We start from the raw sequence: 60,948 nt of genomic DNA, 5'->3' as shown, positions 1-60,948 counted from the left end.
CAATAATGTATAAAGAATCTAATGTAGCAGTTGTTATACAAAGTAAGCCCTCAATTAATTATTTTCAGTCTCCTTGTGCACAAGACACTCTCTGTTTTCATTACTGTTATTCAAATATAACCCCTTATTCTCTCAGTCTAGTTGGGGCAACAGTATAAGAGGTGATTAGATTTTAGTGTGGTAAGTGAAATAATAGAAGGAACAGACATTGAGTTAGGGGGATTGATAGTTAAAAGTGGCCCTGGCAGGTTGGTTCAGTGGTAGAGCATTGGCCTGGTATGTGGATGTTCCAGGTGCAATTCCTGGTAAGGGCATACAGGAGAAGTGACTGTCTACTCCACCTCTCCTCCTCCCCCATCTCTCTCTTGCTTTCTATCTCCCTCTTCTCCTCTTGCAGCCATGGCTTGATTGGTTCGAGTGAGTTGACCCTGGCACTAAGGCTGGCTCCATGGCCTCTGCCTCAGGCACTAAAAGTGGCTTAGTTACTAAGCAATGGAGCAATGCCCTAGGGCAGCATGGTTCAATAGGGGCCTTGCTGGATGGATCCCAATAGAGTCGCATACAGGAATCTGTCTCTCTGCCTCCCCTCCTCTCAATAAAAAAAAAAAAAAGAGAGAGAGAGAAAGAGTTAAAAGTTTGATATAAAACATTAACTTAGCCTAATATCAAATATATTTCTGTTGCAAAAACCCTATTTCATAAGTTTGTTTTAGAATCTCCTGAGGGTTTCAGGCTATAAGAACAGTTAATACAGTGATCCAGGGCTTTACTACATGCAGGCATGTAACATCTCATTTAATCCTTACAAAGTAGAAACTATTATTATCTCTATTTTAAACATGGGAAAATTTAGGCTCAGAGAGGTTAAAAAAGTTTGTTCAAGGTCACATAGTTAAGAAACCAGGATTCAAACTAGACTCTTTAGCATCAGAGCCAGCTGTTTTGAACCTCATTAAACTTCTATCATTTCCTTCTTCAAGCTTCATTTTACAGCTAGTAAATGTCACTACTAATTCTTGAGAAAATCATACAAATCAAGGAAAATTCAGGGAAAAGTCAAACAGAAGAAAAGCATTGGATCTGGGGAAAATATAGCCCAGCCATTTCTTTTCTCCAGTAGAACCTTAGAACATTCTCTTTTGACACAGCCCAGACCAGTGGGGCTCCTTCCTTCCCATGTTGTTTCCAGAGGTGGCTCAACCAAGCTCTTCTGTGGGCAGTGTAGTTTAGAGTGTTCTAGAGCTTGATATATATATATGAGAGGCATGGAGGCAGACAGGCAGGCTCTCACATGCACCCCGACCTGGGTCTCCCCCCTCCCCTTGCAAGGCCTTTACGTGTGATGCTCTGGAGCTGCTGCTCTGTTGCTTGGCAACTGAAGTTATTTTAGTGCCTGAGGTGAAGTCATGGAGCCATCCTCAGTGTCTGGGGCCAACTTGCTTGAACCAATCGAGCCATGGCTGTGGGAGAGGAAGTGAGAGAGAGAAAAAGGTAGAGGGAAGGGGTGAAGAAGCAAGCAGATGGTCACTTCTCCTGTGTGCTCTGACTGGGAATTGAACCCAGTACTTCCACAAGTGAGGTTGATGCTCTACCACTGAGCCAACCGACCAGGGCCTGTTCTATAGCTTTTTAAAAAAATCACACTTTAAATCAGTTTTACTTTCTTTTTCTGAGAAGGATGAGCTGCAGTGTTTTTCATTTTCTTAGATACCTGGTAAAGCCCAGGCTTTACTATCTTGGCTTACCAGTGCTTTCCACCAGAGGACCCTGTCACTGAGATTTCAACTTCGAGTACATGCTAAAAAACTGACACATCTTTGATCTGACACAAGATCCTGTTCCATTGAAAGAATATTTTGATTTTATAGACCTGTTGGTCACAATCTAGTTTGTCTGGAAATTTGTGAAGAAAAAAATAAGATCACACTCATTTTATTTATTTATTTAATTTTATTAAATTTATTGGGGTAACATTGGTTAATAAAATTATATAGGTTTCAAGTATACAATTCTATAATATATCATCTGTATATTGCATTGTGTGTTCACCACCCAAAGCCAAGTTTCCTTCCATCACTATATATTTTCACACTCATATTGCAGAAGGAGAATCTAAAAACTGAGCCCTGGGGAATGTGGTGAGTAGCTTATGTCTTCATAAATCAGAAGATTCATAAGAAAGAAAGAGTAAGAGACAAGAACATGATGGTTCTGAGTCCTAAAGGCCACATTTAAAATTCCTGTGCACTGGTTCCACTTCAAGTTTGTTTTTCTGGAAGGCCTAATAAAGTCTTGCCTCTGATTCTTATTCTTTCTTTTCTTTACTTTTTAATTTCTTTTTCTCCCTCTCTCCCTCCCCACCTCCCCTTCCCTCCCTCCTTTCCTTCCTCTTTCCTTGCCTTCCTTCCTCCTCCCTCCTATTTCTTTCCTCCCTCCCTCCCTTCCTTCTTTCCTTTCCTTTCTTTCTCCATAAATGCAGGGTTTTTTTTTCCTGTTGTCCTGCCTGGGGTTGTTCATGGGCACTTAGGATTTAGCTGGTTATATTTGTTAACACATAAGGTAAATAGTTTTTCAAATACTCACTTAAATGTTCTGCACAGCCATGGTGGGGGAGGGGAAGGGCTTGACTTTAGGGTAAACACAGTTTCATAATATGCAACATCATCTCCCAAGTTTCCTCTGGAAAATGACTTTGCTTCTTTTAAGGTCTCTTGTTTTGATGATTGGGTTACACTTAGTTCCCCTAAAGTGCCAAAAATAAAGCTTGCCAATTCCTTTTGGAGAATGGGGTACTGAGTAGGGCTTCTTGTTGTTGCTGAGGCTGCTTGACTTGTGTATTAGTCTGGTTCTGTAGAGAAACAGAACTAATAGGAAATAGATATAACAAGGAATTGACTCATGTAATTATGCAGATTGAGAAATTCCAAGATCTGTAGTCAGCAAGCTGGAGAGGTGATGGTACACAGTTCCAGTGAATCCAAAGGCTTGAAATTCAGGAGAACTGATGGTGTAAGTTCCAGTTCAAGTTCAAGTCTAAAGGCAGGAGAACACCAGTGTCCCAACTTGAAGACAGGCAGAGAGACAGAGATAGTGATAGAGACAGATATATGATAGAGAATAAATTTTTCCTTACTCTGCCTTTTTGTTCTATTCAAGTTTTCAATGGATTTGGTGATGCCTACCCAGGAGGAAGAGAATTAATATGCTTCACTTAGTCTACAAATTCAAATGTTAATCTTATCCGGACATTATTTGAGTAATGTTTAACCAACTATCTGTACATCCCATACCCCCATCAAGTTGAAATAAAATGAACCGTCATAGAGTGATACAGAAGGAAAGCTTGGCCAGAAAGAAAATTTTACGAGGCTTTGGAAGTAGAGCCTGAAGAAAAATGTCCTAGCAGTCTAGTCCCTATGGAAAGAGTATTTTCCAACACATCATTTGGGGATTGTGTCTGCACTGCTGAGAGCAACAACTCTGATGGTTTCTCATGCCATATGGTCATGTATAGTTGCACTGGTCCAGCCAGTTGTACCATGAACAAGGGTTCCTGGGCAAAGGGGCAAGTGATGGCTGAAGTGCAGCCCATGCAAATATTGATCAACTTACGACCTATGCAACTTACGACCATTCAACTTTATGACCACAATTGCTAGCCATGACTGCTCCGCATCTGGCACGCAAGCGTTGCCTAGCTGGGCGTACGACAGTGTGGACCAGCTTCCGGCAGCACTACCATCTCCACGTGCACCATTTCAACTGTTATCCCAGACTCGGTACAGCAATTTGTGTTTTGTGTCTTGGATATTTTTTATCAAACTCTTCCCAAGATGTCTACCAAGAGGAAATTGTCTTTGCAAATATTAAACCAGTTTTACTGGTAATGCAGTGTTTTACTTAAACCTGACGAATGTAAAAATAAGAAACAAAATGGTGTAGAGATGATACAAATGGCATAAAATGAACAAAAAATTATAATATATAACAATAATGAAAGAAAATTATGATAAAATATGATTTAAAGATTTTTATAACATCATTTCACAGTACTGTACATGTAGCCTACTCGACTTATGACCAAATCGTGTTACTACCGGTCTGTCGGAACCAATTGTGGTCATAAGTCGAGCACTAGCTGTACTCTACTCATCAAGTCAAGCACTTGGGCAAGGGAGAGGGGGCCTTTGACTAATTTGCTCAAGGTGCTGTGTGGACTGGTAGACGCCATGCACCAGGGCTCCTCACATATATTGACTATAAGCAGAACATTCTAGGTGGTGTGCCAAGGCATAATCCTATTATGCAAAATACTGATCCTCTCTATGTGTTGAGTTGCTAAGAAGGGTCATCACCTATAGTCATGAGAAACCTCTAGCCACAAGGAGCCTCTGGATATGAGCAATCTTGATTGTTTACCCTGTTGTGCTATAAAAATAAAAATATTTTCTACATGTACTATGATGTAAAGAAGATTGGGAAGTGCTCTGCCCGGGGACTTGCCTTATGATTCACTGATAAGGCAGCCATTTCAGCAAGGGCACATGTTTATCTGTTTATTTAGGCACAAGCAATGCCCAGCAGAAGAGAGTTTTCTGTTCTGCTTACATGTTGGAATGTGATGATTTACCATCTTCAGGTAAGATCTGGGCAGAGAAATTCTGGGTCCAGGGCATCTGTCATTATCTATGGTTGTAGTTAAGTTTCCATGGAGAGAATGCTGTCTGGCAGCCTAGATCACAAATTCATAGCTTGAAGTCCCAGGAGGTTTGCTGTCCTGAGTGCTGTTTTTTTCCATCTGTGCTCAAGAGGAAAATGAAAGACATGTTAACTGAAAGATGCTGCTGGGAAATTGCATGTCCCATGAGATACCCAGGAGAATTATGCAAATGACACAGGGAGATGCTTCAGATTTCCTCAGTGCTGGGGAACTCAGGGGCAGCAGGGCCTTGCCCTTTGCTGAATCTTTCACCTCTGCTTCAGCTACCCCATTTGAAAGTCCTTGGGTCATCAATTTCTTCATCCAGCAAAAAGCAGGGAAGAATGAGGGTACTTACATTAATTTTGAATATAGGCTTGAGGCAACACCCAGGCTCAAGCTACTTGCCTCCATGTTTCTAGTTGAGCCCTACTTCCTTCTGTACTCCAATAACTGTATCTTCACCTATACACAGTGGCAAGTCATGTCTGCTAGCATCTCATGTGCTCTAGTTTAGAACACCGTAGACAACCTTCTCAATGGCTTGAGGAGTCTTTGGTTTTAAATTATATACTGACTGATGAATAATTGTCATTCAACTTGTTTAGAGGATTTGCTTTGAGATGTCTCAATGCAGGATTTCCTGATTAATTTCTCAAATATATTCTTTTCCAACTTTATCTCTTTGTCTGTTTTCTTCCACTGTCTTTTTGATCCTGGCTCAAATATTTGAGCACCCTGCCTCTCACTTCTTTTTCTCCTTCCTCTTTCCTTTTCCTTCTATTTATTTATTTATTGATTGATTTTTAAGTGAGAGGCAGGGAGGCAGAGAGACAGACTCCCTCATGTGCCCCGCCCAGGATTGACCAGGCAATCCCTGTCTATGGCTGATGCTCTGCTCATCTGGGGCTGCTGCTCTGTTGCTCTGTAATTGAGCTATTTTAGCACCTGAGGCAAGGCCATGGAGCCATCCTCAGCACCTGAGACCAACTTGCTCAAACCATTTGAGCTATGGCTGATGAAAGTGGGGAGAGAGAGAGAGAAAGAAGGAGAGACAAAGAGGAAGGGGAGGGGCAGAGAAGCAGATGGTCGCTTCTCCTGTGTACCTGACCGAGAATTAAACCCGGGACTTTCACACATCGGGCTGATGTTCTACTGCTGAGCCAACCCTTTTCATTCTTTGTTCCCTCATTTGTCCCCTTCTTTTCCTTCTCCTTTCTTCCCTCTTGTGATCACTGAGGAAAAAAGTTCCTCTATCTCTTTCTCCAAAACACTTGGGATATATATCTTTATCATCAAACTGTCCTATGCACTTTCCTAGGTTCCTTTGTAATTTTCCTACTTGTCCAACTCAAAGGTGCCTTATGGAATCAACTCTTATTTCTTATTTATGGATTAATTTAAATTTTATTTCAAGTTCCCAATTTATTCTTCCACTATTCATTTATAATTACTTTCCCATTTCTCTAGACTCCTGGGTTTAAATGTATATTTTATGATTAGCTTTCTGAATATTAACTCAGCTATTATACAGGAATACATACAAAACATTTGATTAACCAAGAGACCCCAAAGCTGTCCTTCTGACTGCAGCAGAAATTAGGACCTTCAGACAGTGACAACCCCTCAACAAATCTCCCAAACTGTAAGTCCTGTGAAAGGACAGGGTTTACCGTTCCTCTACATATTCCACAGAAGGACACTGAGGCACAGGGACTTGTGCCACTGGATGGTTGTGCAGATTGCATACTGTTAAGATCAGCTGAGGGAGCAAAGGGGAACTGCAATTCAGATTGTGTTCTACTTGCCAGTCTGTGCACCTGCACCTGGTGTTGACCCATAGGGAGGCACCTGTTTTTTATTTTCATACTGCAAGTTAACAGTAGCCCTGGGTATTATAGAGGCTGGAGTTTCCACATTGCATTCAGGGACTTAGTGGATTCTGCACTTAACAGGCAAGATCGGCACCCCAGGCAGGATAGCCATTGACCTGGGGAGTAGTGCTTTGGGCACATGTGGAAGTACCTAAGACCAAAGCCCTCAGCCATTATTTCTGACAAGTCTAGAGAGGAGTCCCAAGGAAACCAGCTGGTCCCTCGTTGGATGAATAGGGTATAGCAGAATGGTTGGAACAGATAGGACAACAGGAATAAAAAATGAGAAAAAAATTATCTTTTTCAGAGTACTATGCTATAGAATAAATTGTGTTTTCTGGCTTCTCCTTGGTGGGGGAGCACTGTAAAGCATCCAACATCCCCTTAGTAAGTGAGCTCAGGCATGAAGTTATCAGTCCCCCTTCCTACTTGTGTTAGTAGGATGCAACAATTACCCTTCCCTGGTTGAATTTCCATGAGGTGGACTTCTTTCCAGCCCTTGGCTCTGTTTATCCAACTTTGAAGAGGATGAAGGTCAGGTGAGGGTGCCGTGGGAGGGCAGGTAGCAAAAACCTCAAGAGGAGGGTTCTGCATAGTTAAAACTGAGTTTTTCTCAGTCAGAGTTTTAGCTTTCCATGGGCTTTATGGACCCACCTGCCCTATCAGTCCAAGCATAGTGCTATATTCACTAGGCAGACCTCAGTTTCCCCTTCACTCCTTATAGACTTCAGGGATCAGGCTGGCAAAGGCACAGAGGAAGATTATACCATGTGGAATCCTGATACAGGGTGAAAGTTTGGGAGGGACAGGTAGGTGAAAGGCAGGCAGGAGAAGAGGGTCTAGAACAGAATAACTCTGAACCTGCCACAGATAGACCAGATAGTCAAGTTCAAGGGCATCCATCTCAGTTTTGTGTCCTTGGAGTTTCTTTAGCAACTTGTTCACATGTCAGTGGCCAAATAACAGCCCTCACCATACCAGGGACTCTCCTGTGGTTTGTTCCCTAAAGAGGGCACTTCATTCCTAATCACGACTCTTATCTAACCTTGATCCAGGTCCCCATGTAGAAGCTTAGGGCCTCAACCCTGGAGGCTGCCATGGGGTGAAAACTGGTCACATTCCTGTCCTCATAGAGAGAATTATGGCATCATTTTTCTGATATGGTATTTCCTAGTTGGACCACCAGATTCTTGGTTGTGGCTTCTGTCTAGTTAGTAGTAAGCAGAGACCTGCCACCTGTGACTCTCTGTGCTGGAGGTGCTGATGTGGATCCTTGAGTCACATCAGCTCACCATGGATGGAAGGATTTCATCATAGATTCTGGACTCTGCTGGCTGGGCATTTCTTGAAACCATGACGTATGTGTATATTGTATTGTTGGAGATAGCATCTGTGTCACAAATAAAGATAGAAACATAGTATGAGAAAGTGAATGCTTTTTTAGAGATAGTTTATTTTAACGTTTTCTTTTTAAGATGAAGAAATGAAGTCCTAAGAGCCAAATGGTCTCCATTTTCTTGAAATGGATGCTTAGGTGCTTGGACCATCTCTCCCTCTTCTAGGGATTGCATGTGGTATGGGAGGCACCTGGCTCAATCCTCAGCCAGAGCTCAATGGGAATTCTTTTCTACTTCGTCGACATTAGGCTAAAGAGACTTTCCCCAATCTCTGTGTGGGTGGTCAAAGTAGCTCTCTTACCAGGATCTTCTTAGTATTTCTGGTACTTAGCATTGACTTTCTTGCATGGCTAATTGTTTTTTTTTTTTTTCATGAGAAGGTCTTGGTTTCTTCAACTAGATTGAGTCTCTGTAGTTACACAATGTGTTGGATTCTTCTGGTGCATACCTTGCTATTACCACCTCAATGTTAAGTACATAGCAGATGCTCCACACATATTTATGGCTTGTTTGATTGACTCATATAGCCAAATAGTTATTAAGCTCCCTTTATGTGCCAGGCTCTGTGTGAGACTACAGAAAAGCAAATATGGGAGAGATGTGTCTCTGCTTTTAATAATTTATGGGTTGGTAGTAGCATTCATCTCAGTGTACCACTTTTCTTTGCTTTTGACATGGAACATTTTATGGTCAAGTTGAAAAGTCTAGTCAGAATTTAGGGTCTTCCTGTTCCAGGGCACTAACATATTCACACATAACAGGAAGGATCCAATGTTTCAGATTTTAGTCCTGTCTAGCCCCTGCTTCAGACTTGGTAAGTGAGCTAGAACAAGTATTCTGTCTTGTCTCATTTGTATTAAAAAATGTAGTCCCTTCTTTCCCAAGAGGCCATAAGGAATCAAAGACAGATATATCTTTGAAAAACCCTGAAGGTCACCTGTGGCCTGGGCAGGTTGCATGACTTCGCATCATGATGGCAAGCCTGTGCCTATCAATTATAAGTATGGTAGTTAACATTTACTGAATACTTATTATAGTTCAGGAACCAGGCCAAATGTTTTATATGTGTAATTCCATTTAACTCATTTAATGAATACATGCAGCAATCCTATTAATATGCATATTTTATACTTGAAAAAACAGAAACTTACAATGATAACATAACTGGTAGCTGGTAAGTGGTCAAGCTGGGACTTTCGACCCATACTGTCTACAAAACACAAGCTTAGTTTTAACCACTCTGGTGTGAATTCATCTCTCCCAATAGTCATCCAGGGAAACTTATGGCTCAGAACTTACCAGGTTTCTTATCGAAGGCCTTCACGTAGGAACCTGAGGAGTCAGACCAAAGGAGAGTCAAGAACATGGAAGCAGAGGGAGAGCCTCTCTATGTCCAGGCTTGTTATTATGATTTGTGGGAGAAGGCTTTGGGTGGACATAAGGTTAGAAGGAATAGGAGGGTGTAATGATCCCCTAGGCCCAGGGCAGTGGTTCTCAAACTTTTTGAAGTCGGGGTGCATTTAAAATTCTACAAATAATTGTAGGTGAATTATATACAAATTTCTGAGAAATACGTTATAACAATTAAGTCAAATGTTAAAGAAAAAAAATAAAGTCCAAGCATGCTTTTATGGTAATTAAATGAAATAAATATGATAAAATTAAAAATTTATTCTGACATTAAAAAACATTTTTATGTTACATTTTTTGAGTTATGTTTTTTAGAATTCATAAAAGAGGGGTTAAAAATAAAAAAATGACAAAATTTATCTTTTTATATATAGATACATTCTTAGTAAGATTTAGTAAATTCAGCAGATTCTAGTGCAAATGTGTTAAGTTTTTTCATTCCTATGTTTATGAGAAATATGAGCCTGATGTGTCCTAGCAATTTCTTCAATGTTTGGGCATATATTTGAAAGGCAAACTCTCATTTTCTTGTCAGTACATTAAAGAATTCCTCTCTTTTTACTCTTAATTGTGTTAAGGGTAGAAAATCCTAATTCACATAAATAGGATATTGAAAATTATAGTAAAATGTTCAAAGCTTTTTAAGATATTGCCATATATTCTTCTTTTATAGAAATCCAAAAGGCTTCAAGAGACAATTCCTTATGTTTAATCATCAATCCAAAACCCCCACCATACATATCATCTTAACTTTATACCAAACAAAGGATAGAAGAAACTTGCCTCCAGTCTTTCTGGGGAACATGGGGGGTGGTGTAAACAATCCAGCACCACAGCTTAACAGCCTTTTGCAACCTAATCAGGAAAGTGAGGTGGGGGGTTGGGCAGACTATCAGCTTACAGCCAATTCCCCACACCTCTGTCCCCCCAAAATCTAAACTCCAAAAACCCTGTTGGTTTTTTGGTCACCAACAGGCACATATTTCTCTGGAATATCATAGGGTGCAGGGCACACCTGGAAATCTTCTAGGGAGCACCAGTGCACCCTGGTGCACACTTTGAGAACCACTGCCTAGGGTGTTAAGATAAAATTTTCTGAATTGAGAATGGTACAAATACAGGAGGATCTAGAGGTATCAAGAAGAATCTAGTGATAACCATCAAATATAAAATTAATACATGTTCCTCAATGACTCTCCAAAGGTCATAGTCAAAATATTATAGAATTGAAAGTGACCTTGGAGACTTTCTAGTCCAAACCTTATTTCACATGTGAGAACACTGAGCCAGAGAGGTAAAGATGTATGTCTAATGAAGCACAGCTTATTAATGGTAGTATGAAACTTCAGCCCAAGCTCTGGGCCCACCAAATACTGGTGATCCCATGAGCAGATTCTGAAGATCATGCAGAGTTGTGTCATAAATTCAAATGTTGACTCTGGAACAAAGGACCTCTCCACATCACCTTAAATAAAGGACTTCAATCCCAGGAAGAAGGATGGCACATTTCCACAATGGGAAAATCTTACCTTGTCTTCTCTTGTACAAAAGAAACAAAAGCACTGAAGATAGAATGATTATAGTCAGAAAGAGCACAGCCAGCCCACTTAGCAATCCAGCGTGGCGAGTGTGGAGGCCCATTGTGATATCTGGAAATGGAAAATGCAGTGAGACATCTTTCAGAAAATAGGCTCAAGAAGCTGGGCAGGCTTGTCCATATTCTAGGGGCACTATCAAAATTGGGTGTCCTCTGGGAGAGTACCAAAGCTTTGGGGGAAACTATATTTTCTGCTATTAAAAGTCAGGGTTAGAAACTGAAATCAGGGACCCGATCAGGAGTTGTCTCAGAACGCACTGAAATGCCTGACATTTCTCAGAAGATTCTGGAATAATTTCTGGGGCTTTCCGGGAGGAGATGCCTTTGGTGACCAGGCCTGGCATAAGGGAAGCAAATTCCACTGGAGAATGAGGTCCACATTCAGGCCTTACAGCTCTTAGAATGATTTGTAAGACTCCAGGGGAGATGGACAGAGCTGGTTACCTGCACAGAGCTGCTGGGCAGAGATGGAGTCAGAGTTGTTGCTGACAGGGTTCCAGGCTGTACAGGTGTAAGTCAGAGGTTGGTTATCGGAAGTCTGGAAGATTTGAAGGACACTACCTTCTTTCCCCAGGGGACTCCAGCTATACATCACATTTTTTTCTTCTTTGTCCACAGAGCATGTCAGTGTGACATTACAGGTACTGTTCACAGATGACATTACTTGCTGAGTAATTTTTGGCTTCCCAAGCCTACCTATGAGGAAAAAACACATTAGCCAGTGGTAAGCTAGAGCTGGCCTATACTAGTTTATGACAGCTAACTGTTATATTTTTAAAAAAATTTCAAATGTTTGTTAAATCCAGTCATCATGAAAAAGCAAAGACTAAAAACTTATTTTAGCCATATTAAAAATAAACCTAAACAATTCTAAAAACTCAATACTTTTAATTATTTTAATATTTTATTTAGAAAGTTAAATTTAACAGGTGACATTGATCAATAAATATACATAGGTTTCAGGTAAACATTTCTTTGGCATTTGAACAGTTGATTACATTGTATACCCATCACCCAAAGTCAAATCATTTTCCATCACTGTATATTTGGCCATAATTACTCCCTCCACCCCCGCTGCCTCCCCCTGTTAACTACTTCGCTTTTACCTATGTCTATGAGTCTCAGTTTTATATTGCACCTATGTGTGAAATCATATAGTTCTTAGCTTCTTCTGATTTACTTATTTCACTCAGTGTAATGTTCTCAAGGTCCATCCATGTTGTCATAAATGGCAATACATCAGCATTTCTTATGGCTGAGTAGTATGTATTCCACTGTATATATGTACCACATCTTCTTTATCCAGTCCTCTATCAAAGGACACTTTGGTTGTTTCCATGTCCTGGCCACCATGAATAATAAATACTGTGATGAACATAGGGGTGCATGTATCTTTACATACCAATGTTTTTGAGATTTTTAGGTAGGTATCCAACAGAGGGATTGCTGAGTCATATGGTAGTTCTTCCATCCAAGTACTAACCAGGCCCGACCTTGCTTAGCTTCTGAGATCAGATGAGATCAGGTGCATTCAGGGTGGTATGGCTGTAGACCATATGGTAGTTCTATTGTTAAGTTTTTGAGGAACCACCATACTTTCTTCCATAATAGCTGTACCAGTTTACATTCCCACCAGCAGTGAATGAGGATTTCTTTTTCTCCACAGCCTCTCCAACACGTGTTATTACCTGTCTTGTTGACAATAGCCAATTTAACAGGTATGAGGTGGTATCTCACTGTAGTTTTTTTATTTTTAGATTTTATTTATTCATTTTAGAGAGAGGAGACAGAGAGACAGAGAGAGAAAGAGACAGAGAGAGAGAAGGAGGGAGGAGCAGAAAGCATCAACTCCCATATGTGCCTTGACCTGGTAAGCCTGGGGTTTCGAACTGGCGACCTCAGTGTTTCAGGTCGACATTTTTACCCACTGCACCACCACAGGTCTGGCCTCACTATAGTTTTGATGTGCATTTCTCAAATAGCTAGTAAAGATGAGTATCTTTTCATATATCTGTTGGCCATTTGTATATCTTCATGGTAGAAGTGCCTGTTCAGGTCCTCTCTCCATTTTTAAATTGGATTGTTTATTTGTTTGTTGCTGAGCTTTGTGAGTTCTTTATATATTTTGGACACTAATCCCTTATTAGAGATGTTGTTTGCAAATATCATCTCCTGTTTGGTTGGCTGCCTTTTTGTTTTGTCAGTTTCTTTTGCTGTTTTCTATACTTTCTATTAAATTTCTCTAAGAAACTTAAACTGTCCCAAAATAATCTTCTTAAAGGGGGGAAAGGTTCTGATGAATAACAATGATGATTATACAACACTGTGAAGGTACTTAATACCACTAAACTGTATACTTAACAATAGCTAAAATATTAAATGTTATGCCATGTATATTTTATAACAATACATTTTTTAAAAGAAAAATGGTTTTTATCCTATGATTTCATTCTTGGTCATTTATCTCAGAGAAATAAAAACTTATTTCAGGTAAAAACTTGTATAACAAATATTTATAGCAGCTTATTTACAATAGCCCCAAACTGGAAACAACTAAAATATTTCTCAATAGGTGAATGGTTAACAAACTAGTACATCTATACCATGAAATGCTATCTTGCAAAAAAAGATATAGACTACTGATACTTTCAATAATTAGGGTGACTCTAAAAAAAAAATTACATTGAATAAAAGAGCCATTCTCAAAAGTAGGCATACTGTGTGATTCCATCTAAATAAACATTTTAAAAATAATATAATTATACACATGAACAATGGGTTAATGTTTTCTAGGCGTTTGGGAGGGGAGAGGGGTAAGTAATGGGTGACTATAAAAGGATGAGGAACTCCTAGTGATGGTACAGCTCAGTATCTTGATAGTGGTAGTAGTTACAGGAAGCTACGTATGTCAGTAAATTACACAGAGCAACACATATAGTCACACATAAATGAATGCCTATAAAACTGGTGAAATATAAGTAAGCTCTATTTGCTGTGCTGATATCAATTTCTTGGCTTTGATATTGTTCTATAGTTGTGAAAGATGTGGGTGCAGTAGGTATAAAACCTCCCTATCCATGTCTTTATACCTTTCTATGAACGTGCAATTATTTAAAAATAAAGGTTTTTTAAAAAAGTATTTTGCATACAATATTTCACTTGATCCTCACAATAATTATGAGAAGTGAATAGTATGATTATTCATATTTTATAGAAAAGAAAAACAAAGCCATGGGACAAACTGTTGATGGAAGATTACATTGCTAAAAGCAAGCAAAGACACAGCCTCTTGAAAAGTATTAATATAGTTACATAAGTATTTATAAGTATAAAATGATTTAGGGAACCAAACAGTCAGAAATATAGGTGCTTTTTAATAGCAAATTTGCAAAGTAAAAATAAAAAGCAAGCCCTCTATCCTCCCACAACTTACGATAGACTTGAAGGTTGTAGCTCTTGGTGATGGTGACCGACTTTTCAGAGGTCTTTACAGTTATGTCAGCTTTGTAGATACCTGCATCTTCCAACCTCAGATTGCTGATCTCCAGGTTGTAGTTCTGATGTGAGATATTTATTCGTTCATAATAATTTTGATGGGTCACGGTAACTTTGGGAGCTTTTCCTGAGTCTGGTACTACAAGTGCAACAGATGTTTTGGAATTCACCCAAACAATGATGGTAACTTGCTGTAAGTCTTGGATATTTAAAGGGAAAGTAACTGGCTCCCCCAGAATCCCATTCACTGTAAGGAAGTCTGTGTTGCTTTCAGCTGCTTCTGGACCTGAGGACATAAATAGAAAATTATAGCCATTTGGCTGTTGCGCCTTTGAGAGTTCCCTGTTTCCCTGGGCTCAAGTCACCCTTAGGAGCTCACGTGGATGTAGATCATCCAGTTTCTTGAGAATGCCTTTTCTTTTTCATTCTATTTTATATATATTTAATATGTTATGATGACTAAATTTTCTAAAAGTTTCTCATTCAAAAACAAAATTTCTCAGTGAATATCCAGGGAAGTATTTTATTAAAAAACATGTTTACCTAGACTTACAGACTCTGAGAACTAGAAGGGATTTGAGAGATGAGGACCATAAGCCTCCATGAAGTCTGAGATAGTAAATGTCTTTCTCTCCTAACATCATATTGCCAAGTGGTAGAAGAGTTGGCACAAGAGCCTGGATGGCTATTGTGGTCTTTGCAAAAAGAAAGTTACATTTATACTTCTATTCCTGGAAGATACAGTATTTTAGAAGCTCTGGAGTAAGTACTCCCAAGTTGATCATTTTTGGGAGTCTTTTTTGTTTACTTTTATATCACCAGTCTCTGGAAGAGTACATGACACATAGTGGGTTGTTAATAAATATTTCTGAAATAAATTAATATATGGAGTTCATTTATGTGTTGCCTAGAATCTTTTAGAATAACTTCTGAAGTAAAGTTTACTTGTTCATTCATACATTTATGAATAAATGCATATATTTATTCAAGATCAACTTTGTTCTGGATATTATGAGGATATTTATTAATTCACTGTATAACACAAATGTTTGTGAGCAAACTACTTTTTTTTTTTGTATTTTTCTGAAGTGAGAAGCAGAGAGGCAGAGAAACAGACTCCTGCATGCGCCTGACCGGGATCCACCTGGCATGCCCACCAGGGGCGATGCTCTACCCATCTAGAGCATTGCTCCATTGCAACTGGAGCCATTCTAGCACCTTATGTGGAGGCCATAGAGCTGTCCTCAGTGCTCAGGCCAACTTTGCTGCAATGGAGCCTTGGCTGTGAGAGGGGAAGAGAGAGATAGAGAGAAAGGAGAGGGGGAGGGGTGGAAAAGCAGAGAGGCACTTCTCCTGTGTGCCCTGGCCAGGAATTGAACCTGGGACTTTCACATGCTGGGCTGAAACTCTACTGCTGAGCCAACTGGCCAGGGCTACAAACTACTTTTTTTTAAAAAACTTTTTTAAATTCATTTTTAGAGAGAAAAGAGAGAGAGAGAAAGAGAGAACGAAAGAGGGGGAAAGAGCAGGAAGCATCAACTCCCATATGTGTCTTGTCCAGGCAAACCCAGGGTTTTGATCCAGTGACTTCAGCATTTGAGGTCGATGTCCACTGCGCCACCACAGGTCAGGCAGCAAACTACTCTTTTAAGCGTTAGGAAAGAAAAACAATGCCAGGAGAAGAAGATTATATTGGAAGATTACATTGCTAATTATGTAAGGAGTTGGGGATACAATGGCGAATAAAAATAGATATAGTTCCTGCTGTATAGAACATAACAGTTAAAGACAGAGACCAATGTGGATCAGATAACCATAAATGGTTAGTACAAAATATGTAAGTATTATGGTGATTGAGAGAGAATAGCAGGGGGACTTGATCTGTTTTGGGAATCCGGAACACTTTTTAATAAAAACTGAAGGATAAATGTTTTTAAAATCTGAGAAAAAAGAATTAAATGTTCATTTTCTTTTCCTCCATCACATAATGAAGATAAATTGACTTAATACATAATTTATAAAAGAAAAAGCAATATAATTATAAGATGTTATTTTTTCATCTTTTTCTTATTCTTTTATTACTTTGTCATTCTCACTGAGCTCTATTTAGTGAGAGTGTTTTGAGTCATCATGGATGATATTAAAAATATTAAATAACCAATAGACACAGGCACTGACCTAACAGTAAGTGTATTAGCCATAGACAAATAATAGGGCTAGTCTTATGAGTACTGGCTGTATGTAAAATCCAAAGAGCAGGGCAAATTTTCCACATAAGTGGGTTCATATTGACCCTGGAATTTATTCAGGGCTTGGCATGAAGAGAGCAAGAATAGGGGTCACTGAGAGTAAAGCTCATTTGGCAGTGTCAGAAAAGCAAAAGGATTTTTTTAACCCGATGGTTCTCACTAAGGCCACCTTAGCCCTCCAGCCCAGTAGTTCCTGAATGAGTCCAGGGGCTGCAAATATAAACCTCTTTTCTTTCAGACCAACCAAGATTTTCCCTTAGGAGAACTATCCAGGCAAGACCTGGTGACTTACATAGTTGGAATAATATAAGTAACAGGGCACTGGGGGAAGGAAGAAATCAAGAACCCTTACTTACAAACTTTCATTAAGTGCTAAGTATGTGCCAGAGGCATAGCTGCAGTCCTGGGGAAGACAGACATGTATATAAGTGAAAAACAATGCAATGTGATGTGTGGTAACAGCCCACGAAACACACCATTGGGGGACAGAGGAGACACTAACGTTGCCTTCAGCAGCAGGAGTTAGTTTACCAAATTCCATTCTCTTGAACATTAATTATTTCCAGAGAAACTGTTCCACTGAGCTTATGAAGTCTGGTAGAGGGGCATGTCAAGTGTCCCAGCCTGAATCTTTGGATGTCCAGATATGAGTATATGACTTGCACAGTTGCACAGAATCTTGAGCTCAGAAGGACCTTGAACTTGGCATAATGATGCTGTGCCTCCTTGAAATTCTTTATATTATTTGAACAAGGAGCCCTACATTTTTATGTTGTACTGGGTTCTGCAAATTACACAGCTGTTCCTGGTGCCATATCTCCCACATCTGTTTTAACACTTTTTTTTTTTTAAGTCAGGCCTCTATTACTTAATAGCCATTTTGTTGTTTGCATTCAGGTCAGGTGTGAGAGATGGATGAGGTACGGCTGCCATAGACTCATAATTTTGATGGGTTCTCTCATCAAACGCCAGGAAGTGTGTAGGCAGTTTGCTAAGGTGGAGACATTCTTAGTATTAGAGCAGTTGTGAAGCCACAAAATGGTTGATAATGTGATTCTGTTTTTGCAATTATGTCTTATCTTCCATAGCAAGTCATTCAGGAAGTGATGTTGGGTATCAAAGGATAATGAGGTAGAGAAGGTGGCCGATAGAAGAAAATGGGGGAAATCCTGTTGCTATTTGTGCTGCTGGTGTTGATGAGAACACTGGGCTTGCTGAGAAATGGTGTAAGGTTTGTACAGGCATCAAACAAAGATTCTGCCATTTTCAAATATTCAGCTGTGATGTGAGAGAGGCAGTTGCAAAACTATAGCATGTAGTGGAAAGGTAGGGAGGCTGAGATGTAGGTGCTGGTACTTACGAGCTGAGCAACCTTAATATAATATATAATTACAAAACCTTTCTGAGTCTCTCAGTTTCTTCATTCATAGAATGGAAATAGTAGCTATAAAAATTGTCCTACTTATTTAGTGATCATATAATAAGAGAGGAAATGCTTCATAAACTTTCAAGGCAAAATACATGTTACTTATTTCCAAGGTTAATAATGATAATATGAGGAGGGAAACTCATCCTCATAGTCTTCTTTTTTATCATCTTCATACTTGATAAATGCCCTTTAAAGCTTCCCTAGTTTATCCCAATGATGGCCTTGGTGACACTAGAGCCAAACGGAAGAATGTTTAAAGAGCCATATTGAGGCCAAATTCAAGTGAAGCCCTGGGAGATAGTTTTAGGTACCACTTTACTTGGTGAACTTTATTTTTCTCTTAAAAACTTTAGGTTTTTAAAAAAGAATGTTTGTATTAATGAGCCCTAATATTTATTTTTCTAGGTGCTGATGGGACTTAAACACTATATTAGTGTTAGAGGGGATCTTAGGAAAACCCAAATTCAGAGAGAACTTGTGACACAAAAATGTCTTGACTTACATGAAATTCACTATCAAGTCTATGGCCAAGACAGTTTCCCTGACTTTTTCAGGAATTTTGTGGGTGGAGCACAGAGCGCATTCCTAGCAGCTGATGCAATGCGGTGAGAATACTCCAGCTCCCAGAACCCTCCTGGGCATACCCAGGAAGGGAGCTCACCCGCTTTAAGGGAGTGACTTAGCGCCAACCACACAGCTCTCTGATCTTTTCAGCCATTGGCTTTGAGGAACATGCTGTAACATCCTATTGGCTGAACTTATCTATATAAGCTTGATTACTTCCTGAATAAAGTGGATCTGCGTCACTGAACCTGGTCCCTGGAGTCGGGTCTTTGTGTCTCCATCGTCCTCACCCCCTGGCACGACTTGTCCACAACTGGTGCCCAACGTGGGGCAGGGACCTAACCAGCATCCAAGGGATGGGTGAGTGACCCTCTGCAATGGGAAACCTTCTCCCCCACTCTTGAGCCCTGCTGGCTTGAGCCCTGAACGCCCTATTGCAGAGTAGGTGAGTTAAAGTTAGTGAAAAGTTTCTTTGTACTTAGTGGAAAATCCTCTCAGGTTTCAACCCTTGGCTCCGGGATGCACCTCTTTGGGACCCCAATACTTGGGCCCAAGCTTTCCAGAGCATCTGTTCGGCCAAAGTACATGGGGGACAAACCTTTCCTCTTGGCCTCATTCCTGCCCTGCTAGCGATACATGCCTGCCTGACCAGTGCTTCTGCTGGGGACCCTCTGCCAGTGCCAAAGATATTACAGGCTGCCTCTTTCTCTGAGGAGCCCCTACATTCCTATTCACCCCCCTCCACTGAGAAGGAAAGTAGTTTAGCCTCCGAGTTTGACAAAATTGCGGCTGAGCGTGCAGAAATGAAACCAGCCAAATTGCTAACTGTGCCATCAGCTCCGCCACCCAAAGAAGTGGAAGTCGCTACTTCTGCATTCCCTGCTGGGGCTCAGTGCCCCACCCCAGCCTCTCAGATGCCATTTTCTACCCCAGCTTTAACTCCAACACGTGTTCCTGCTGCAGACTCACGGGCCAGCCTATACGCCCCCATGTGTCTTTTTTCTTTCTGTCTGTCTTGTCTATTTTTCTATATATCTCTCTCTCCCCTGCCCCTTTCTCTGAAATGATGCTGGAAGGACCGAGCCATGGCACAGTGGCGGGGATCACACCCTCTTCTAACACAAGGGAGAGGTTATGCTTGTGTTTTTCAGCCAATTTGGATCCCAGGAACCCCCCAACCTACTTGACAGGATTTCTTGGGCACCCACTGAATAGTTCAGTCTTCACCCATCCAAAGCCACAGCCCTGGCCTCCTCCACAATGACTATGCCTGAGGGGAGGAGGTCCTCAGTGCTCCAGAAGAAGACCTCGTGGCTGGCATGCACGCCCCATCACCTGGGGAGATGTGGAGGCTTTGGTGGGGTGGGCCCAGAGAATGGCCCCTGATGGGCCCCCAGGCCCTGGTGCTCTGTTCTTGCTTGTGTGTGCTATAGTGACCACTGACTCCCTGACATGGTGGACCCCCACATTTGGCTGCTTTTCTCCACCCTGGCATAATTATGCCTGTTGAATTTAATAGACCACGGTTTCTAGCAGTATGTTTCAGTAACTGCTGCCTTAGTATCCCTTGTGACAATAGTGGCCAGGAATCCCAACAGTGGAATGACACTATATGGGGTAACCTCAGTGACCCAATGCTACTTAAGTTTAATAACACCATTCCCTTAGAGGGGTGGGTCCTCCTTTGAAATCATACTACAGGGGACTTTGCTGAAAATGGTACTACCAACCAAGGCTCAGTACTTGGCCTACAATCCCTCCTCCCCCTAGCTACCAACAGCTGGGCCCGCCCCGCTAACCTTGCCTTCCCAGGGTTGCCTCTTTGCCCATTCCTGTACACTCCCAAGAGAAGGAATTCCCTGGAAAGACTGTTGCATTGCCTCTGGCCCGGATGCGCAGACCATCAACCTTGGAGTTTGGCATCAGAAGCTGAGAGATGGAATGCAACCAAATGCAGTATGCAGCCCACAGCAAGCCATTGTTTGGATGCTGGGACCTTTGTGGGAAGGGGGTGTGCATGGACCGACGTCCATTTTTTTTACAATCAAAATGGAACTGTGTTTAATGGCACCTAGGAGGTATCTGTAACACAATGGGAGGGAAATGACATCCCGACCCCTAGGAGGAATCCCCTGTTTAAAACCTCCGTTCTATTTCCTAACTAGTCAAACATTACAGAAGCTTGCCTCATTGTTTAATCCAGCTAATCTATTAGCATATAGTATAATAGGTATTATAGTTGTTTTAGTTCTACTAGGGTTCCGTTGCATAATGCATAGCATTCAGAAGCTACAACAACAGCAAGCTGTCATTCATCAAGTCCAGTTGGCCTTAATTAAAAGAGAAGGGGGAGGTGTGGGTGGAGCGCAGAGCACATTCCTAGCAGCTGTGGCTGATGCAATGCTGTGAGAATACTCCAGCTCTCAGAACCCTCCTGGGCATACCCAGGAAGGGAGCTTGCCTGCTTTAAGGAAGTGACTTAGCGCCAACCACACAGTTCCCTGATCTTTTCAGCCATTGGCTTTGAGGAACACATTGTAACATGCTATAGGCTGAACCCATCTATATAAGCTTGCTTACTTCCTGAATAAAGTGGATCTGTGTCACTGAACCTGGTCCACGGAGTTGGGTCTTTGCATCTCCATCGTCCTCACCCCCGGAAGGACTTGTCCACAAATTTCATTTCTCATCAGGAAAATAATACACACACACACACACACACACACACACACACACACACACACACATTTACATAATCCTACTTTGCAATATGAGGTAGTAAAGTATAAATTCAAATGAATGGTAGAGATAGTAATTGCAGTAGGAATTCAAAGAAAGGAGAGATCACTGAGCTATAGAAGTTAGAGAAAACTTAACAAAGAAAGTAAAATTTGAGGGAGACCTTAAAGAGCAAGTACAATTTTTACTGGCTAGAATTTTACTGGTTAAAAAGGGAAAAAATGAGTGTCTTGGGTTTTTGGGTCCTGAATAAAAGTTTAGAAGCAGGAGAATATGTACAGTGGTCCCTTGTCTATCGTGGGGGTTAGGTTCTAGAACCCCCATGATAGGTGAAAATCTGTGAAGTAGCAGCCTTATATTTATTTTATTATTTATATATATATTTTAAGGCTTGATAAACCCTCCCCACACTGTTATTAATCTTTCCAACGCTTATTTTGCTGATTTTACTGCAAAAATAATTAAAATAATAACTATATAAAATACCTGTATATTGTAAAATCCCTCGATATAGCGAAAAATCCATGATACAAAATTAGATATATACAATTTAAAAATCTGTGATACAGTGAGACCGTGAAAAGTGAACTGCAATATGGTGAGGAACCACTGTAATGCGGTTTAAATAAGTACAGAGTGGAATAACAGTAGAGAGATATAAGGCTAGAGATATAAAGAGATGCGGTTTAGATTTGGGACAGCCTGAGTTTGAGGTTTACACCTTTATTAAAGTTTCTGAGAATAAAAATTAAAATGATATTTTAGGGTTATAGTAATATAGAAAAAATAAGAAAAAATAGCTGGGCTTGAGAGACCATTTAAGACACTACAGTGGTCATCTGGGCATTACCAGGGGATTATAATGGGAATAGGAAGAAAAGGCTAAATTTGACAGAGAACAAAGAAAGGCAAGAGATAAGGAAGCATCTAATAAAATTCAGTTGTTCAACAATATATTTTGAGTGCCTACTTTATGTCAGTGGAAAACCAATTTAGTTTATTTTGGAAGGAAGGCAAAAGTAGCAAAAACAATTCTAGTGTTACAAATATAGAATTAGAGATGGTGGTAGACCATCTAAGTAAGAAGCTGGGAGAATGGAAATTGAGAGAATGGGCTTAAAGCATTGTTTGGGAGACTGTTGTAGAATCTTCTAGTTGCTTTCTAACATGTGTTCTCTCTGAGCTTCATTCAAAGTAACAGGATTGCTGTTACTGACTAGTGATTATGGTGCCCAGATTCTGCTAGCTAATTTTGGTTATATGACTAAGTTCAGGTCAATGGGATGAAAGTGGTGTTGTTGTATATTACTATGTCTTTAAAAAAGAAGGCACTTTGCTTTCTTCATCTCTTTCTTGCTTCTTGCAGGCTGAATGCCAGACAGCTGGATCTCAGACAGACATTTTGGATCAAGATGATGAAGCCAAGTACTGAGAATAGGAAGCAGGAAGACTGAAAAGTGTGGGTCCCTGATGACCTTGTGAATTATTCTACCAATGGAACTGCAAATGCTGGACTTTTTTTTTATATGAACAAGAAATAAACTTCTTTTTTCTTTAACCAAATTTTTATTGAGTCTCTGTCACTCTTCTATCAAACTGAAATTCCAGTGGTTTAAGGATTACCCACAGAGAGCAAATGATTGAAGGAGAGGAGGGTCCTTTAGAAAGAGTATGAACTTCAAGGCTGAGCCTTGTGAAAAGTTCTCACAGTTATAGAAGAGGCACTGTAAAAAAAAACACCCCAAAACTGAATAGTCCAAGTGGGAAGAGAGGCACCAATAGGGGAAAGTAGCATGAAAGAATAGGGAAAAGAGTCTTAAAAATGGGGTTGTCACTGGTTTCTAATGATTCAGTGTTTAATTGGGATTAAGGATAAAAATGGTCCCTAGACTTGTTCTTTACAAGATTATTAATGGACTTTAATAATAAAGTGTAAGAAGGGTGATTTAAATGCAGGAGCGAGGAAAAAATAGGCGGTAAGAAAGAAAAGAAACTTGATAGTGAAGAAAGGCGGTAAAATTGAACCGTTGCAAGAAGATCAGGTAAAACTGATTTATTTGATTATGTTCTAAATAGAAGAGATTGGTGGAGAAGGGTTGATAGGGAGGGAGAACAGATAGAGATTTCTCCCGTTCACCTTGATTTAGGTCACGTGCTCTTATTCACGGACTCTTCAGCTCTCTGTTTCTCTCTCATAGTACTTGCCCAATTGTGTGGTAGTCCTGAATCCATATGTCTATGCTCTGTAAATGACTTGAGTCCAGGGATCTTGCCTTCAAATCCCCCAACCCATACAGTGCAGGAAACAAAGGCCACTAGTGTTTGTCATGAAACTAAAGATGGAAGGGATATGGTTTTCAATCAAAGGAGAGCCATACCTTTATCAGGAGTGAAAGAGGAAATGGAAAGGATGAGTGAAAGGATAAAGGTATATTGAGGTGGTATTGTGGATAGGGATAGAAGAAAGACCTCTTGATAAGGTTAAGGGAACACAGGTTTGAGCCAGGTTCAGTCCCTGACATTTCCTGAGGCCCTTATTTTACTTTACCGAAAGATGGGATATAATAATGCTTGCCTCACAGATTGCTGTGAGTGCAGATAGAAGGTACTTGATGCATAGTAGACATTCTGGAGCAGAGTGGGTAAAATAGAAGACAGTCATGTTGATGACCTTCATCTCTTCAGTAATATAAGAGGTGAGCCTGACCTGAATCATTACCAGTTAGAAGCAGCGGTCATTGGGACTTGGACATGAGCTGTAAAGTATAGAATTGTGACAACAATTCCAGTGCCATGTGGACTTTTTCTGGATGTGCACTTTTCCTGGACTCCTGCTCCTTGTGACAGCTCCTAACGGACTGAACTGGGGTTGGGTTGCATTTGCAGGAATATGGAATGGTGTTGGTGCCAACTTGGATTTGGTGAACATGTTAAGGACACTACTCTTTTATGGATTGTTGTTGTATTGGCCAAGAGTTTTCTTAAAGGCTTTAATCACTGTAAAAAAAAATAGAAGACTGGATAAAGAAGATGTGGCACATATACACTAGGGCAGGGGTCTCAAACTCAACTCAGCATGTGGGCCGCAGAGCAAGATCACAGCCGTTCGGCGGGCCGCACTAGGTCTACAAAAGGCAACTGTTACGCAACACTTTTCAGTGTCACAAAATGACCAGAAACTGTAGTTTGTGGATTAGTCTGCGGGCCGCAAAAAATTGTTCGGTGGGCAGCATGTGGCCCGTGGGCAGCATGTGGCCCGCGGGCCACGAGTTTGAGATCTCTGCACTATGGTATGCTACTCAGCCATAAGAAATGATGACATCGGATCATTTACAACAAAATGGTGGGATCTTGATAACATTATATGGAGTGAACTAAGTAAATCAGAAAAAAACAAGAACTGCATGATTCCATACATTGGTGGGACATAAAAATGAGACTAAGAAACATGGACAAGAGTGTGGTGGTTGCGGGGGTGGGGGGGAGAGGAAAGGAAGGAGAGGGAAAGGGAGGGGGAGGGCCACATAGAAAACTAGATAGAAGGTGACGGAGGACAATCTGACTTTGGGTGATGGGTATGCAACATAATGAAGGACAAGATAACCTGGACATGTTTTATTTGAATATATGTACCCTGATTTATTGATGTCACCCCATTAAAATTAATAAAAATTTATTTATATATAAAAAAGGTGAGACTGTCTGGTAGAGTAAAGAGGCAAGTATAGGACTAGCTTGGAAGTAAAAAGATCAGGGGCTCTGGTTTTTAATCTTGCTGTATTTGAACCTAGCTGTGTCATCCTGAGAATTATTAAAATTTCTGATCCTCAGACTCCTTACCTTTAAACTGTGGATAATTATTAAATGCACTTATAAAGATAAAGCACTTAGCACAATGCCTGACACATATAAATGGTAGTTGCTGTTATTATTTTGATGAATAAAAACAATTTTGAAAAAAAATTTAAAAATTTGAGCAAATGCCACTATAAGGAATACCCTGAGGGTCTACACAATATTGATTAATGGGATAAAAAGATTGCTGAGCAGCCTTAGGAGTCCAGTGAAGAGGCGAGCCACCTTTATAACATCCCCCAGCAAGTGTGGTTTCTGGATTGTCATATGCTAGACCACATAGGGGAAGGGGAAGGTGGGAGAAAGACAGTACTTCTCAAGGAAAGGCAAAGTCAAGAAAAGTTGGAACCTTGGAGTGTGGGTTTAAATGGAAAAATGCATTCATTGTGGCCCTGAGGTGGTTATGGTGAGAGGGAACTTGAGGGGAAGGATAACGCCAGCTTGGACAGAGGGCATTATAGACAGGCTGTTTACGGGAGGTGACCTTCCCCTCATGGGAGAAAAGCTGGGCGTCTTCCCAGCCTAATACACCTTTCTGTGTTTTAGGTGGTAACTCCTGTTTGCCTGGATGACCCCATGTGTATGGGTGGACTTTACAAATGTACAGTTCATGATAAAGGAGTAGCAAAGAAGGCAAAAGAGATTATGAGAAAAAGAAAAGTATTTGAAAAATACTAGAAACTATTCTAGGTTAGACAGGATGGGATAGGAGGATTTTAATTGGCTAGAAGGAAATTCTTCAGAGCTTAATAAGAGAAATTTACTAAAAAAGTGTGGTATGGAATCCAAAGAGATTTTTGAAACAAGATATTTATGACAATGAAGAGGGCATTTAGACCTAAAACTTCATAGTTTACCTTAGATTCTATTAAAAACAAAGATGATGTACACTTGGTGGTTGAAGGGCATCCCCAATCTGTCATATTCCACTATCATCTTCTAAGCCAGGGAGAGTCAACCTTGTTATACCTACCGCCCACTTTTGTATCTCTGTTAGTAGTACAATTTTCTAACCGCCCACCGGTTCCACAGTAATGGTGATTTATAAAGTAGGGAAGTAACTTTATAAAATTTATAAAGAAGAGTTACAGCAAATTAAAGCATATAATAATAATTACTTACCAAGTACTTTATGTCAGATTTTTGCTAAGTTTGGCAGAATAAATCTTTATAAAACAACTTACTATAGTTAAATCTATCTTTTTATTTGTACTTTGGTTGCTCCACTACCACCCACCATGAAAGCTGGAACGCCCACTAGTGGGCAGTAGGGACCAGGTTGACTACACTGTTCTAAGCCCTACTTATCCTGGCCCCTCCTTCTCCCTCTTCATTTCCTACCCTTCTCTCCCTCCCTCCCCCACTCCAACCACACTGGTTTCCTCCTTCTTCAAACAGCCAGACACACTTGCTGTTGCCTGAGAGTTATTGTGCTTGCTGACCTCCTTTTCTACAACAACACTCCACAGCACTCCGTCTCTATGAAACTCTGCTCCAACATCATCTTATCAGAGAGAGAGCTTTTTCTGATCACCATATTTAAAGCCCCAATTCCCTCCTAACACTCTACTGCCTCGCCTTGCATTATTTTTCTTCACTGCAATTATCACTATAAAAGCACTGTGTGCACATATCTATTGTCTTCCCCAGCCCCCACTTCCTCCACAATATAATTACCATAAATGCAGAGACTGTTTTGATCACTACTATTTCCCTAGCACTTGGTGATTATAAAATGTCTGTTGAGAGAATGAATAATTATCTTTTCCTAGTAATAAAAAGCAAGATAGGAAAACTCAAAGCAAGAAAAAGAATGAGGGCAAGAGAGAACTCCTCACTGGTCCCTTTGTCTTGCTGTGGAAGGTTCTGGGTATGAACTAGTGAATAAGAAGAAGTAGTTGGCTAACTGTAACTTCTTTCCATTCCAATAAATCCACAGGACAGCACTTCACAGGGTGGTTAGTAAAGTGTCCTGAACTAAGGATCAAAAACCATGCTTTAGTTAAGGCTCTGTTGCCAACTAGCTAAATGACATGAATAAGCCATTTACATGCTAACTGTCAGGGTTCTAGTTGGTAAATGAAATAAAAAATATATGCCCTGCCAGTTGAGGAGTTATGAGGATTAAATGAAATGAGAGTACTCTCAAGTATGCATACTAAGGAAGATGAATCTAGAGACCCCAAAAGGGTCTTGCCATGAGGAGCACTTTCTGTCTGCCCCCATGTGAGACACTACCACTTAGTGAGAAAGAGCCAGACTGCCCAGAGTTTGAACATGCCTCTGGCAGGTACTAGCAATAAGACCTTGTGAAAAGTAGCAATTTCTCTGTGCCTCAGTTTTACCAGCTTTAAAATGAAGCTAATAGAAACACTCATAGAAGAATTATTGAAGTTAAATAAGCTAATATTTGCAAACCTGTTAGAAAAGTACCTGGCATGTATTAGGCATTTTTAAAATAGAAAACAAAAAAGCATTGTTACAGAGGTTAAAATAATACTTACAAGGAAGAGTTGCATTGGGAGATGTTAGAAGTAAACATTAATCAGAGTGGAAATGAGGAAGGGTGTATGGTTGCTTAACAGTGACCTAGCACCCTTCCTTTTTTAAAAAGGAACCTTCAAATAAGCATTTTTTGTTTCTCTCTCTCTCTCTGTCTCTCTCTCTCTCTCTCCTCTATCTATCTTTTTCTGTGTGTCTCTCTCTATCTCTCTGGCACTAGCTAACTTTCCCCTCTTCTCTGATCTACTGCCTCATAGATGAATAAATAGCAGTTAATCACCATGAATATTGCAGGTCTGGAAGAGCAATTTAGAGATAGTTGTACTCTGTGGCACTCAAAAGACGGTTGGTTATTACCGGCCATACTGAGTGAAGGGAAGTAGAGAAAAAAAAGAAACCATAGGATTGAACAGTTAGTTTTGTGTCATTCTCCATGAGGCTGGAAAATGCTTGGTCATGAGATTTTAAGAAAATAAAACTATCACTTCCATACAACAGTATATTCTGCTGTATTTTTAACTTTATATCATCTTTATTGAGATTTGGGTTGACTTGAATCACTTCTTCAAAACAAACGAACACACAAACAAATTCTCAAAACAGAGATAAGTTCATGGAGAAGCACTGTTTTATCCACTCCCCTCTCTTAGCATACCATCAAAAATTGAGTATAGCAAAGAAAATATGGGTACAAGCTCTACCAATATTAGTCCCCCAACTGATTGCTCATACTTCTTTCTTTTCCAGATTCCACACAGATGAGCCTAGTTACCCCCAAACTTGCAGATCCATACTCCTCTGTAGTTCAAAACAAAAAAGGTCTGGCTCAGAAAATACTTGAGTAGACTGAGTTCCCGGGGACTGATTTTTGTTGTGAATGCACTCTGGCTGCTTTGTTAGTCACCATATTGATCTCCAGGCTCTTTCAGCCCATCAGGCTGATGCAGTGGATCTCTACTTCCTCCTCCTGGAGTCCTGTGTTATCACAAGGATGCAGCTTCCTTACCTCTATTTGAAAACTGGATTTTTTTGAGCTGATATTTAGCTGTCCCTAGAAAGGATATACGTTTCCATTTCTGTAACTGGGCTTCTGCCTTTGAGCCTTTTCTGAGTGTCTATGGTAGTGGTCTGTTCAAATCTCTTTCTAAAACAGAGTTTTTATCTTTACCTTGAAGGACTTTGGACTAGTGGCAAATGGTTCTGGCCAGGACTCTTCTCCAGGCACACAAAAAAACTGCTTTTAACCCATAGGATAATGGTTAGGGCCTACTTATCCATGAGCAGATAGATATCCAGATGGGTCCTCTCACCTCTGCTAGAATGCCCCTTGACTGTGACTTACATTCAACAGGACATCAAGACCTTGTTGATATTGAAGTCTTGTTTGTTTTTAAGAAGCAAATTCAAGTCAACTCAAATCATATTTATGTGACTGGTGCTTGAACCATGTCTAAATACAACACTTTTCTTAGATATCTGCCTTGTTGGCCTGCGTACACTTTTATTATTGGCAAAGACCTGCCCACCCTCCTCTACAGATGGGTGTAGAAACAGGCCCAGTCTTTCCCTGAATAAGCCTGTATTGCTAGGAATAAATCACCACTCTTCACTAACAAATCCCAAAATGTGGTAACAATCAATAGTAGGGACAATATTATATTCCATTTCAGCATCAAAGTGGGTAAAGGCAGTATGCTCAGTGGTTAAGTCTAAAGACATTGGAGGTCAAATGCTACTTTCTCCACTTTTTGGCTAAATGATCTCCAGAATTCTGTGTCTCAATGCTTTCACCTATAAATCTGAGATGTTAATAGTACTCATCTTATAGGGTAAATGTAGACTACTTAGAGTAATGCCATCTGTGTAGTAATTGCTCCATAAATAGTTATTACTACTATTGGTGACAGATAGGAGCAGGGAGCAAGGGGGAGGGGTTTAAGAAACTGAAACAAACAGGTGTAGAGAAAAGGAAAAATTAAAACTGCATAAAAGAAAACATATATAGAGAAATGGACATGGAGCAAAAGTGGTGGACTCTCCTGTCTTTTACCCTAGAAGGTGGGTTGCTGGTAGGATATTTGGAGGGACAGAGTCACAGGGTTTACAAGTCATGATGAGAAAGTTGAGATCAGAACACAAGACTATGAGTCTTTTTTTTTTTCTTCTTCTTCTTCTTCTTCTTCTTCTTCTTCTTCTTCTTCTTCTTCTTCTTCTTCTTCTTCTTCTTCTTCTTTCTCAAGCAAAAGGAGGGTAGATAGACAGACTCCTGCATGCGCCCTGACTGGGATCAACCCAGCAACCCCGTGGGCTGTTGTTCTGCCCATCTGGGGCCATGCTCCTAACTGAGCTATTTTTAGTGCCTTAGGCGGAGGCTCACAAAGCCAACCTCAGTGCCGGAAACTGATGCGTTCAAATCAATTGAGCCATGGCTGTGGGAGGGGAAGAGAAAGAGAGGAAGAGAGCAAAGGCAGAGGGGGAGGGGGAGAAGCAGATGATTGCTTCTTCTATGTGCCTTGACTGGGAATCGAATCTGGAACATCTATATACCAGGCCAATGCTCTACCACTGAGCCAACCGGCCAGGGCAAGTCTTGGTTCTTAGAGGAAAAATTTCCAACATGGAAGAGTCATGAGTTCATACACTAAGACTTCTTATTTTAGTAATTTCTAGGGAAAATGGGGATCTTAAACTTCCCTTTTCCACTGCTTCTCAGCTGCTTCAGATACTCTGGAGTTCCAGGAAAGTGTGTGAAATAAATCAGTAGATTCATAGCCCAATGTTAGACAGGAACAGCAGCAGGAAGAATTTAGGGTATATTTTTGCACTCAGAAAATGCTTGTGAAATAACGTGTTTTTTTTTTTTAGTTTTTAAAATTTTATTTATATTTATTTCTATGTAAATATTTAATTTTTAAATATTTAAAAAGTTTTTAAATTAAAAAATTATTTTGCTGAACAACTTTAAAGCAGCAAATAGATCAGTTCAGCAAAGGCAAATGGTATATGAAAGTACTTCTGGTTTCATTTCTTTGGAAACAAGTCCTCCACCCTTGATTTCATGGGTCCTGGACAAAATTAATACCTCACTCCTGGTTTTTCCAGAATCTCAACAGCCTAGACCTGCACTCACACCTCCACCACCTTTTCTCCTGCCTATAATTAGCCCAAACAAAGAAGTCTTTCCAGGATCTCAGGGAAATAAAGCCCTAGTGCTTCCTAATACCATGAGAAAGCGAGTGTGAAAGCATTAGCTAATATTTGTTAAGCACTTACTATAGTAAGGTAATATATATAAATTATCATTTTGATGCTCAAAACAATCCTATTGTACTAATTTTCAACTGCTGGAATAAAAAAAATTTACCCATTTTGAAGTCAAAATAACAGTTCAAGTCTATAACTTTCCCAAAGTCACAAAGCTAATGGATGAAAGACTCACTACTAGCTGATTTGACAACTTGATTTCAGGTTCAGTAGATGAGGCAAATGTATCACACAGCTGCCTTCTATCTTACCCTATGTTGACCCTTTGAAGAGCATCAAGGATTAAAAAACTTAATTAGTGATGAGCTCAGAAAGTATGGAGCAGAAAGAGCTATAGCCTTAGGATTTGAAGAACTAACATCTATTTTCAGCTCTACCAGCTTTAGGTTGTGAAACTTCAGGTAAATTGTTTAACCTGAATCTTAGTTTATGATTTTTTTTTCAAAATAACATCTATCTCCTATTTCAATGGTTTTAGTATGGGTCACATGAGAATACAATTTTTAGAATGCTTTGCAAATCAAGTGATATTACCCTTCTCTGGAAGACTAGGGACATCCCTAGATTTCCACTTAAGTGCTATCCAACTCTTTACCCCTGTACTTGCATTTTATACCTGCCAGTAAGGGTTACTAGTGTATGCTCTAAAAACTTGGCTTGCTTAGTAGTTGCAATTTCCATGAAGCTCAAATTAGAGCCACAATTTTAAAATGGCCAAGGGAACCAGAGAGACCACAGTGCATTTCTTCTGCCTGTAATGCTGGTGGTTGAGGCCAGGCAGGTTTGCATTGAACTTGGGCAGATGGTATAGTAACTGCGAAGCCGGAAAGCATCGGGCCACACCCATTTATTGGAGGCTTATAGAGACAGGTGAGTGAATAAACAAAGGAAAACCTGCTTTTCCCAGTGGAGGGCAAGGGATCAGAAATACTGCCCCTCAAGGTGGTGGCTGAGGGAATCTGGGAACCACACGTTGCAGTGGCAGGAGAGTGGTCTGGAAGAATCGCCCCCAAGGGAAAGCACCATAGTTTTTCATAGGACACACACTTGGCCTTCTGCTACATGCTCATGCATTAATTGTGCAAAGTGCTTGCAGCTGGGAAACCACTGTGCAAACCTAACACAGCCGTTTTCCCCACCCTATCTTTTCAGGGAATCCTCACTCACTAGATTCTCTATAGTCTAACTCATGTCAAGAATTTGATAGTGCATTTTTAGAGCTGGTGAAAGACAAAATAAACAAGACTTAAAATGCCAGAGTCAATTTTTATATAAACAAAGTAAATGTTTATATTTAATTAAGTAATAAATGCAATGACAAAACACAGCCAGAACTATGCTAGTGTTACATAGTTTTCTCTAAACTAACAAATATTTATCTGTCCTTTATAGTTTACTGTTAAGCATAAGTAAGGAAAACAGTTTTTAGTTCAAGTTCCTCATTTTTTTAATGTAAGGTATTTGTAAATCGAAATAATAACCTCTTCCCATTTATTTTACAGAGTTTTTGGAAGATAGAAGCAGAATAATATCTCTGAATGTGTTTTGAAAATAAAGGGAGTATCTAGAGATAAAGGTTTTACTAATTATAGTCATACGCCACTCTAATCTGATAGAGCAATTGAATAAAGTTGGGAAGGACATATCTCTGTCAAAACTATATAACATTAAAATGCCTCCCCCCCAAAATTGTTTTTAATTTATTCAAAACTTTGGATTATTATTTTTTTTCTGGGCTTTTTGGGCAGGTCTACCAGAGCAGACTCTCCTGATCAGAAAGGTTTGTCTCAGCTCTTTGGAGACTGGATATAGACAGAAGCTAGAAATTCAAACTCTAAAGCTGAACACCAGTTAGGTTTGGATCTTTAGTCGCTCCTCTACTAGTTGGATTCCTTTTGAGACCCAGGGTGTTTGTTTTAAAAAAGATCAAAAGGGCATTTCAATGTCTTCCTTAAGGGCAATTTCTCAAACTTAATAGATAACTAGAAGGGAATCAGCAGGGGTCAGAACTCACAGGTTTGCAGGTAAAGTAGCAAGATCCATAAGTAGCGCAGAGCCATCTTCTTACAGGGTATAATCAACTGTGCCAAGAATGGCATTCTTCTAGAGGATATCCAGTTTCACTTGAATTTTCTTGCTTTTTATAGCTGCGTTTAAGAAAGGAAGTGTGAGCTAACTCATTTTCCAATGAGAGGAGTCCTCAGCCAGTTAACTTATTTCTGTGCAACCTGAGCCTCTAAACCCATTCACTGTACAATCCTGCTCATCATTCTCCATATATACTTGTTCAGTATAGCATAGTTGAGTGCCTTTATGTAGATATAGTGAACTAGACAGCTGTTCAAGACCAAGGAAGGATTAAAAATGAAAAGTAAATTTCCCAAGTAAATTATTTCATTTCACAAGATTAAACCATATTACTTTCATATTTTTTAGCAAGCATATCTTCTTAAAATATGTAATTACCACATGTGAAAAAAACACATTATTACATATCATTACACAGAGAAGTAAAATAAAAAGAATATAGAGTTGCTAAGAGCTGTTGAAAGCCTGACTTTGTATTTTCTTTCCTCTTTCTCTGTAGGATTGTTCCTTCTTCCCTTGCTATGGAAACTCTTGCTTGTCTCATGTCTATGTCTTTAGAAATCTTAGATTGGTGACTTACTCAAAAATTTATCTCCTGTTGAGCCTAGACCAGTATCCTATCTCTGTCTTTCAGCCTTATACAGCTAGACAATTAGTGTATTTTTATCAAGGAGATACTAGGTTTTTGGAACTTCTTCTCTTGATATGATGTAGAAGGATATGAAAGATCTGTTCCAGGTCACAGTTAGAAAACTGAAATAAAAAATCGTACTTTTCTATAGAATATGCAATGAATGGTGAATGCAAAAAAATTCTTGATGAACTGAATTTCAGAAAGAAAAGTGTCCTTTGTAGATGAGCAAAGAGCCAAATAGCTCAAGACCTGAGTCAGGAGATATAATGTAGGACATTGAGGCCCTGCAGGTTCACGCTGGATTCAGTCAGACCAAAGAATACATACAGAGGCAGAGGACGGTGTTTCATTCCCATTTATTTAGTCTCGCAGGGTGTGTGAGAGACCAGGCAGGGGAAGGAGCTACTTCTCGTGGTGATGAGTGAGAACAAACAAGGAGAAACCACTTCTGTCTCAGAGACACTCTCTGGGCAAATGCCTTCAGACTCTTATGAGTTGCCTAGACAAAAGTGCTTTTGGCCCAAAACCGTGTCCTTGATTATATAAGGTGCTTACATTAAGGCAGTGTATGAGGTCTTGTGTCCTTAGTTACCTCAGGTGTTATGGCTATGTAGCCAAAAAACAAATGAGCAAGCCTAACTTGAATCATTTTTCCTACACTTTACCTCTAGGGTTGCTTGCCTCACAATTATGCAATAGGCATTGTCCGTGAGGGTCTCTGTGTGAGGAGTGAGGTGCTTTGCGTCGAGATGCCACAACAGCAATAGAGACTGTAGTGAAAAACTAACAGAGAGCAAGCTATTCCAACAATAACAAAAAAGGTGGTGTGCCATCCTGATGTTAGGGACACCCACCATTCTTGGAGGGAATCTCCAGTGAGACGTTCCACCTTCCGGGGTTCTTTTGCCAGAGCATGCAAGGCCTTGCTGACATTATGTTGCTCATCTGGGATACAAACACAAATTCTGAGTCTATCATGGCACATGTGTCACCTACGGTGCAGGTAGAATATCTATGCCATTCTGTTGTGTAAGACAACCTTTCTCACTTTGTATACTTCATCACTGAGTGGTGCTAGGGCCTTACAAGTTATATTAAAAGCCCTTGCAGTATGCAGTGCTAAAACAGTCACCTGTGTTTGGGTCCCTATTCTGTCTCCTTGGGGAGTGAGTACAGTTGTCCTTCACCATATTGTGGTCTCACTGTATCGTGGATTTTTAAATTGTATATATCTAACTTTGCTTCTGCGAATTTTTCACTATATCACAGGATTTTGCGGTATATAGGTATTTTTATATATTTATTATTTTAATTATTTTTGCAGTAAAATAAGCATTGCCTAGCCTGAAAATTGAAAACAATATAAAAGAAGTTACAGATGAGGGCAAAGATACTGCACCACCTGACGAGCACCTGATGAAGTGGCGTCTTCAGAAGAGCTGTAATACTTTTCTTGGCAGTGCAATACATTAATCTCATCGTCACCACCTTCAACGTCCTCAGTTGTGCACAGCTAATTCATCATCATCTTCATTATTCAAGTTGTAGTGTATTCACTGGTGAGTACCCATATAGAATTTTATGTTAAAATTATGTAGATTATCAAGAAGATACTAGGTTTTGAGACTTCTTCTCTTGATATGATGTAGAAGGAAGAGTGTAGAAAGTGTTTAAGAGCATAAGAAGTGTTATAAGAGTGTGGGAAAGGTTAATAATAGTGTGGGAAAGATTTATAAGAGTGTGTGGAGGGTTTATAAAGCCTTAAAATATATAAATAATAAAATAAATATAAGGTTGCTACTTTGCAAGTTTTCACCTATTGCAGGGGGTTCTGGAAACTAACCCCCGTGATAGTCGAGGGACCATTGTATCGCCAGTGGATACTACTACCAGGAAGTACACCTCATGCAGTGGTGGCAAGCCTTAAAGGTGCCCCACACTTCTCCAGGTGTCACTCCACACAAGACTAGGGTCATGCCTAGTCCAGGTCCAAAGCCACGTACAGTCTTGATTGTCAGCAGGTTTGATCTTCCAGGGAAAGCTGCTGGACAAAGTCACAGAGAACTGGGTGTACACCCAGCAGGCAGATTGACTGGCCACATTCACGAACGTGTGGGCCCAGTCCACCAGGGTATTTGCCAGCACCAGACGTTCATAAGCAGCATGTCCATCTAGCAAGGGAGCTCGTACCTTCCTCCTGCTGCAATCACAGCTTCAAGAGTCCATTAGTTTTCAAATGAGACAGCAGGGTGGGAACTGATGGCTCTAATGCTGGAAGATAGTCACTGGTTAACATGATATCATCAATATAATGGTACATGTAACCTGCCCCTGGCTGGTTTCACTTAGCTAGGTCAGCAGCTACTAGCCCATGGCACAGGGTAGGACTGAGCAGATAGCCCTATGGTAATACTATAAAAGTCCATTGTTGCTTCTCCCACATGAAGGCAAATTGATCTGGGCTCTCCACAGCTATGCCAGTGGAGAAAAAGGCATCTGCCAAGCCTGCCACAAAATGGTATGCTCCCAGATCACAACTCAGCCAATACCTCCGGTCAGCGACAGAGGAAAGAACAACTTTATTTAATTCCCTGAACCTATAGCCAACCACCAAGTTTCATCTGGCTTGTGCACAGGCCACATGGGGAGCTGCCAGGACTGTGCACTGGCTGAACAACTCTACCTTTTCTAACTCCAGAATTGCTCCTGTAATCTCCTCCTGTCCCCTGCCCTTCTGCAAGGGAGCACATGCCACTGGATTCACCACAGTTACAGGAGAGCCCAGGGTGTGTATCTTTCAGATAGTGCTTGGTGTTGGTCACTCCCCTGGGAGGCAGGCACTTGCAAGGGGGAATGTGCTGCTTGCCCCGCAACACTGCCTTCACAACCCAAACTCGAAAGTGGGACTCTCTTGATGCAGTTCCCAACTACAGTCCCTGCAGGACATCCACCCCTAAGATACATTAATATATAGTACCCTGCATGGTCCAGGAAGCAGTCTTCCCATCCCCAAGGCAAAAATTACTAGCTTCACTTGAATAGCCTGACCTCTTCAACCACCAATGGCCACTGGGATCCCAAGGAACCACTCTGGTTCCATAGGGAAGAGAATGTTTAGCACTGGTATTCACCAAAGTTAACCCCTACTGCACATTAGGAGACCAGTGGATTGCCAATTCCATATGGGGCCTCCAGTCCCCACCTATCCCTGTTAGATGGGTCCCTTGGCCTTCCCCCTATTCAAACTGGCAAAATAGGGCTTGAGTATTCTACTGTCCCCCCCACCCCTCTCCAGCTGTTTCCAGCATGTAGTTCCACAGGCGCGCTGTGAGCACACCAGGGCTGCTTGCTTCCCCACGTCTTCAGTGGCTAAAACTTCTGTTCTGGTTACCTTCTCTAGAATTTTTGGTTTGTTAGTGGTGGTGGTGGTGGGGGGGCATGGCAGCATGGACAGCCCATACACTTGTGGCACCGCACTGCCTCTGCTTTCCCCAAATCTGCCATTGTCTGTGTGACTGCATTGATGGGCTATCCCATATAGGGGCCCAGAATGGCCACAAGGGACCTGAAAAGAGCAGGCAGGGTGCTTTGGAGAATTTCTGTTCCAGAGAGCACAATATCATTCACCCTTATGTCCCACAACCACAGCAACCAGGCTGCTAGAGTCTCAGTGGGTTTCTGCCTGAATTTCATCCCTAACTCCATCAACTCTGTATGGGTATAGGGGCGAAACACAGAGTGTTTCACTATCTGCAGAGGGGGCTGTACCTGTCCCTAGTCATCTTCTGCTGCTGGGTTTTTTACCTTCTGGGTGACTACCGGTAGGGCTTTGAGCCTAAAGAGGCTTGTCTCAACCCCCTCATCCTCCTTGGAAGAGTTGGAGGCAACTACTACCACAGAGCCAGAGCTGCCCTGCTGGCTTGTGTGCAATTATTCCAACAGCCATTTGGTGTCTTCTGGGGCCTATCACTGCTGGCATTCAGCCTCCAGCTCACACTGAAGCTCTTGGAACCAGGAGGCCTCTCGCTGAGTGCTTTCAGTTTCTGCCTACAGAGCTGTAAGAAATATCCACCCCACAGCCTCTTTCACCACATGGGTGTTTTTTTCCTCAAAGCCCTCACCCACCATGTGGAAAGCCATTCCAACCTAGCAGGCATCTCATTCACATCAGGCCAGTCCAGGGGAGGTGCTCAGGTGGAGAATAGGGAGGTCACAGGAAACCACATGCTTGGTTGGCTGCCACTCTATTCTACCCTCTAAGGGTGCAGGCAGCTCTATAGCTGTCTGGCATGAATCCTGCCATTGACTATGCCAATTGTAATGAAGGAGGCTGAGGCCCTGCAGGTTCACATTGGGTTCAGTCAGACCAAAGAACATATACAGAGCCAGAGGACTGTGTTTCATTCTCATTTATTTAGTATCACAGGGCATGTGAGAGACCAGGCAGAGGAAGGAGCTACTTCTCATGGCGTTGGGCAAGAATGAACAGGGAGAAACCTCTTCTCTCTCAGAGACTGCTCCCCCCAAAAACACTCTCTGGGCTCTTATGAACTGCCTAGACAAAAGTGGCTTTTGGCTAAAAACTGTCCTTAATTATAGAAGGTGCTTACATTAAGGCAGTGCACAAGGTCCTGAGTCCTTGTTTACAGCAGGTGTTATGGCTACACAGCTGAAAAACAAGTGAGCAAGCCTAACTTTTAACCATTTTCCCTACAGGAGGCTAGTCTGGGGGGTACAGAGCAATAGAAGAGAGGAGAGAGCCTGCCATAAACAGAGACTTAGAGAAGAAAGACCAAGTTGACAAAACTTAGGTGCAATGCTGGTGGCTGCAGCTAGGCAGGTTCACATCGGATTTGGGCAGATGGTAGAAAAACTGTGGAGCCGGAAAGAGTTGAGCCATTCTGTTTAATAAAGTCTCACAGGGCTAACAAGCACACAGGCAGGGGATACTGCCTCTCAGACAAACAAGCAGCAAAATGGCTCCTCACAGTGGCAGCCAGGCAATCCATGCATTCCCAATCCCCTATCTCTCTCAAACACAAGCACCTATAGCCTTATACAGGCTATGCACATATGCCTCTTATAGGCATCCCCAAACTACGGCCGTGGGCCGCATGCGGCCCCCTGAGGCCATTTATCTGGCCCCCCTCCGCACTTCTGGAAGGGGCACCTCTTTCATTGGTGGTCAGTGAGAGGAGCACTGTATGTGGCGGCCCTCCAACGGTCTGAGGGACAGTGAACTGGCCCCCTGTGTAAAAAGTTTGGGGACCCCTGCATCAAGCAAAGTGCTTGCAGTGGGTAAACCAGCAAGTGAGCCTAACACAGCTGCCCCACATTAGGTGATACTCTGGCCTGGCAAGACAGACCAGAATCTAGAAAAGCTTCCAAAGCCAAAACAAATTGCTTGCCCGACAATTCCCATTCTATTCAGAATTTTGTTGAGAAAGTGGCACTAGAAAGGAACTAGAAAGCAGAGACAAATTGTGTAGTACTGCATATTTTATTATAGTGTAATTCTAGAGTTATAATATAAAAGTAAACCCAAAATACTGAAACCATAGCCCAACCACTTCCCACCTCAAATGTTGATAACATATAAAGGGCAGTGCTGCTTTAGGAGATTAAATGTTAGGATGATTACAAGTGAACTCAATCTAATTAAAGCTGTGATCCTATCCCATCTCAATTTAATTTTAAAGAAAATATTAATGATTAGCTTGTCACTCAAATTGCTAGGCAAAGGGAAGAGTTTAAATACCCAGGAAAATACCCCCCCCCAAATTATATGTGAATATATACTATATTTTGTTTTAAAATCTATTTTGACTGATATAAATATAGCTGTTCCAGCTTTCTTTTATTTTCAATTTGCATGGAATATCAATTTCTTTTTTTAAAAAATAAATAAATTTTTATTTTTAATGGGGTGACATCAATAAATTAGGGTACTTATATTCAAAGAAAATATGTCCAGGTTATCTTTTCATTGAATTCTGTTGCATACCCATCACCCAAAGAGAGATTGTCCTCCATCACCTTCTATCTAGTTTTCTTTGTACCCCTCCCCTCCCCCTCTCCCTCCTTCCCTTCTCCCGCTCCCCATAACCACCACACTCTTGTCCATGTCTCTTAGTTGGAATATCATTTTCCATCCCTTCACTCTTTTGTAGTGTGTGTGTCCTTACCACTAAAGTGATGTACATAGAATTACATGATAGAGGGGTCAATCCAACAATAGGGTATAAGATTTGCAATTATTTATGCACCCCAAAAGGGCACTTAAATGTATAAAGCAAATATTAACGGACTTAAAGAAGCAACAATACAATAATAATATGAAGCCTAATACCCCACTCAATCAATGGGCAGATTATCAGATAGAAAATCAACACAGAAATATCAGCCTTAAATAAGATTAACTTGATTTTTGACATCAGAGTAATGGTGGCATGAGAGATACTCCTGATCTCTCCCCTTAAAATTTCAATGAACAGCTATAACACAGCAAAAGAACACCAGCTGGACTATGGACATGCCTAAAAGATCTGCACACCAAATGGACTAAAGGTGGGACAGGTTGAAAAGAGGGGAGGAAGAGGGAGGATGGCAAGGTGGCAATGAAGTAGGCAGATGTACCAACTTCCACCTCCCAGAACCAAAGTGGATTACAGCTTAATTTTAAGAACCATCATCTGGAAAAACCAACCTTGGACTAAACTAAGAGGACTCTTTAACCAAGTAACACCAAAGAAGCCACAGTGAGACTAGTAGGAAAAGCAGAAACACAAAGAGGGCTGCCCAGCTCCCAGGAGTGAACAGCAGCCTGAAGAGACTCAGGTGGCAGGAATTGAGTTTAGTGGAGAGGGGAGGGTCCTGAGCCCCAGGAAAAAGGCCCCAGACTGCAGCCCCAGAGCCTAGAAAAACGTATGGACAGTATTTAGCTGTGAAACAAGTCAGGATACTGTTTGTGAGAAAGAGACAGATTTCTCAGACCCAGGATTCTTCTTAAAGGGACCATGCAGAAAACCTCTTTCACAACCACTCACCCGGGGCTCTGGGGTATGGGGAGAGAGGAGAGGACCAAAGTAGCAGGAAGAGAGTGTAATCTAGGAGGAACAGGCAGAAACACTTTGAGGGACAGCCACCCTAACCCCTGGGCTGAGTCACTCCCCAAATCTGAAGTGAATATTTCCCCTAGAACCAACAATACCAGCAAAGGAAAGCAGGACACCAGCCAAACAAGCTCTTCTGTGGCACTCAGAGCAGAGTCCTTAGAAGGAGGGAGCCTTAAGGAATACAGTATTGAGTGCTAGGATCTGAGCTACAGCGCCCCTACCCACACTGCTGAGGGCTTGCCAGAGAGCGGGAGGCAGTGGGACACAGAAGTGCAATCCTGTCAGTGAGGGCAGAAGCTGGGCAGGTCACGACTGAGGCCTGGTGTGAGCTCAGTCTCGCCCTGCTGGGGCAGAAGGGGTGCATGAAAGCTGTTGGGTTGGCTGTGGGCCCACCTGCAATCCCGCCCAGAGGGGAAAGGCAAAAGCCTGGGAACTGCAGAGACCCTCAGCTGAGCACAGGCATGCAGCCCCACCTGGCCTACAGAGCTGGGGCTTGCGACCCAATGCACAAGCACAACTCTCTGTGGGGGAGGGGTGAAAACCCAGGGAATAGGCAAAGATCCATGGCTGAGCAAAGGTGCTCACCCCTGCCCGTGGTGCCGAGGTTTGTGGCCCTGAGTGCAGTGTGCAGCCCCACCCACAGGGGCGGAGTGAAAACCAAGGCTTGTAAACCCAGTCACATAAACACAGCCCCTCCCATGGAGGACAGGCAGAAACCATAGCAACAGCCACAGCTCATGGCTTTGGCAGCACCCATACCTGAACACATGAGGTAGTGGCAGGCCTACACACAGACCACACCTAGGGAATACAGAGGCAACACCCATTGAATTCCAGTGGCCACACCCTTCTTATACACAGACAGAATAGGAAGGCAGAGAAATGCAACCCAATTGAATCAAGAAAAATCCCCATAAAAAAACTTAAATGAGTCAGATACAACCAAATTACCAGATGCAGAGTTTAAAATAATGATTGTTAGGATGCTCAAAGATCTTAGAATAACAATAGATGGTCATAATGAAAAATTAAACAAGAGATAGCAAGTATAAAAAAGGACATTAAAATAATAAAAAAGAATCAGTCAGAAATGACAAATACAATAACAGAAATGAAGACCACAATGGAAGAAATTAAAAGCAGGATGGATGAAGCTGAGGATCAAATCAGTGAATTGAAGGATAAGATAAATGAAGGCATGGAAGCAGAGCAGCAAAAAGAAAAGAGACTCAAAAAGTCTGAGGAAACCCTAAGAGAGCTCTGTGACAACGTGAAGAGAAATAACATCCGCATCATGGGGTTCCTGAAGAAGAAAAGAAAGAACAAGGGATAGAGACTTTGTTCGATCAAATCATAGCTAAAAATTTCTGTAAATTGATGCAGGAAACAGTCACACAAGTTCAAGAAGCACAGAGAATTTCGTTATAAAGAAACCCAAAGAAATCTACACCAAGACACATTATAATTAAAATACCAAAGCAAGTGATAAAGAGAAAATATTAAAAGCTGCTAGAAAAGAAAAGGCTATCACCTACAAAGGAGCCCCCATAGCAGCAGTTCTCAACCTTTCTAATACTGTGACCCCGTAATACAGTTCCTCATGTTGCAGTGACCCCAAACCAAAAAATAATTTTGGTGGCTATTTCATAACTGTAATTTTGCTACAGTTATGATTCGGAATGTATTCTCATTGCTTTAGGTGACCCCTGTGTTTTGGTCATTTGACCCCCGCTGGGGTCGTGAGCCACAGGTTGAGAACCGCTGCCCCATAGGATGACATTTGACTTCTCAACAGAAACACTGAGGCCAGATGTGAATGGCAAGAAATATTCAAAGTAATGTAGAACAAGAGCCTACAACCAATAATATTTTATCCAGCAAGGCCATTGTTTAAAATTGAATGAGAAATAAAAAGCTTCTCAGACGAAAAAAAAAAAACCCACAAAAAAAAACCCTCAAGGAATTTATTACAACCAAACCAATGATGCAGGAAATTTTAAGGGGCTTGTTGTAAAAAAGATCAAAGAAAGAAAAGAATATAGCAAAAGAGGAATACAGCCTTAAAGAATAAAATGGCAATAAACAACTACATATCAATAATAACCATAAATGTAAATGGTTAAATGATTCAATCAAAAGATATAGGGCAGCTGCGTGGATAAGAAAACAGTACCTATACATATGCTGTCTACAAGAGACACACCTTAAATCAGGGGTCTCAAACTCAACTCAGCATGTGGGCCGCAGAGCAAGATCACAGCCGTTTGGTGGGCCGCACTAGGTCTACAAAAGGCAACTGTTACGCAACACTTTTCTCACTGCAGTTGACAACAACAAGAAAAATCAGTACAACAAGCACAATCGTACATGCAGTTTACTCAGTGTCACAAAATGACCAGAAACTGTAGTTCGCATCACAACTGCTTTTAACTAAGCTAATATCTAGCTAGGATGCTAGAGAAATGAAAAATACAAGTAGGCCCCTAGGCTTACTTAATTTTATCCAAAATATTTTGAACTTCGTGGATTAGTCTGCGGGCTGCACAAAATTGTTTGGCGGGACGCATGCGGCCCGTGGGCCATGAGTTTGAGAACCCTGCCTTAAATCAAAAGATGGGTGACGTCATGGAAATGGCACCGTGAGCAGCGCATCCGACAGATCTCCCCTAAATCACAACAAATTTATCAACTAGAAACAGAAAAATTTATCCTCGGAGCATTCCGGAGTTCCACACAAACTGAAAGCAAAGGACTGTTATCAAATGAATCTGAGAGACGAGGGTGTGGAGGAAGCTACCGCAGGGACGTTCATTCAAGCCGCGAGGGAGTGCGCCTGTGTGCTATCAACAAGACCACCCTCAGATGCCAATAAGAAAGAGGAAATCGAATATTATGGATACAAAAAAAAGAGAGGTAACACAAATAGATGTGGAAAAATCTATGGAGAAAAGACTTAACATATTGGAAGCCTTGGAGCTAAATTACAGAGAATTTAAAATAGAAATCTTAAAAATACTCAGAGATATACAAGAAAACACAGAAAGGCAATATAGGGAGATCAGAAAACAACTCAATGAACACAAAGAATATATTACCAAGGAAACTGAAACTATTAAAACAAATCAAACAGAAATGAAAAACTCAATTCACGAGCTGAAAAACGAGGTAACAAGCTTAGCTAACAGAACAGCCCAGATTGAGAATAGGATTAGTGAAATAGAAGACAAACAACTTGAGGCACAACAGAAAGAAGAAAGAGACTCAAAAATAATAAAAAACGAGAAAGCCCTACAGGAATTGTCTGACTCCATCAGAAAGAATAACATAAGAATAATAGGTATATCAGAGGGAGAAGAGAAAGAAAATGGAATGGAGAATATACTCAAACAAATAATAGATGAGAACTTCCCAAGCCTGTGGAAAGAACTAAAGCCTCAAATTCAAGAAGCAAACAGAACACCGAGTTTTCTTAACCCCAACAAACCCACTCCAAGGCATATCATAATAAAGATGACACAAACCAATGACAAAGAAAAAATTCTCAAGGCAGCCAGGGAAAAGAAGAGTACAACATATAAAGGAAGGCCTATTAGATTATCGTCAGATTTCTCAGCAGAAACTCTACAAGCTAGAAGAGAGTGGACCCCAATATTTAAAGCCCTGAAAGAGAGGAACTTTCAGCCAAGAATACTATACCCATCAAAGCTATCCTTCAAGTATGAAGGAGATATAAAAACATTCACAAATACAGAAAAGATGAGAGAATTTATCAACAGAAAGCCCCCACTCCAGGAAATACTAAAGGGGGTTTTCCAACCAGATTCAAAGAACAAAAGAAAACAACACCACAAGTAACAGCTCCACCAAGAACACAATAAAACCAAACTTAAACTGTGACAACAAAGGAAAAAAAGGGGGGAGAGGATGGAGATTAACAGTAGCAAAGGACGATGAAGTGCAGAAATACTCATAAGATAGGGTACTACAATGAATATAGTAAGTACAATTTCATTACTTAATGGTAACCACCCTTGAAAAAACCACCACAAAAACACTTGACTTAAAAAAGGTAGCAACAGAGGAAAGAAGTATGGAACACAAACAAACAAAAACAAATGATAGAAAAACAAAAGAGAAGAATCAAACTAGATACAAAACTAACAGAAAGCAATTTATAAAATGGCAGTAGGGAACCCACAAGTGTCAATAATTACACTAAATGTAAATGGATTAAACTTACCAATAAAAAGACACAGAGTAGCAGAATGGATTAAAAAAGAAAATCCAGCTATATGCTGCCTACAAGAAACACATCTAAGCAACAAGGATAAAAACAAATTCAAAGTGAAAGGCTGGAAAACAATACTCCAAGCAAACAACACCCCAAAAAAAGCAGGCGTAGCAATACTCATATCTAATAATGCTGACTACAAGACAGAAAAAGTACTCAGAAACAAAAATGGTCATTTCATAATGATTAAGGGGAAGTTGAATCAAGAAGACATAACAATCCTTAATATATATGCACCAAACCAAGGAGCACCAAAATATATAAGACAGCTACTTATTGACCTTAAAACAAAAACTAACAAAAATACAATCATACTTGGAGACCTCAATACACCGCTGACGGCTCTAGATCGGTCATCCAAACAGAGAATCAATAAAGATATAGTGGCCTTAAACGAAATACTAGAACACCTGGATATGATAGACATCTACAGGACACTTCATCCCAAAGCGACAGAGTATACATTTTTCTCTAGTGTACATGGAACATTCTCAAGAATTGACCATATGTTGGGCCACAAAGACAATATCAGCAAATTTAGAAAAATTGAAATTGTACCAAGCATATTTTCTGATCATAAAGCCTTGAAACTAGAATTCAACTGCAAAAAAGAGGGGGAAAAATCCACAAAAATGTGGAAACTAAACAACATACTTCTAAAAAATGAATGGGTCAAAGAAGAAATAAGCACAGAGATCAAAAGATATATACAGACAAATGAAAATGAAAATACGACATATCAGAATCTCTGGGATGCAGCAAAAGCAGTAATAAGAGGAAAGTTCATATCACTTCAGGCCTATATGAACAAACAAGAGAGAGCTGAAGTAAACCACTTAACTTCACACCTTAAGGAACTAGAAAAAGAAGAACAAAGACAACCCAAAACCAGCCAAAGAAAGGAGATAATAAAAATCAGAGCAGAAATAAATGAAATAAAGAACAGAAAAACTATAGAAAAAATCAATAAAACAAGGAGCTGGTTCTTTGAAAAGATCAACAAAATTGACAAACCCTTGGCAAGACTCACCAAGGAAAAAAGGCACAGGACTCAAATAAATAAAATCCAAAATGAAAGAGAAGAGATCACCACAGACATCATAGAAATACAAAGAATTATTGTAGAATACTATGAAAAAATTATATGCCACCAAATACAACAATCTAGAAGAAATGGATAAATTCCTAGAACAATACAACCTTCCTAGACTGAGTCATGAAGAAGCAGAAAGCCTAAACAGACCAATCAGCAGGGAGGAAATAGAAAAAACTATTAAAAACCTCCCCAAAAATAAAAGTCCAGGCCCAGACGGTTATACTAGTGAATTCTATCAAACATTCAAAGAAGACTTGGTTCCTATTCTACTCAAAGTCTTCCAAAAAATTGAAGAAGAAGCAATACTTCCAAACACATTTTATGAGGCCAACATAACCCTCATACCAAAACCTGGCAAGGATGGCACAAAGAAAGAAAACTACAGACCAATATCTCTCATGAATACAGATGCTAAAATACTAAACAAAATATTGGCAAACCGAATACAACAACATATTAAAAAAATAATACATCATGATCAAGTGGGATTCATCCCAGAATCTCAAGGATGGTTCAACATACGCAAAACGGTTAACGTAATACACCATATCAACAAAACAAAGAACAAAAACCACATGATCTTATCAATAGATGCAGAAAAGGCTTTTGATAAAATACAACACAATTTTATGTTTAAGACTCTCAACAAAATGGGTATAGAAGGAAAATATCTCAACATGATAAAGGCCATATATGATAAACCATCAGCCAACATCATATTAAACGGCATAAAACTGAGGACTTTCTACCTTAAATCAGCAACAAGACAGGGTTGTCCACTCTCTCCACTCTTATTTAACGTGGTGCTAGAAGTTCTGGCCAGAGCAATCAGACAAGACAAAGAAATAAAAGGCATCCATATCGGAAAAGAAGAAGTAAAGGTATCACTTTTTGCTGATGATATGATCCTATACATCGAAAACCTGAAGGACTCCACAAAAAGATTATTAGAAACAATAAGCCAATACAGTAAGGTTGCAGGATACAAAATTAACATACAAAAGTCCATAGCCTTTCTATATGCCAACAATGAAATATTAGAAAACGAACTCAAAAAAATAATCCCCTTCACGATTGCAACAAAAAAAATAAAATACCTAGGAATAAACATAACAAAGAATGTAAAGGACCTATATAATGAAAATTACAAAGCATTGTTAAGGGAAATCGAAAAAGATACAATGAGATGGAAAAATATTCCTTGTTCTTGGATAGGAAGAATAAATATAATCAAAATGGCCATATTACCCAAAGCAATATACAAATTTAATGCAATTCCCATCAAAATCCCTATGAGATTTTTTAAAGAAATGGAACAAAAAATCATCAGATTTATATGGAACTATAAAAAACCCCGAATAGCCAAAACAATCCTAAGGAAAAAGAATGAAGCTGGGGGCATTACAATACCTGACTTTAAACTATATTATAGGGCCACGATAATCAAAACAGCATGGTATTGGCACAAAAATAGACACTCAGACCATTGGAACAGAATAGAAAGTCCAGAAATAAAACCACATATATATGGTCAAATAATCTTTGATAAAGGGGCCAACAACACACAATGGAGAAAAGAAAGCCTCTTCAACAAATGGTGTTGGGAAAACTGGAAAGCCACATGCAAAAGAATGAAACTCGACTACAGCCTGTCCCGTGTACTAAAATTAATTCAAAATGTATCAAAGACCTAAATATAAGACCTGAAACAATAAAGTACATAGAAGAAGACATAGGTACTAAAATCATGGACCTGGGTTTTAAAGAACATTTTATGAACTTGACTCCAATGGCAAGAGAAGTGAAGGCAAAGATAAATGAATGGGACTACATCAGAATAAAAAGTTTTTTCTCAGCAAGAGAAACTGATATCAAAATAAACAGACAGCCAACTAAATGGGAAATGATATTTTCAAACAACAGCTCAGATAAGGGCCTAATATCCAAAATATACAAAGAACTCATAAAACTCAACAACCAACAGACAAACAATCCCATAAAAAAATGGGAAGAGGACATGAACAGACACTTCTCCCAGGAAGAGATACAAATGGCCAACAGATATATGAAAAGATGCTCAGCTTCATTAGTTATTAGAGAAATGCAAATCAAAATGGCAATGAGATACCACCTCACCCCTGTTAGATTAGCTGTTATTAGCAAGTCAGGTAATAGCAAATGTTGGAGAGGCTGTGGAGAAAAAGGAACCCTCATTCACTGTTGGTGGGACTGTAAAGTAGTACAACCATTATGGAGGAAAGTATGGTGGTTCCTCAAAAAACTGCAAATAGAACTACCTTATGACCCAGCAATCCCTCTACTGGGTATATACCCCAAAACCTCAGAAACATTGATACGTGAAGACACATGTAGCCCCATGTTCATTGCAGCATTGTTCACAGTGGCCAAGACATGGAAACAACCAAAAAGCCCTTCAATAGAAGACTGGATAAAGAAGATGTGGCACATATACACTATGGAATACTACTCAGCCATAAGAAATGATGACATCAGATCATTTACAGCAAAATGGTGGGATCTTGATAACATTATAAGGAGTGAAATAAGTAAATCAGAAAAGAACAAGAACTACATGATTCCATACATTGGTGGAACATAAAAATGAGACTAAGAAGCATGGACAAGAGTGTGGTGGTTACCAGGGGTGGGGGGAGGGAGGACATGGGAGGGAGGGAGGGAGAGAGTTAGGGGGAGGGGGAGGGGCACAGAGAACTAGATAGAGGGTGGCGGTGGACAATCTGACTTTGGGCGAGGGGTACGCAACATAATTTAATGACAAAATAACCTAGACATGTTTTCTTTGAATATATGTACCCTGATTTATTAATGTCATCCTATTACCATTAATAAAAATTTATTTTAAAAAAATAAAATAAAATAAAAAAAATCAAAAGATGCACATAGACTGATGGTAAAAAGATGGAAAATAATATTTTTGCAAATAGAAATGAAAAAAAAAAGCTTATATTCATTTGGTCCAGTGTGTTGTTTAAGGCTAATATTACTTTATTAATTTTTTGTTTGGATGATCCTTCAAAAGCCATCAATGATGTACTGAATTCTCCATGTATGATTGTTTTTGTCTGCTTCTATTTTTTTTCAGGTTTCTTTTAAAATTAATTAATTAATTGTGGTTACACAGATTCTAGTGTCTCCCCAAAAGCTTCCCCTTTCCCCATATTCCCCTCAACACCTCCCTTAACCCCTTCTCAACAGCTCCCTCCCCCATTCCCTTCAGGTTTAATTCCATTCCTCAGTTTACATTGTTCCTTGGATTCCTCAAATGAGTGAGGTCATATGGTATTTTTCTTTCTCTGCCTGGCTTATTTCACTCAACATAATAGTTTCCAGGTCCATCCATATTGTTGCAAAATGTAATATTTCCTTCTTTTTCATGGCCCCATAGTATTCCATTGTATGTATGTACCACTGCTTTTTAATTCACTTGTCCACTGACAGACACTTCGGCTATTTCCAGATCTTCACTATTGTGAACAATGCTGCCATATGCATGGGGGTAGCTATACTTATATTAGACAAAATAGACTTTAAAACAAAGGCTATAGAAAGAGATAAACAAGGTCACTACATAATAATAAAGGGAGCAATCCAACAGGAAGATATAACCATTATAAATATCTACGCACCTAATATAGGGGCATCTAAATATATAAAGCAGACTTTGATGGATATAAGTGGTGAGAGCAACAGCAATACTATAATAGTAGAGGATTTCAATACCTCACTAACATCACTAGATAGATCCTCAAGGAAGAAAATTAACAAAGAAACAGCAGCCTTAAAAGACACACTAGATCAACTGGATTTAATAGCTATCTCCAGAAACTTTCACCCTAATTCAGCAGAATATACATTCTTTTCAAGTGCTCATGATACAATGATACATTCTCAAGGATAGACAACATGATAGGGCACAAAAGCGGTCTCAACAAATTTAAGAAGATTGAAATCATATCAAGCATTTTCTCTAATCCACAATGGTATGAAACTAGGAATCAACCACAACAGAAAAACTGAAAAATACTCAAACACTTGGAAACTAAATAGCATGATATTAAATAACAAATGGGTTAACAATGAGATAAAAAAAGAAATAAAAAAATTCCTAGAAATGAATGATAATGAGCAAACAACAACTTAAAATTTTGGGGACACAGCAAAAGCAGTCTTGAGAGGGAAGTTCATAGCATTACAAGCATACCTTAGGAAGCTAGAAAAAGCTCAAATAAACAACTTCAACCTGCATCAAAAAGAACTAGAAAAACCCCCCCAGCAAATAAAGCACAGAGGCAGTAGAAGAAAGGAAATATTAAAGATCAGAGTGGAAATACATTTATTTCCACCATAGATGCTAAAGAAACAATACAGAGGATCAATGAAACAAGAAGCTGGTTCTTCAAAAAGGTAAACAAGATCAATGAACCCTTAGCCAGACTCACCAAGAAAAAAAGAGAGAGGACTCATAAATAAAATTAGAAATGAAAGTGGAGAAATAATAACTGACACAACAGAAATAAAAAGGATTGTAAGAAAATACTATGAAGAACTGTATGCCAAAAAATTAGACAACCTAGATGAAATGGACAAATTCCTTGAAACATATAATATTTTAAAACTCAATCTGAAAGAATCAGAAAACCTAAACAGATCTATTACAACAAATGAGATCAAAACAGTTATCAAAAAACTTCTGGGAGTGATGTCAGAGAAATGGCGCCGTAAGGAGTGATACCGATAAATCTCCCCCAAAATTCAACAAGATCTTCAATCAGAGACAGAAAAATCTATCCTTGGAGCCTCCAGAAGTTCCACACTAAATGCAAAGGTATGATTGAGCGAAAAATTGACTAAATATATAATCAACCCTGAAAGAAATAAGGAGGAAGAAACACTCCACCTTCTTCACTAACCTAAATAAGGCCTGCTTTCACTGGGAACTGAGAGTATAGGAACTAAGGCAGGCATAGGGTGTGAATAGAACCAGACTGCGGCACAAATGTCCAAACCAGGCTGTGGCATGAACATCCAAGTCGAGGAAAAATTGTGCTTGTGGCAACCCAGTCAACACAAGCTAATGCTTGTGCCAAATCCAGACAAAGAAAGGCACTTGGGACAGCCATCCACCCCGATCTCCTGGTCGGCACGCGCAGATCGTGGGCAAGAGATTCCTCTGAGAGCCCCGGGAGTGGGCGCCCATGTTACCAGATAGAGGGGCAGAGTCAGAAGCTTTTGTGTGGGCCGAAACTGGAATCTCGGGGTCACCCCTGTGCCCCCAAAAGCACCGTGTGGGGAGGGAGCAGGAACAAAATTCCCCATGCTCGAACTTTTCCATGCGGGTGGGGCACCTCACTCAGAGTGAGAGGCAGCCGGCCTGATATACTGGTCAGTGAGCACGGATTGTCGGCAAGAGATTCCCCTGGGAGTGGGCACCCGTGTTCCTGGACAGAGGGGAAGAATCAGAGTTCTTTGTGTGGGCTGAAGCCCTGCCTGATTATGCTAGGGGATCTGACTGAGCCTTACCCAGAGCCCTGTGCTGAGTGGGAATAGAGTGGGGATTTGCTACCTCTTTGAGCCTCTTACTCTCCAGGCAGAGGCAGCAGCAACCCCATAGCTGGATCATCAGGCTACTAATTCAGGAAGGAAAGACTAGAAGAGAGGCTCCAGGAACACAAACTCTCTTATTGGCGGAGCCTGCAAATGCTAATGAGCCTCAACTGCCAACAAGACTGAAGCCCAATATATGACATCACCATAGAGACTTATCAGCTGCAAACCTGTATCTAAGCATGCCACAGGGGCAGAACCTAGGGTACAGAGTCACCGATCAGGAAGAGGGAGAGAAAAGAAAAAGCAAGAAGATAACCCCTCAAAATCAAGAATAATCCATAGACTTTATAACCTAACCTATTTTATTATATTTGTTTGTTTGTTTCTTATCTTCTTGTCTTGATTATTTTCTTCCTCTTCCAATTTGGTCATTTAATTCTCTGTCGGTCTTACTCTCTCCTCTCCTTGAACTACACTACCCATAAGTGTTACATCTCCCATTATCTTTTCTTTCTTCTTCCTTTCTCTCTATGAGGGTTGCACTCCAAAACCCTTAACTCTCTCTCTCTCTCTCCTTTTATTCATTTTTCTTCTTTTTGTGTTTTCCTCTTTCTCTTTTTTTTCTCCCTCTATATTAGTTCTTTTTTTCTCCTTTACTTTTCCTCTCATTCAATCCTTAATCATGAACAAATTATTTTATCTGGGACTCAAATTTTTCTTTGTGGTGCTTTGGGGGTTGTTTACTTTGCTTTTTTAACTCACTAGCAGTGGTTCCAACACTGGCTCTCCATTTTATTTAGTTCTTGCTCCACTAAATACAATAGTGATTTTTAAATTTTTTTTCCTTTTTTCCTGTTTCCCTCTTATTCCTCTAATCATATCTCTTAGTCAACCATCACCTAAAAGCAAATCATTTTATTCTTGACCCAAATTTTTTCCTTTTTTGCATTTTGTGGGTCTATACCCCCTTTTTTTGCCTCTTTATCAGTTCTCCCCAACTCAGGCCCTCCATTATAGGTAGTTTTGTTTTATTTAGCACAATATAATTCACAGTTCACCACAAGATTTTCTCAAGAAGGAGGAAAGAGGAGAGGAGAGGGAAAAAAAGAAGGGGGGAATAATAATCTTTTTAAATTCTTTTTTATTTTTTAACTTTTTATTCTTTATTAATTCTCATTAATACTATCAACAAAACCACCCTCAAATGCCATTAAGGAAAAGGAAATAGAATATCATGGATACAAAAGACAGGGAGGTAGCACAGATAGATGAGGAAAAATCTATGGAGAAAAAATTTAATATATTGGAAACCTTGGAGCTAAATGAAAGAGAATTTAAAATAGAAATCCTAAAACTACTCAGAGATATACAAGAAAACACAGAAAGCCAATTTAGGAGCTCAGAAAACAACTCAATGAACACAAAGAATATATGTCCAAGGAAATTGAAACTACAAAAACAAATCAAACAGAGATGAAAAACCTCAATTCACGAGCTGAAAAACGAGATAACAAGCTTAGCTAATAGAACAGGCCAGATATCAGGTAGGATTAGTGAAATAGAAGACAAGCAACTTGAGGAACAACAGAGAGAAGAAAGTGACTCAAAAATTTAAAAAAATGAGAAAGCCCTACAGGAATTGTCTGACTCCATCAAAAAGAATAACATGAGAATAATAGGTATATCAGAGGGAGAAGAGAGAGAAAATGGAATGGAGAACATATTCAAACAAATTATAGATGAGAACTTCCCAAGCCTGTGGAAAGAACTAAAGCCTCAATTTCAAGAAGCAAACAGAACACTGAGTTTTCTTAACCCCAACAGACCTACTCCAAGGCACATCATGATGAAATTGGCACAAACCAACGGCAAAGAAAAAATTCTCAAGGCAGCCAGGGGAAAAAGAATACAACACACAAAGGAAAGCCTATTAGATTATCATCAGATTTCTCAACAGAAAGTTTACAAGCTAGAAGAGAGTGGACCCCAATATTTAAAGCCTAGAAAGAGAGGAACTTTCAGCCACAAATACTATACCCATGAAAGCTATCCTTCAAATATGAAGGAGAAATAAAAACATTCACAGATACAGAAAAGATGAGGGAATTTATCATCAGAAAACCCCCACTCCAAGAATTACTTAAGGGGATTTTCCAACCAGATACAAAGAACAACAAAAAAAAAAACCAAAACCACAAATAAAAGCTCCACCAAGAACACAATAAAACCAAATTTAAACTGCAACAACAACAACAAAAAAAAGGGGAGAGGACAGAGTTTAACAGTAGCAAAGGACAATGGAGTGCAAAAGTACTCACAAGATAGTGCACTACAATGAACAGGGTAGGAACCCTTTTTATTACTGAATGGTAACTACCATCGAAAAAAACACCACAGAAGCACATGATTTAAAAAAGATAGCAACAGAGGAAAGATGTATGGAATACAACCAAACAAAAACAAAAGATAGAGAAATGAAAGAGAAGGATCAAACAAGACACAAAACTAACAGAAAGCAATGTATAAAATGGCAATAGGAAACTCACAAGTGTCAATAATTACACTAAATGTAAATGGATTAAACTCACCAATAAAAAGGCACAGAGTAGCAGAATGGATTAAAAAAGAAAATCCAACTATATGCTGCCTACAAGAAACACATCTAAGCAACAAGGATAAAAACAAATTCAAAGTGAAAGGCTGGAAAACAATACTCCAAGCAAACAACACCCAAAAAAAAGCAGGTGTAGCAATACTCATATCGGATAATGTTGACTACAAGACAGCAAAAGCACTCAGAGACAAAAATGGTTATTTCATAATGATTAAGGGGACGCTGAATCTAGAAGACATAACAATCCTTAATATATATGCACCAAACCAAGGAGCACCAAAATATATAAGACAGCTACTTATTGACCTTAAAACAAAAACTAACAAAAATACAATCATACTTGGAGACCTCAATACACTGCTGACGGCTCTATATCGGTCATCCAAACAGAGAATCAATAAAGATATAGTGGACTTAAACAAAACACTAGAGCACCTGGATATGAAAGACATCTACAGGACATTTCATCCCAAAGTGACAAAGTATACATTTTTCTCCAGTGTACATGGATCATTCTCAAGAATTGACCATATGTTGGGCCACAAAAACAACATCAGCAAATTCAGAAAAATCGAAGTTGTACCAAGCATATTTTCTGATCATAAAGCCTTGAAACTAGAATTCAACTGCAAAAAAGAGAAAAAAAACCCCACAAAAATGTGGAAACTAAACAACATACTTTTAAAAAATGAATGGGTCAAAGAAGAAATAAGCGCAGAGATCAAAAGATATATACAGACAAATGAAAATGACAATATGACATATCAGAATCTCTGGGATGCAGCAAAAACAGTAATAAGAGGAAAGTTCATACCACTTCAGGCCTATATAAACAAACAAGAGAGAGCCGAAGTAAACCACTTAACTTCACACCTTAAGGAACTAGAAAAAGAAGAACAAAGACAACCCAAAACCAGCCAAAGAAAGGAGATAATAAAAATCAGAGCAGAAATAAACGAAGTAGAGAACAGAAAAACAATAGAAAAAATCAATAAAACAAGGAGCTGGTTCTTTGAAAAGATCAACAAAATTGACAAATCCTTGGCAAGACTCACCAAAGAAAAAAGAGAAAGGACTTATATAAACAAAATCCAAAATGAAAGAGGAGAAATCACCACAGACATCATAGATATACAAAAAATTATTGTAGAATACTACGAAAAACTATATGCCACCAAATTCAAAAATCTAGAAGAAATGGATAAATTCCTAGAACAATACAACCTTCCTAGACTGAGTCATGAAGAAGTAGAAAGCCTAAACAGACCAATTAGCAGGGAGGAAATAGAAAAAACTATTAAAAACCTTCCCAAAAATAAAAATCCAGGCCCAGATGGTTATACTAGTGCAGGGGTCCCCAAACTTTTTACACAGGGGGCCAATTCACTGTCCCTCAGACCATTGGAGGGCTGCCACATACAGTGCTCCTCTCACTGACCACCAATGAAAGAGGTGCCCCTTCTGGAAGTGCAGTGGGGGCCGGATAAATGGCCTCAGGGGGCTGCATGTGGCCCGTGGGCCATAGTTTGGGGACGCCTGTAGTGAATTCTATCAAACATTCAAAGAAGCCTTGGTTCCTATTCTAATCAAAGTCTTCCAAAAAATTGAAGAAGCAATACTTTCGAACATATTTTATGAGGCCAAAATAACCCTCATACCGAATCCTGGCAAGGACGGCACAAAAAAAAGAAAACTACAGACCAATATCTCTAATGAATACAGATGCTAAAATACTAAACAAAATACTGGCAAATTGAATACAACAACATATTAAAAAAATAATACATCATGATCAAGTGGGATTTATCCCAGAATCTCAAGGATGGTTCAACATACGTAAAACGGTTAACATAATACACCATATCAACAAAACAAAGAACAAAAACCACATGATCTTATCAATAGATTTAGAAAAGGCATTCGATAAAATATAACACAACTTTATGTTTAAGACACTCAACAAAATGGGTATAGAGGGAAAATATCTCAACATGATAAATGCCATATATAATAAACCATCAGCCAACATCATATTAAATGGCATAAAACTGAGGACTTTCCCCCTTAAATCAGGAACAAGACAGGGTTGTCCACTCTCTCCACTCTTATTTAACGTGGTGCTAGAAGTTCTGGCCAGAGCAATCAGACAAGAGAAAGAAATAAAAGGCATCCATAGCAGAAAAGAAGTAAAGGTATCACTTTTTGCAGATGATATGATCCTATACATCGAAAACCCCAAAGACTCCACAAAAAGATTACTAGAAACAATAAACCAGTACAGTAAGGTTGCAGGATACAAAATTAATATACAAAAGTCCATAGCCTTTCTATATGCCAACAATAAAATATTAGAAAACGAACTAAAAATATAATCCCCTTCATGCTTGCAACAAAAAAAATAAAATACCTAGGAATAAACATAACAAAGAATGTAAAGGACCTATATAATGAAAACTACAAAGCATTGTTAAGGGAAATCGAAAAAGATACAATGAGATGAAAAAATATTCCTTGTTCTTGGATAGGAAGAATAAATATAATCAAAATGGCCATATTACCCAAGGCAATTTATAAATTTAATGCAATTCCCATCAAAATTTCGATAACATTTTTTAAAGAAATGGAACAAAAAATCATCAGATTTATATGGAACTATAAAAAATTTTAAATAGCCAAAGCAATTCTAAGGAAAAAGAATAAAGCTGGGGGCATTACAATACCTGACTTAAACTATATTATAGAGCCACAACAATCAAAACAGCAAGGTATTGGCAGAAAAATAGACACTCAGACCAATGGAACAGAATAGAAAGTCCAGAAATAAAACCACATATATATGGTCAAATAATTTTTGATAAAGGGGCCAACAACACACAATGGAGAAAAGAAAGCCTCTTCAACAAATAGTGCTGGGAAAACTGGAAAGCCACATGCAAAAGAATGAAACTTGACTACAGCTTGTCCCCTTGTCCTAAAATTAATTCAAAATGGATCAAAGACCTAAATATAAGACCTGAAACAATAAAGTACATAGAAGACAACATAGGTAGTAAACTCATGGACCTGGGTTTTAAAGAGCATTTTATGAATTTGACTCCAAAGGCAAGAGAAGTGAGGCAAAGATAAATGAATGGGACAACATCAGACTAAGAAGTTTTTGCTCAGCAAGAAAAACTGACAACAAAATAAACAGACAACCAACTAAATGGGAAATGGTATTTCAAACAACAGCTCAGATAAGGGCCTAATATCCAAAATTTACAAAGAACTCATAAAACTCAACAACAAACAAACGAATAATTCAATAAAAAAATGGGAAGAAGACATGAACAGACACTTCTCCCAGGAAGAAATACAAATGGCCAACAGATATATGAAAAGATGCTCATCTTCATTAGTTAATAGAGAAATGCAAATCAAAACTGAAATGAGAAACCACCTGACACCTGTTAGATTAGCTATTATCAATAAGACAGATAATAGCAAATGTTGGAGAGGCTGTTGAGAAAAAGGAACCCTCATTCACTGTTGGTGGGAATGTAAAGTAGTACAACCATTATGGAATAAAGTATGGTGGTTCCTCAAAAAACTGAAAATAGAACTACCTTATGACCCAGCAATCCCTCTACTGGGTATAAACCCCTAAAACTCAGAAACATTGATTCGTAAAGACACATGTAGCCCATGTTCATTGCAGCATTGTTCACAGTGGCCAAGTCATGGAAACGACCAAAAGCCCTTCAATAGAAGACTGGATAAAGAAGATGTGACACATATACACTATGGAATACTACTCAGCCATAAGAAATGATGACATCAGATCATTTACAACAAATTGTGGGATCTTGATAACATTATACAGAGTGAAATAAGTAAATCAGAAAAAAACAAGAACTACATGATTTCATACATTGGTGGGACATAAAAATGAGACTAAGAGACATGGACAAGAGTGTGGTGGTTACCGAGGGTGGGGGGGGGGAGGGCGAGTGCGGGAGAAAAGGAGCGAGAGGGGAAGGGGCACAAAGAAAACTAGATAGAAGGTGATGAAGGACAATCTGACTTTGGGTGAGGGGTATGCAACATAATTGAATGACAAGATAACCTGGATATGTTTTCCAGGAATATATGTACCCTGATTTATTGATGTCACCCCATTAACATTAATAAAAGTTTATTTATAAAAAAAAGAAGTAGTGGTACATATATACAATGGAATACCAGTCAGCTATAAGAAATGAAGACATAGTGCCACTTACAGCAACATGAATGGACTTGAGAACATTATACTGCGTAAAATAAATAAATCAGTAAAAGCTAAAAACTATATGATTTCACATATAGGTGGAATATAAAATAAAATAATATTAGCTTAACAGGTATCTGTAGAATACTCCATTTAACAGTGTAGAATACAAATTCTTCTTAAGTGTATATGGGACATTTTACAGAATAGATTATATGTTAAGCCATAAAACAAGTCTTAATAATTTTAAGAAGACAAATCATATCCAGCATCTTTTTCAAACATGATGGTATAAAACTAGAAATTACACAAAGAAAACTGGAAAATTCACACATATGTTGTGATTAAAGAATATGCTACTGAACAGCCATTAGGCCAAAGAATATCTCAAAAGAGACATTAAAAAATACTGTAAGGCCCTGGCCAGTTGGCTCAGTGGTAGAGCATTGCCTGGTGTGGGAAGTCGCGGGTTCAGTTTTTGGGCAAGACACACAGGAGAGGCACCCATCTGCTTCTCCACCTTTCCCCCTCTCCTTCTTCTCTCTCTCTTCCCCTCCCGCAGCCAAGGCTCCATTGGGGCAGGGTTGGCCTGTGCACTGAGGAAGGCTCTGTGGCCTCTGCCTCAGTGCTAGGGTGGCTCTGTCTGAAGCAGAATGGCACCCCAGATGGGCAAAGCATTGCCCCCTGGTGGACATGCTGAGTGGATCCTGGTCGGGCACATGCGGGAGTCTGTCTGACTAACTCCTTGCTTCTAACTTCAGAAAAGTACAAAAAACAAACAAACAAAACCTTAAGATAAATGAATATGGACATATACTCAAATTTGTGGAATGCAGCAAAAGCATTTCTAAGAGTAAAGTTTATAGTAATACGTGCTTACCTCAAGAAACAAGAAAAGTCAAGTTATTACAAAACAGGTTTTTCTTTTCTAAGTGGAATGTAACAGTTTGCAGCACATTAGTGCTCCTGCTGTAACAAAATTTAAAAGGCCAGATGAATCACAAAAGCCTTATTTTTAAAAGTGTCAGAGAGCTGTGGAAACAATGGGACTGACATCTTCTTAAAAGTAGGGTGAACTCTTTCACTTACAGTGCTGTCTTTCAGATCTGAGGATATAGCTCCCTGACAATTCCTTAATCAAAGGGCTGTATGAGCCATACCAAAGTAACAGGGTGAAATAGAAGTAGAGTAAGTCTTTCTTTTTTTTTATTGTGCATATTGTGATATTTTTATTTTTATATAACTGGGATGTTTACAAAGCAAATAATATTTGTGAACTCATTTTTTAATTAATTTAAAAAATTTATTGTGTTAACACAGGTTCAAGTGTTCCACTCAATATAACACCCTCACCCCTAACCACATGCCCCCCATTGCACCCTCTTTGCCCTCTTCCCTTTAACCTCTGGGATTTGCTGTCCTGTTATCTGTATCTATGTGTTGTGTATATATTTATATAATTTTACTAATCCCTTCACCTTCTCTGATTGCATCCCCTTATCCCCCTTCCCTCTGACAGCTGTCCCTCTGCTCCCTGTGGCCCTGGCTCTGCCTCTATTCTGTTCATCAGTTAGCCTTGTTCACTAGATTCCACATATAAGTGAAATCATATGATATTTTTCTTTTTCAGCCTGGTTTATTTCACTTTGTATAAAAATCTCCAGGCCCATCCATGCCATTGAAAAAGGTAAGATTTCCTTTTTTTTTATAGCTGTGTAGTATTCCATTATGTATATGTATCACAGCTTTTTCATCCACATGTGCACCTATAGACACTTGGGCTGTTTCCAGATCTTGGCTATTGTAAACAATGCTGCCATAAACATGGGAGTGCATATTTTCTTTGGAATCAATGTTTTGGGATTCTTAAGATATATTCCTAAAAGTGGGATAGCTGGGTCAAACGCGGTTTCCTTTTTAATTTTTTGAGGAAATGCCATACTGTTTTACAGAGTCACTGCACAAGCCTGCATTCCCACCAGCAGTGCAGGAGGGTTCCCTTTATTCTACACCCTTGCCAGCACTTGTGTGTTAATTTGTTAATGAGCACCATTCTGACAGGTGTGAGGTGGTATCTAGAAGTTCTTTATAAATTTTGGTTATTAACCCTATCAGATATATCGGCAAATATATATGTTCTCCCATCATGTGGGTTGTCTTTTTACAAATATTTTGTTAATGGTGCTTTTTGCTGTGCAAAA

General features: G+C 39.7%; 1 protein-coding gene across 5 annotated transcripts; it reads right to left on the bottom strand.

Moving 5' to 3' along the window:
* Window positions 1-1,969: 1,969 nt before the first annotated feature.
* On the bottom strand, window positions 1,970-33,209 carry CD84 (CD84 molecule). Of its 5 annotated transcripts, none has more exons than XR_010729396.1 (8): window positions 33,089-33,209; window positions 14,411-14,758; window positions 11,422-11,673; window positions 10,910-11,029; window positions 9,270-9,302; window positions 9,122-9,180; window positions 7,810-7,963; window positions 1,970-4,798 (listed from the first exon to the last, which is right to left on the bottom strand). XR_010729396.1 is itself a non-coding variant. In XM_066261655.1 (8 exons), coding segments are annotated over exons 1-8 (996 nt in total). In that variant the 5' UTR covers window positions 33,174-33,209; the 3' UTR covers window positions 1,970-4,797. The 5 variants fall into 5 exon arrangements, 4 of the variants coding, with proteins under 4 accessions (XP_066117752.1, XP_066117753.1, XP_066117751.1 ...); XM_066261655.1 differs by having other exon boundaries at window positions 7,866-7,963; XM_066261656.1 differs by lacking the exon at window positions 9,122-9,180.
* Between the last annotated feature and the right edge of the window lie 27,739 nt (window positions 33,210-60,948).

This window comes from Saccopteryx bilineata, chromosome 2 (genome assembly GCF_036850765.1).
Source record: "Saccopteryx bilineata isolate mSacBil1 chromosome 2, mSacBil1_pri_phased_curated, whole genome shotgun sequence".
Lineage (NCBI taxonomy): Eukaryota > Metazoa > Chordata > Mammalia > Chiroptera > Emballonuridae > Saccopteryx > Saccopteryx bilineata.
This window is presented reverse-complemented; position numbering and strand designations above follow the sequence as displayed.

Bases quoted from the DNA above. Each gene is read 5' to 3' on its own strand.
- CD84 (XM_066261654.1), bottom strand. From the start codon at position 33,173: ATGCCATTCTTGGCACAGTTGATTATACCCTGTAAGAAGATGGCTCTG. The intron at 14,759-33,088 runs GTGAGTTCTGAC...TTATGTCCTCAG, and splicing joins GCTACTTTACCTGCAAACCT to GTCCAGAAGCAGCTGAAAGC. The intron at 4,799-7,865 runs GTGAGCTGATGT...TCTTGAGCACAG, and splicing joins ATGAAATCCTTCCATCCATG to ATGGAAAAAAACAGCACTCA.